The sequence below is a fragment of the Zea mays genome, chromosome 3 (genome assembly GCF_902167145.1).
Source record: "Zea mays cultivar B73 chromosome 3, Zm-B73-REFERENCE-NAM-5.0, whole genome shotgun sequence".
Classification (NCBI taxonomy): domain Eukaryota; kingdom Viridiplantae; phylum Streptophyta; class Magnoliopsida; order Poales; family Poaceae; genus Zea; species Zea mays.
The window spans coordinates 151,027,301-151,098,769 of NC_050098.1; the positions used below are offsets into that span (position 1 = coordinate 151,027,301).

At 48.2% G+C, this 71,469-nt stretch overlaps 4 protein-coding genes across 4 annotated transcripts; 2 read left to right on the forward strand and 2 right to left on the reverse strand.

Annotated features, from left to right (window-relative positions):
- The first annotated feature begins 14,133 nt into the window (after positions 1 to 14,133).
- Positions 14,134 to 16,651, forward strand: LOC103650734 (cytochrome P450 94A1). The gene is made up of 2 exons (XM_008676299.4): positions 14,134 to 16,323; positions 16,441 to 16,651. The coding sequence occupies exon 1, from the start codon at positions 14,668 to 14,670 to the stop codon at positions 16,270 to 16,272; it is 1,605 nt and encodes a 534-aa protein (XP_008674521.1). The 5' UTR covers positions 14,134 to 14,667; the 3' UTR covers positions 16,273 to 16,323; positions 16,441 to 16,651.
- A 177-nt stretch (positions 16,652 to 16,828) lies between these two features.
- LOC100382013 (uncharacterized) lies at positions 16,829 to 19,933 on the reverse strand. The gene is made up of 6 exons (NM_001174779.1): positions 19,134 to 19,933; positions 18,949 to 19,032; positions 18,502 to 18,584; positions 18,322 to 18,409; positions 17,942 to 18,196; positions 16,829 to 17,176 (listed from the first exon to the last, which is right to left on the reverse strand). Exons 1-6 carry the CDS (start codon positions 19,917 to 19,919, stop codon positions 17,048 to 17,050), a joined length of 1,425 nt encoding a protein of 474 aa, NP_001168250.1. The 5' UTR covers positions 19,920 to 19,933; the 3' UTR covers positions 16,829 to 17,047.
- An 859-nt stretch (positions 19,934 to 20,792) lies between these two features.
- Positions 20,793 to 31,306, reverse strand: LOC732794 (uncharacterized). Its single transcript, NM_001112411.1, is given in 7 exon segments — positions 20,793 to 21,117; positions 21,413 to 21,667; positions 21,792 to 21,879; positions 21,980 to 22,062; positions 29,857 to 29,940; positions 30,385 to 30,965; positions 30,968 to 31,306. Coding segments are annotated over 7 exon segments (1,443 nt in total). The 5' UTR covers positions 31,191 to 31,306; the 3' UTR covers positions 20,793 to 20,988.
- Positions 23,073 to 27,549, forward strand: LOC103650735 (uncharacterized). The gene is made up of 3 exons (XM_035966334.1): positions 23,073 to 23,104; positions 23,917 to 23,975; positions 26,785 to 27,549. The coding sequence occupies exon 3, from the start codon at positions 26,839 to 26,841 to the stop codon at positions 27,367 to 27,369; it is 531 nt and encodes a 176-aa protein (XP_035822227.1). The 5' UTR covers positions 23,073 to 23,104; positions 23,917 to 23,975; positions 26,785 to 26,838; the 3' UTR covers positions 27,370 to 27,549.
- Positions 31,307 to 71,469: the final 40,163 nt, after the last annotated feature.

Consider the following 71,469-nt stretch of genomic DNA (forward strand, 5'->3'; position numbering starts at 1 on the left):
GTCGGGCGAGGCGGAGTCCGTCTTCCGAGGTCGAGGTTGAGTCCGAGCCCTGAGGTCGGGCGAGGCGGAGTCCGTCTTCCGAGGTCGAGGTTGAGTCCGAACCCTGGGGTCGGGCGAGGCGGAGTCCGTCGTCCGGCGTCGAGGTTGAGCCCGAGCTCTGGGGTCGGGCGAGGCGGAAATTCCTATGGCGTCCGAGGCTGGACTTAGCTGCTGTCAGCCTCACTCTGTCGAGTGGCACAGCAGTCGGAGCGGGGCAGGCGGCGTTGTTTTCCTGTCAGGTCGGTCAGTGGAGCGGCGAAGTGACTGCGGTCACTTCGGCCCTGTCGACTGAGGAGCGCGCGTCAGGATAAGGTGTCAGGCGATCCTTGCATTAAATGCTCCTGCGATACGGTCGGTTGGCGTGGCGATCTGGCCAAGGTTGCTTCTCCGCGAAGCCTGGGCCTCGGGCGAGCCGAAGGTGCGTCCGTTGCTTGAGGGGACCTTCGGGCGATACGTGAATCCTCCTGGGTCGGCTGCCTTTGCCCGAGGCTGGGCTCGGGCGAGGCGGGATCGTGTCCCTTGAGTGGACGGAGCCTTGACCTAAATCGCGCCCATCAGGCCTTTGCAGCTTTGTGCTGATGGGGGTTACCAGCTGAGATTAGGAGTCTTGGGGGTACCCCTAATTATGGTCCCAGACAGTAGCCCCCGAGCCTCGAAGGGAGTGTTGGTACTCGCTTGGAGGCTTTTGTCGCACTTTTTTGCAAGGGGACCGGCCTTTCTCGGTTGCGTTTCGTTCCGGTGGGTGCGCGCGAGCGCACCCGCCGGGTGTAGCCCCCGAGGCCTCAGAGGAGTGGTTTGACTCCTTCGAGGTCTTAGCGCGTTTCATGATGCTTCACCGGTCTGGTTGTTCTCTCATGCGAACTGGTCGTAGCCCGGGTGCATAGTCAGGTTCCAAGTTCTCGGGCTGGTATGTTGACGCTGTCAACGGTTTGGCCGGAGCCGGGTTTGCGAGAGCAGCCCCCGAGCCTCCGCACAGAGCGAGAGGACGGTCAAGGACAGAGTCGACTTTTTTCATACGCCCCTGCGTCGCCTTTCCGCAAGGAGAAGGGGGGGAAAGCGCCATGTTGCCCTCGGAGGGCGCCGAACATGGTGTCTCCAATGAGTTGCTAACGGGTGATCCGAGTGGACGCCCGTGCCCCGTTCGATAAGGGTCGGCTAGTGGCCCAGAGGCGCGCTCCAAAAGTACCTGCAGGTGATTTGCTGGACCCGGTCCCGTTTGATAGGGTCCGAGGGCTCGATGCCTCCCTCTGATGGGATTTTGTTACAGAATCGCTCCCGCTGGTCTCGGAAATGTCCTAGGGTACCTCGGGAGCGTAGCCCGAGCCTCGGCCATGTATCGGACGTACCCAGAGTCATCCCTCGCTCTGTGTGCTCTGAGGCGGCTGTCGAACCCTTCGGGGGCCAGCCTACGAACACCTGATCAGTAGTGGGCGCGGAGCCCGAGTGGTCTGAGGCGGCTGTCGAACCCCTCCGAGGGGCCAGCCTTCGAACCTTTGACCAGTAGTGGGCGCGGAGCCCGAGTGCTCTGAGGCGGCTGTCGAACCCTTCCGAGGGGCCAGCCTTCGAACCTCTGATCAGTAGGGGGCTCGGGGCCCGTTTCCTTCATGGAGAAGGATCCCTTTCGGAGTATCCCCTTTCCCGGTCCCTGTAGCAAGAGAGAGAAAGGGGAAGAGAAAAAGGGATATGAATTCGAACGACGTGGCGTACCTTTTTGACGCGGTCATCATGGCAGAGGTGAAGCGTTGCCTGCTTCGCCTGCCAAAGGTACCGCCTGTCCTACCGCAGAGTTAATGCGACGGGACGAGTGGTTCGCGGGGCTGCCGTTGTGCGTGCGCGAGTCGTTCGAGGAACGGGCATTTCGCCTTGGAGTTTTGAATTTCGCGGCGGGTTTGGGCGAAGTGTTGAACGGGTCTCGCCTAGGCCTTTATATATTCGGGAGAGGGGCCGGTGACGGTTCTTTACTATGCTGCTCGTCTCCCGCTTAGGTTTCCGCAACCTAAGGGAATAGCCAGAGAAAGGAAACCACACACCTTGTCCGCTCTGCCGCCACCTCCTTTGCTTGGTGATGGCCGACCGGGTGGTTGTTATTCTGCTGCGCGAGCCGTGGCCTTTCTGTACCATCACGGTGGACGATTTGGGGGGCCTTATTGCCGATGGCTTGCTCCGTCCCCTCTCTGGTGACCCGCAACCGGAGTGGATTGCTCCGCCTAGCGGAGCCACCCCATCCACGCTGCCAGGGTATGTGCTGAGTTTCGTCTCTTTCCACGAGCGGGGGTTTGGAGTGCCGGCGAGTCGTTTCATGCGGGCGATCCTGCATTTCTACGGGGTGGAGCTGCACAATCTCAGCCCCAACTCCATCGCGCAAGCAGCCATCTTCGCGACGGTTTGCGAAGGGATTTTGGGGATTGACCCCCACTGGGATCTGTGGACCCATCTCTTCTCCGTGGAGCCTTTTGCCTTGGTGACGGGGGAGAGGAGAGTTCGCATGGCGGTGCGGGCCGGTGGCTGCATCCTCCAGTTGAGGCAGGTGCGTGCGCAACAGTATATCCCCGCCATCCTTGCCTCTTCGAACAAGGGGTGGCAGCGCCGATGGTTTTACCTTCGGAACGACGATGGGAGGCTCCCATCGTTTTCTCAACGAGTGGTGACCACCGCCGGCACTAACTGGCGCTATGGGGCCCCGCGCGAGAGACAGAAGAATCTCCAGCCCCTTCTGGAGGCCTTGCAGGTGCTGCGAGATGGGGGGCTCACCGCCGCGGGGGTGGTTGCCGCCATCCATCGTCGGAGGGTGCTCCCCTTGACGGAGAGGCGACTGCCGCTTTCAAAGATGATGCCGGGGGTCGACCTGGGGGTCCGCAGATGTCCTCGGTCCCCCTCCCCGCCGATGACCTCCACAGGCGGGTAGCCGCCACGGTAGGAAAGCTGGACGCCGGTGCTCTTACCCAGCCCTCGATGCGCCCCGAGCGCGGGTGCATATCCCTGGTGAGTGTCCGCTCCTTCTTCCTTCTTGTGTAAGATTGCCCCTGGGTTCTCAAAGCTGAGATTTCCGTCCGTCCCCAAGAGGTGGGGTTTCACAAGCCTTTTCTGCCACCGATCCTAGAGGACGCGGTGGACCGAGCCGCGAGGAGGGTCGCTGCGGAGAAGAAGAAGAAGAAGAAGGACGCAGAAAAGGCTTGGGCCCGCGAGTGGACAAGGGCTCGGGATGCCTTGGAGAGGCGTCGTCGGCGGCAGGAGAGGGACGGGCTCCCGAGGGAGCCGTCGCCGGAGACGCCTGACGATGACGACGACGACGATGATGACGATGATGAAGACGATGACATGGCTGCCCGCCTTGGCCTCAGCCCGGATCTGAGGCTGGGTCAGGGGTCGTCGAGCCAGCCCCCGAGTGGACTGGCGCCGCCGGTATCCGGGGCTGGGACATCAGGGTCCCGGTCCGAAGAACAGGGGCAGGCCGAGGGGGTACTTGACCCCTCGGCTGAGGTAGTTGAGGTGACCCCGGGGAGTCAGGCCGACCCGCCTGTTCCCCAAGAGTTGTTGCCCGTGCCGACTGCACACGAGGATGATCCTCGGGTCGTCGTGGCTGCGCCTGGGCAGTCCGTCCCTCTGGTGCCTCGGGCGCCCGAGGCAAGGATGGTGCCGAAGCTGACAGCGGGGCTAACCCCGGTGGTACCCTCAGGGACCGAGGCTCGAGGGGCCTCCCCGTAGGCACGATTGGTCGTGGCCCGGAGTGGGTAAGTATCTTAGGATACCTTCGTCCCAGCTCCTCCTTCGTGTGTCCTGATCCTGCTCTTCCCTTTCTTCCCAGCAAACGGAGGCACGGTTCGACCAGTCTGGCTCCCCGGAAGGTCCTCAAGACGGTGTCGGCTTCTGCAGCCAGCGTCGCGTCGGGCCTCGCCGGCCGGCTGGCCTCTTCACAAGATGCCCCCAAGCGGGGGGCTCAGGCGGCACAAGTTTCCGTGGGGCGAGTTCACGAGGCTGAGCCTTCCGTCGAGGCGGCCGTCGTGCCGAGGGAGGCTGCTGGCGCGGCCGCGGCCTCGAGTCCACCGGGCGGGTTGCCGGTGCTGGCCGTGGAGCCACCCGTTGCCGCCGATGTTGAGATGGCCGAGGCGCCGCCACTCGAGGTCGGCGATCGGGAACCTGCCCCCTTGATCGAAGAAGTATCCGATGCGCCGACTGCAGGAGGTGCCGGCGCCTCGGAGCAGGGGGGCGCAGAACCGTGGCCCGTCCTGGGGAGCGGCGATCCTATCCTCGCGCGGCGAGGTCCCAACGAGCAGCGTGGGGAGAGGCTCCGGTTCTGGACCCGTGGTGCTTCGGAACCCCTCCTCGTTCTTGACGATGAGCGAGAGGAGCAGACCTGGGACGAGCTTCGCGAGTGCGCCGAGGCGACGATGGGGTCGCTTCGGTCGACCCTGGAGGCCCTTTCCAGGGACGTTCCCAGGATCCTCCAGGTAAGGATTTCAGGCATACCTTTCATGTGATCAAGGCATTCTTTGTAACGTCCCGCTTTCCCTCCTCAGGATCTGACGGATCTGAGCGCCGCCAAGTCGTCGTTCATCCGCCGCGAGGCCGATGTCTGGGGTTCGCTGCGGTTCCTGAGGACCGCGCTTGCCGAGACCACCGAGCGCCTCTCCCAACGGAGCGCCGAGGCGGTGGACCTTCGGTTGCTCTGCGACGAGCTGGGGGCAGAGGCAGCGGCGGCGCGCGCAGAGGCACAGCGGCGGCAGTCGGAGCTTGGCCAGGTCATCGGCGAACGGGACCAATCTCGGGGCCGGGCCGCCGAGGCTGAGAGTCGGGCTAAGGCCCTTGGAGGCCAGCTAGCCGAGGCGTCTGCCCGGGCCGGAGCCCTTGCGGCGGACCTGGCCGTGGCCGTCGGGTCTGCCCAGTCCGCCCAAGCCACAGTCTCGGAGCAGCATGCCCGGGCCGAAGGTATGTCTTGGTTGTTTCGAGATTTCGATTCAGCTTCATTCTTCAACTTGCGTTTGAAGACTTCTGCTTTAGCTGTTTGCAGGGCTCGAGTCTGCCCTCAACGAGTGTGCCAAGGCACTTGCCCAGGCGGCCGAGTAGAGGGAGGCCGACCACGTGGCCATGTCCGAGGCTATCTCGGCCTTCTGCCAGGTCTTTGGTCTCGACGACGTTCCCTCGGGGAGCTCCCCTCAGAGTCGCCTGCAGGCCTTGGGTGACCATGCGCGCGGCAGACTCCACGAGGCGCTGCATCACGGCGTCAGGCGGGCCTTCGCCGTGCTCGCTTCCCATTACGACGTGGATCTGGAGCGGGTCAGCGAGGGGTACTGCCTTCCCGACAAAGATGAAGCTGCCCTGGCCGAAGTTCAGAGGCTCGACGCGGTCGCCGTGGGCCCAAGCGCGGTGCTGGCGTCCACCTTCGAGGCGGAGATCCTTCCTCTTGCGCTACTGTCCGAGGGCGGGGCGGATCTCGCCGAGGGTGGAAACGAAGCCGAGGGTGCAGCTCCTTCCCCGGGCAATGCCTGACTCTGCCGGGGCAGTTTATTTTGAATATGTATGTGTCATTTGTGGCCGCCGAGGCCTGAACACTTTGTCGTCGTGATATAATGTTGTGTCTCTTTTCCTCTTGTTTCGTGTATCCGGACTCGTTCGTCAGTAGCAGAATTGCTTACCCAAGTAAGAGTTATTTTTCGCGGTAGGTGACGAGTGAGGTATCCGTATCCCGGAGGCGTAGGAATCCCTCGGCTCGGTCGACCTTGCCACTTACATACACTCTTATTCGTTTCTCAAGGTTCTGTTACTGATATAGCCGGGAAACACGAAAGTCATTTTGGTGGAAGACTTTTTTCGAGGAAAATTTTGACGCAGAGGGGGTTCGCCCCTTCTAGCCCCTGAGGGAGGGTCGGGCTTTGCCGAGGCAAGGCTGACCCTTCCTTGATGGTTATACTTCATATGTGAGCGAGATATATGAACGACTTGAAAACAACTTAAGGGTAGAAGCAACGTAGCTGTCGGATGTTCCAAGCGTTGCTGTAGACCTCGCCTTGACTGTTGGCCAGCTTGTATGTTCCGGGCTTCAAAATCTTGGCGATGATGAATGACCCTTCCCAGGGAGGCGTGAGCTTGTAACGCCCTCGGGCGTCTTGTCGTAGCTGAAGCACCAAGTCGCCCACCTGGAGGTCTCGGGACCGAACCCCTCGGGCGTGGTAGCGTCGTAGGGACTGCTGATACCGCGCCGAGTGTAGTAAGGCCATGTCCCGAGCCTCTTCCAGCTGGTCCAGTGAGTCTTCTCGGTTGGTTTGATTGCTTCGGTCGTCGTACGCCCTCGTCCTCGGGGAACCGTATTCTAAGTCTGTGGGCAAGATGGCCTCGGCCCCATAGACTAGAAAGAACGACGTGAAGCCTGTGGCTCGGCTCGGCATTGTCCTCAGACTCCAGACCACCGAGGGGAGTTCCTTCATCCATCGCCTGCTGAACTTGTTGAGGTCGTTGTAGATCCGCGGCTTGAGTCCTTGCAGAATCATGTCGTTGGCACGCTCTACTTGCCCATTTGTCATGGGGTGAGCTACGACGGCCCAGTCCACCCGGATGTGGCGATCCTCGCAGAAGTCCAGGAACTTTCTGCCGGTGAACTGGGTGCCGTTGTCGGTGATGATGGAGTTCGGGACCCCAAAGCGATGGATGATGTTGGTGAAGAACGCTACCGCCTGTTCGGACCTGATGCTGTTTAGGGGTCTGACTTTGATCCACTTGGAGAATTTGTCGATGGCGACCAGCAGGTGCGTGTAGCCCTCGGGTGCCTTCTGCAAGGGACCGACAAGGTCTAGACCCCACACAGCGAACGACCAGGTGATGGGTATTGTCTGCAGAGCCTGAGCGGGCAGGTGGGTCTGCCTTGCGTAGAATTAACACCCTTGGCAGGTGCGTACAATCCTAGTGGCGTCGGCCACCGCGGTTGGCCAGTAGAAACCTTGTCGGAAGGCGTTTCCAACAAGGGCTCGAGGCGCTGCGTGATGACCGCAAGCCCCCGAGTGTATTTCTTGTAATAGTTCCTGACCTTCGGCGATGGATATGCATCGCTGGAGGATGCCTGAGGGGCTGCGGTGGTAGAGCTCCTTCCCGTCACCCAGCAAGACGAACGACTTGGCGCGCCGCGCCAGTCGCCGAGCTTCGGCTCTGTCGAGGGGTAGCTCTCCTTGGTGGAGATATTGCAGGTACGGGGTCTGCCAATTTCGATTAGGCACAACCCCATTCCGCTCTTCCTCGACGCGCAGTGCCTCACCCTCGGGAGCCGAGGGCGCCTCGGGCTGGGCCGAGACCTCCTCGGGCTCGGGCGTGTCGTCGGTCTTGACTGAGGGTTGATGTAGGTCTTGGGAGAAGACGTTCGGAGGGACCGTTGTCCGCCCCGAGGCTATCTTAGCCAGCTCGTCCGCAGTCTCATTGTATCGTTGGGCGATGTGGTTGAGCTCAAGCCCGTAGAACTTGTCCTCCAGGCGCCGAACCTCATCGCAGTATGCTTCCATCTTCGGGTCGCGGCAATGGGAGTTCTTCATGACTTGGTCGCTGACAAGCTGCGAGTCGCCACGAGCGTCGAGGCGTCGGACCCCTAGCTTGATGGCGATACGCAACCCGTTAACCAGAGCCTCGTACTCGGCCGCGTTGTTGGACGTCGGGAAATGGAGGCGCAGCACGTAGCGGAGGTGCTTCCCGAGGGGTGAGATGAAGAGCAGGCCCGCGCCCGCTCCTGTGTTCATCAACGACCCGTCGAAAAACATGGTCCAGAGTTCCGGTTGGATCGGAGCTGCTGGAAGCTGGGTATCGACCCATTCAGCCACAAAGTCTGTCAAGACTTGGGACTTGATGGCCTTCCGAGGGGTGAACGAGATAGTCTCGCCCATGATCTCTACCACCCACTTTGCAATCCTACCCGAGGCCTCTCGGCACCTGATGATGTCTCCCAGGGGGAAGGATGACACCACAGTCACCGGATGAGACTCGAAGTAGTGTCGCAACTTTCGCCGCGTCAGAATTACCATGTATAGTAGCTTCTGGATTTGCGGGTAGCGGATTTTGGTCTTGAACAGTACTTCACTGATGAAGTAGACCGGCCTCTGGACGGGCAATGCGTGCCCCTCTTCTCGTCTCTTGACCACGATCGCGGCGCTGACCACCTGAGTGGTAGCGACGACGTAGATCAAGAGGGCTTCTCCGGCAGCAGGGGGCACCAAGATGGGCGCGCTTGTGAGGAGCGCCTTCAGGTTCCCAAGGGCTTCCTCGGCCTCGGGGGTCCAAGTGAAGCGCTCGGTCTTCCTTAAGAGGCGGTACAAAGGTAGGCCTCTTTCGCCGAGGCGTGAGATGAAACGGCTCAGAGCCGCAAGGCATCCCATGACCCTCTGTACTCCTTTTAAGTCCTTGATGGGGCCCATGTTGGTGATGGCCGCGATTTTCTCCGGGTTGGCCTCGATGCCCCGCTCGGAGACGATGAACCCCAGGAGCATGCCTCGGGGGACTCCGAAGACACACTTCTCGGGATTGAGTTTTACACCTTTCGCCTTGAGACACCAGAATGTCGTTTCAAGGTCGAAGAGAAGGTCGGAGACTTTCCTCGTCTTGACTACGATGTCATCGACGTAAGCCTCGACCGTTCAACCAATGTGCTCTCCGAACACGTGATTCATGCACCTTTGGTATGTCGCACCCGCATTCCTCAAACCGAATGGCATAGTAATGTAGCAGTACATGCCAAAGGGTGTGATGAAAGAAGTCGCGAGCTGGTCCGACTCTTTCATCCTGATTTGGTGATACCCTGAGTAGGCATCGAGGAAAGACAGGGTTTCGCACCCAACAGTGGAATCCACGATTTGATCGATGCGAGGTAGAGGGTAGGGAACCTTCGGACATGCTTTGTTTAGACCAGTGTAGTCTACACACATCCGCCATTTCCCTCCTTTCTTTCTCACAAGCACAGGGTTGGCAAGCCATTCGGGATGGAATACCTCTTTGATGAACCCTGCAGCCATCAGCTTGTGGATCTCCTCGCCTATGGCTCTGCGCTTTTCTTCGTCGAATCGGCGCAGAGGTTGCTTCACGGGTCGGGCTCCAACTCGGATGTCCAGCGAGTGCTCGGCGACATCCCTCGGTATGCCAGGCATGTCCGAGGGACTCCACGCAAAAACTTCGGTGTTCGCGCGGAGAAAGTCGACGAGCACTGCTTCCTATTTGGGGTCGAGCTCGGAGCCGATCCGGATCTGCTTGGAGGCGTCGTTGCTGGGGTCGAGAGGGACGGACTTGACCGTCTCAGCTGACTCAAAGTTGCCGGCGTGGCGCTTCGCATCTGGCGCCTCCTTGGAGAGGCTCTCCAGGTCGGTGATGAGGGCCTCGGATTCGGCGAGGGCCTCGGCGTACTGCACGCACTCCACGTCGCATTCGTACGCGTGTCGGTACGTGGAGCCGACGGTGATGACCCCGTTGGGGCCCGACATCTTGAGCTTGAGGTAGGTGTAGTTGGGGACGGCCATGAACTTGGCGTAGCACGGTCTCCCCAGCACTGCGTGGTAGGTTCCTCGGAACCCGACCACCTCAAACGTGAGGGTTTCCTTTCGGAAGTTGGAGGGAGTCCCGAAGCAGACGGGCAGATCGAGTTGCCCGAGGGGTTGGACGCGTTTCCCGGGGATGATCCCGTGAAAGGGCGCCGCGCCAGCCTGGATCGAGGACAGATCGATCTGCAGGAGCCCGATGGTCTCGGCGTAGATGATGTTGAGGCTGCTGCCTCCGTCCATGAGGACCTTGGTGAGCCTGATGTTGCCGATGACGGGATCGACAACGAGCGGGTACTTTCTTGGGCTCGGCACGCGGTCGGGGTGGTCTCCCTGGTCGAAGGTGATGGGCTTGTCGGACCAGTCTAGGTAGACTGGCACCGCCACCTTTACCGAGCAGACCTCCCAGTGCTCTTGCTTGCGGTGCCGAGCCGAGGCGTTCGCCACTTGCCCACCGTAGATCATGAAGCAGTCGTGGACCTCGGGGAACTCCTCTGCCTTGTGATCCTCCTTGTCGTTGTTGTGGGCTCTGCCACCTTCCGCCGGTGGCCCAGCCTTGTCGAAGTAGCGCCGAAGCATGACGCATTCCTCAAGGGTGTGCTTGACGGGACCCTGATGATAGGGGCACGACTCCTTGAGCATCTTGTCGAACAGGTTGGCGCCTCCGGGAGGCTTCCGAGGGTTCCTGTGCTCGGCGGCGGCGACAAGGTCCGCGTTGGCGGCGTCGCGTTTAGCTTGCGACTTCTTCTTGCCCTTCTTCCTCGCGCCGCGCTGAGCGGACGCCTCGGGGACGTCTTCCGGCTGGCGCCCCTGAGGCTGCTTGTCCTTCCGAAAGATGGCCTCGACCGCTTCCTGACCAGAGGCGAACTTGGTGGCGATGTCCATCAGCTCGCTCACCCTGGTGGGAGTCTTGCGACCCAGCTTGCTCACCAGGTCGCGGCAAGTGGTGCCGGCGAGGAATGCGCCGATGACATCCGAGTCGGTGATGTTGGGCAGCTCGGTGCGCTGCTTCGAAAATCGTCGGATGTAGTCCCGGAGGGATTCTCCCGGCTGCTGGTGGTAGCTTCGGAGATCCCATGAGTTTCTAGGGTGCACGTATGTGCCCTGGAAGTTGCCGGCGAAGGCTTTGACTAGGTCGTCCCAGTTGGAGATCTGCGCAGGAGGCAGATGCTCCAGCCAGGCTCGGGCGGCGTCGGAGAGGAACAAGGGAAGGTTGCGGATGATGAGGTTGTCATCGTCCGTCCCACCCAGCTGGCAGGCCAGCAGGTAATCCGCGAGCCACAGTTCCGGTTTTGACTCCCCCGGGTACTTGGTGATGGTAGTCGGGGTTCGGAACCGGGTCGGGAACGGCGCCCGTCGTATGGCCCGGCTGAAAGCTCGTGGACCGGGTGGTTCGGGCGAGGGGCTCCGATCCTCCGCGCTGTCGTAGTGTCCCCCAAGCCTGGGGTGGTAGCCTCGGCGCACCTTCTCGTCGAGGTGGGCTCGACGGTCGCGGCGGTGGTGCTCGTTGTTGAGGCGACCCGGGGCCGCAGGCGCTGTGTTCCGCGTGCGTCCGGTGTGGACCGAGGCTTCCCGCATGAATCGGGAAGTCGTGGCGCGATGCTCCGAGGGGTACCTCTGCCTTCGGGAGGCAGAGCTCTCGGCTCGTCGGACCGTGGCATCTTCCAGGAGATTCTTGAGCTCTCCCTGGATACGCCGCCCCTCGGTGGTGGATGGTTTCGGCATCGCTCGGAGTAGTATCGCCGCTGCAGCCAGGTTCTAGCCGACCCCACTGGAAGCCGGGGGTAGCCTCGCCCTGGCATCGTCGGCGATGCGGTGCTAGACGTTCTGGACCAGATGACGCGCTTCTCCGGCCGGTGCTCGGCCTGCCCACTCCTGCCCGATATTTTGCCGAAGCTGCACAAATTGTCCTGCTTCCTCGTCGAGCCTAGCCTGTACCTCGCGGATTTGCTCGAACTGTGCGTCCTGACCCTCCGCAGGGACTGGGACCACAGCTAGCTCCCGAAGGATGTCAACGCGAGGCGCAGGCCTAGGGGGATCACCGTCCTCTGGCATACCAAGATGGTTGCCTTCGTCGGGACCCCCTAGATCGACGTGGAAGCATTCGCGAATTGGTCCACAGTCCTCGTCGCCGAGGCTGTGGCTGCTATCGGAGCAATCGGAGAGGCAGTAGTCACATGCGGTCATGAAGTCCCGCATGGCACTGGGGTTATCGAGCCCGGAGAAATCCCAACCAGAGTCGGGCTCGTCATCTTCCTCGAAACCCAGGGGCCCGTAGGTCGAGACGACCGTCAGCCGGTCCCAGGGTGACCGCATATGATACCCCGGAGGGTTTGGACATGCCTTTATGAAAGCGTCCACCGAAGCGGGGTCGCTTGGTGGATCATGGCTGAATCTAAAAGGCATGAAACGGGAAACTGACGGTACCTCTTGATCGACGGGCGGCGACGAAGTCGCGTCGGGGATGGACTGCACCGTTGTCTCAGGTAAGAGGCTGACGCCCAGCAAGTCCTTCGCGAGCGTGCTGGCGTCATCCGTCTGCTTGGAGTTGGCGTGTTGCGGGGAAACGACGCTCGTCTTCGTCTCAGACGCGAGGTCGACGCCCGACGTGTCCCCCGTTGGGGCGCCGGCGCCGTCGACTCGCTCGACGGCCGACGAGGTGCCGCCTCCTGCTTGGCCATGCCTGCCCTGCCTCCTCCTCCGTCGGCGGGGAAGGTGACGGGACAGACCCGGATGTTGCTCTTCCGCCACGTGGGGAAGACGTCATGGATTCCGCCGCCGGCGGGCGGGCTGACGGCCGCCATTGTCGTTGTCGAGCGGCGGAGGAAGGAGCATCATGTCGTAGCTGCCGTCGAGGGACATGAACTCAAGACTCCCGAAACGGAGCATCGTCCCGGGTTGAAGAGGTTGCTGGAGACTACCCATCTGGAGCTTGACGGGAAGCTGTTCGTCAACACGCAGCAGGCCCCTACCTGGCGCGCCAACTGTCGGCGTTTCGACCCCGGGGGGTCCCTGGACCGACGAGTAAATTGTCGCTGCGTGTCCCAGCCCAGATGGGTCAGCGCGAGACAGAACACAAAGGGGGGAAAGACAGCAAAGGGGAACCCGTGGCCTTCGTGTTGTCCTGCGCCCAGGGCGGATGCGCTTGCAGTAGGGGGTTACAAGCGTTCATGAGGGAGAGAGAGATAGACTGTCCGCCAGCCCGTTCTCCCGCGCGGCCAACCCTCTCGTACGAGAGCCCTGAACCTTCCTTTTATAGGCGTAAGGAGAGGGCTCAGGTGTACAATGGGGGGTGTAGCAGTGTGCTAACGTGTCTAGCAGAGAGGAGCCAGAGCCCTAAGTACATGCCGTCGTGGCAGTCGGAGAGGTTTTGGCGCCCTGTTCATGTGATGTCGTGGCCGTCGGAGGAGTGCTTGAGCCCTGTGGAAGTACAGCTGTCGGAGCTATTGGATCCTTGCTGACGTCTCCTTGCTTCCGTAAGGGGCTGAGAGTTGCTGTCGTCATGGAGCACGCGGGGTGCCATCATTACTTGTTTACCGGGGCGAGCCAGATGGGACGCCGGTCTTGTTCCCCGTAGCCTGAGCTAGCTAGGAGTAGGGTAATGATGGCCCCCCTGTGACGTGGTCGGTCCGAGCCCGAGGTCGGGCGAGGCGGAGGCTCCTCCAAGGTCGAGGTCGAGTCCGAGCCCTGGGGTCGGGCGAGGCGGAGTCCGTCTTCCGAGGTCGAGGTCGAGTCCGAGCCCTGGGGTCGGGCGAGGCGGAGTCCGTCTTCCGAGGTCGAGGTTGAGTCCGAGCCCTAGGGTCGGGCGAGGCGGAGTCCGTCTTCCGAGGTCGAGGTTGAGTCCGAGCCCTGAGGTCGGGCGAGGCGGAGTCCGTCTTCCGAGGTCGAGGTTGAGTCCGAGCCCTGGGGTCGGGCGAGGCGGAGTCCGTCGTCCGGCATTGAGGTTGAGCCCGAGCTCTGGGGTCGGGCGAGGCGGAGCTTCCTATGGCGCCCGAGGCTGGACTTAGCTGCTGTCAGCCTCACTCTGTCGAGTGGCACAACAGTCGGAGCGGGGCAGGCGGCGCTGTTTTCCTGGTAGGTCGGTCAGTGGAGCGGCGAAGTGACTGCGGTTACTTCGGCCCTGTCGACTGAGGAGCGCGCGTCAGGATAAGCTGCAGGCGATCCTTGCATTAAATGCTCCTGCGATACGGTCGGTTGGCGTGGCGATCTGGCCAAGGTTGCTTCTCCGCGAAGCCTGGGCCTCGGGCGAGACGTGAATCCTCCTGGGTCGGCTGCCTTTGCCCGAGGCTAGGCTCGGGCGAGGCGGGATCGTGTCCCTTGAGTGGACGGAGCCTTGACCTGAATCGCGCCCATCAGGCCTTTGCAGCTTTGTGCTGATGGGGGTTACCAGCTGAGATTAGAAGTCTTGGGGTACCCCTAATTATGGTCCCCGACAAAACCCGAACCCGATTACACATGGGACTGTTTTACCCCATTTACTACAGCACCCAGGCTTAAATGATAAAACATGTACTAAGAGATATTTTTATTTACTCTTTGACCATATTTGTGATATGCGGACACGTGGTTACTAGAAGACACTATTTATTTTGCATGAGAATGTTGATGAAACTACAAAATATGCAGGCTGAAATGCTGAATTGTGTTGTGTTGTGTCGGGTACGGGTCCCCATGGGTATTTGGTACCCGGTCGGGATGGGTATGGGAAGATTTTCGTGCCCGAGATCGGGTTCGGGTTCAGGGATGGGGGCGGGTCTGTGTTCATGGGTACGGGTTTGGGGAGTTAATCCCCGGTGGGGAATTCTCCATGGACTCTAGCTCTAACGGATGTCATGTTTTACAAAAATTCATCAAACGATTATAGAACTAGATCTCTCAGGTCCTAAATATAGTATCTATATAACAAAGCCCTATCCTCGTTCTGTACATTATTCCTAACCATTTATTTTCTAAATAACATGATATATTTTCTAATAATATGATATATAGATTAACTATCGGGTTGCAAACATTTTTATGGTATTAAACATTTTAAACGAGGTATTATTTTAATTTTGAGGACTCAAATATATGACTGCAGACGACTCCGATAGTCCCAGTAGACGACTGAGCACAGCCACGTGATCACGCCATGGACGCCGCTGTCGCGCCGCTCCTCGCAGTCGCCGTCCTTCTCTTCCTGGGCCTCCGGCGGCGCGGGGGCCACCGCAACCACTGCCCCTACCCGAACCCCGTGCTCGGCAACGTGGTGCCCCTGGTCCGCAACCTGCACCGCTTCCTCGACTGGGCCACCGACCAGCTCACGGCCGCCCCGTCCTCCACCATAGAGGTGCGCGGCGCGCTCGGCCTCGGCCGCGGCGTCGCCACGGCGGACCCGGGCGTCGTCAACCACATGCTGCGGGCGAGGTTTCCCAACTACGTTAAGGGCGCGCGCTTCGCGGGGCCCTTCGGCGACCTCCTCGGCAGCGGCATCTTCCTCGCGGACGGCCGCCTGTGGAGCCTCCAGCGCAAGCTCGCGTCCTACTCCTTCTCGTCCCGCTCGCTGCGCCGCTTTTCGGGGCGCGTCCTCCGGGGCCACCTGCACCGCCGGCTCCTTCCTCTTCTCGCGAGTGCGGCTGACTCCGGCGAGGCCGTTGACCTGCAGGACGTGCTCAAGCGCTTCGCCTTCGACAACATCTGCGGCGTCGCGTTCGGAGTCGAGGGCTCGACGCTGCTCGAGCTCGAGGAGGCCGGCGGCCGGGGCAGGGGACGACCCCGCCGGCACGACACGTTCTTCGAGGCGTTCGACGCCGCCGTCGAGATCTCCTTCGCGCGCATGCTCCACCCGACCGCCGTCGTGTGGAAGGCGATGCAGCTCGCTGGCGTCGGAAGCGAGAGGCGGCTCCGCGAGGCCATCCGCATCGTCGACGAGCACGTCGCGGCGATCATGGAGTCGGAGGAGCGGTCGCGCGGCGTCGGCGACGGAGGCGGCTGCGACGAGCAGCACCTTCTGTCGCGGTTCGCGGCGGCGATGGAGGAAGAGGAGGGGAGCGAACTCGGCGCCATGTTCCGGTCGCCGGAGGCGAAGCGGCGGTTCCTGCGGGACATCGTCGTCAGCTTCGTGCTCGCCGGGAAGGACTCCACGTCCTCCGCGCTCACATGGTTCTTCTGGCTCCTCGCCGCCAACCCGCGCTGCGAGCGGCGCGTGTACGAGGAGGTGGCGTCGCTCTCGCTCCACAGATATGGCGTCGACGACGAAGGCGGCTACGACGAGCTCAGGGGGCTGCACTACCTGCACGCGGCGCTCACCGAGGCGATGCGGCTGTATCCGCCGGTGCCCATCAACTCGAGGGTGGCGGCCGCGGGGGACGTGCTGCCGGATGGCACGACGGTGCGCGCCGGCTGGTTCGCGGACTACTGCGCGTACGCGATGGGGAGGATGCCGCAGCTGTGGGGCGACGACTGCCGCGAGTTCCGCCCCGAGCGGTGGCTCGATGGCGGAGGCGAGTTCGTGGCGGTGGACGCGGCGAGGTACCCGGTGTTCCACGCCGGCCCGAGGGCGTGCCTCGGTAAGGAGATGGCGTATGTGCAGATGAAGGCCGTTGTGGCCGCCGTGGTCAGGAGGTTCGCCGTGGAGACGGTGCGGGCGGCAAGCATGGAGGCGCCTCCGCCGTACGAGATGACGGTGACGCTGAGGATGAAGGGCGGGCTGCCTGTGCGGATAAGGAGGCGGGAGAGCGACGCAGGCCGGCACTGATGATGACAGGAAGCCGAAGCAGAAAAGGCCGGCTATCATGATTCATGAGAGGTTGGTGTACACAGTGCACATATTTAATCGTAATTACCTATCATAAATCTAACATTCCTCGATGTTCTATATATTTTGCGAATAACATCTTTCACTACTTTATCCTGCTCTATGCAGGAAGACAGAGAGATGGAGTATGCAAGCAACAAAGCAACACACATCGCAATGGTCAGCCGAGGAATCGGAGATTTAAAAGAGACATTTTTCCTGAAAATTACTGTAAAATATTCCCCCCATCTATCCAAAACAATGATGTAATTCTTACCTCTCAAGAAGCCAAAGTTTTTAAATTTAAAATATGGAAAAAGCTAACATTTACGATAATAAATATTAGATTAATTACAGAAAATATATTTTTAGAATATTTATTTGTAGACATCAATGATATTTTCAATGAAAATTAAGAAAGTTTGGCTTAATTCAAATCTAGAAACATGAAATTGCTCTACAGAGCTCCGATCAAAACAGGTAATACTATCACTGCTTGCCAATGAGAGACATACATACTGAAAGTTCAGCTAAGATTTGGCGTTACCTTATTGCAAATTATAGCATCCGGGGGTACAGTCAGAACCATTACTGAAAATCACTGCGTGGCAATGATGGGCAGGTAAAAGTGAAAGAACGCAGTTGCATACATAGATCATAGATGGGGCGCACTCTTATCACATCAACACTCGCCCGAATGTCCTCCGGCTACGTTTGGCGAGTTGCTTAAACATCCTCAAGAAAAGCCGGATTGATACGCCTGCCACCCCTCCATGCGATACTGTCTCGCGGTCTCTACAGGGTTACTGGCCTTTATAATCCCTCGTCCGACTATAATTATATCACTACCTCTGTCGTTGATGACCTGTTTATCACAGCGTTTCAAGTCAGAAAAGCTCATAGAAACATGGAACGCATTGAAAGAAAAAACTAATATCCCGTTTGGATGTAGATATTGGAGCATAGAATTGGAAATTGGGAATTGGAATCAGCTTTCTTAAATTATGTTGTTTGGTTGCACATGGAATTGAAATTTGGAACCAGAGGTCCACTAGAAACCCCCTCTCAATACAAAGCCTCGCCCCCCTCGGTATTGCGTGGAATTACACCACACAATTCCTAACTCTAATTCAATGATATCCAAACAATAGAATTGGAATTACATGCTTGATTTGGTATTCAACCAATTCAATTCCAACGAAAATTAGTTTGTATCTAAATTATGGTTATTAGAATGGAATTCAATACCAACGAAACAAACGAGGCCTAAGAAGACTTCCGGCCTCTACACAACTAGGGTGTACACAGCCACGAAAAAATAAAAGAAAAGACATAACAACATCTATCATGTCACAGTAAACGACACCACACAACTTAGTCTTCAAAACCAACCACTAAACACAACTTAGTCTTGAAAACTTGATATTATAATGCTTATAGCCAACAATTATCTAAATGTACTTTCATGCTATCAAACTAATACCAAGTTTTCGAGAACTGGCACCAGTGTATAAGGTATAAGTAACCTAACCTACCAACTTCCAAGATACATAGCAACTTTGAAGGATTAAAAATAAACACCACAGCAGTGAGCAGTCACGCGAGAATCAAATGGCAAAAGCACACTCACAGAAAAGGGAGTGTTATATTGTTGCCCAAGGGCATCTCCTCCAGCAGCTATCTGAACCCCAGGAGTGGCATGGATAAATGCTGGGCTTGACGGTGCTGGTGACCAAGATGCAGGATTCACTGATATAAATCCTATTACAAAGTCAGGATGTTGCTCGGCAATCTTTACAGCCGCAGCAGTGTAGTCTCCATAAGCAAGGTTGCCAGCTGAGCTCATTTCAGCAAGCAAAAGTAGGCCCCTTCCTTTAGGCAAACCCTTCAATGCCAGAAGACAACAGTGACTGTGAGCAACGCAATGCATGAGCTATTAGCAGCTGCAAATTAACTATTATCTTTAACTCAGTAATTGTGTAAGACCTATGCATATATGTCATGAAATACCTTGAGCTTCAAGCCATCTACAATCCCAGGTCCAGGAACTATATGCGCATTAATAATATCCGCCCAGTCTAAGATGCGGAATATACCTCTGAACCGAAGTAAAGAAAATGCCAACTATGTCACACAAATGTATGTATAAGAAGGAAAATAAATTAAATAGTTATAGTTCCTTTTTCTCACCCTTCAGATTGCATAGTTACTGTGTTCCCAATGTCAGCAAACTTGCGGTCTTCAAAGATCAGAAAGTTGTGCTTCCCAGCAATCTTCAATTGAAAGTTAAGAATCAGCACAATACTGAATCAGCTATGCGGTAACCAGATGCAGAGTATAACTTCAGCAATCGGAACAGGAATACACAAAACGCCTCTAGTAATGAATAAAATAAAATCAAGCTAAAAGAACCAAGTAAATTGGCCTGGTATAGGGATTTTGCCTTTCATTTATGGACAACCCATTCCGATTACACATAATGATACTGTGTATACATGATAATGAAAGCACCGACATCTGATTTGAAACAAAGTACAACTTCAGGACTCTAACTGGGCGATTATGGACACTGACATCCTTATGATCAGTAACACTACAACAAAAAGATAAGGAAACTGCTGTCAGAAGAGAACATACTGTGCGAAGGTTGGCCCCAAAATCTGGTGTAAAATCAGACAAGATATCAACATGTGTTTTCAGCATACAAATCTCTGGACCAACCTAAACAAGTGGGGCAAACAAATCAAAACAATGTTAGCAAATAGTAGGAGAGCATCGCAAATACACAATAACTAGTAGCATATATATGTGTGTATACATACCTTGTCAGCAAGCTCAAGTAGCTCCTTGGCTGTCCCAACATCAGCCGCGACACACAAGTTGCTCTGCTTCGCCTCCATCACCTCGAACAACCTCCTCCCCATGGGGTTCGTGGCCAACCCCGCCCTCTCCGCAAACGACTTCCTCCGAGCAGTAGCCGACGGCTTGGGTGGCCCAGCAGGCACCCCGGGCACCGCCACCTTCCTGTTGGCTTGGAGGAACCGCCTGACCTCCGCGATCTTCTCCTCGCCGACCTTCCCGTGCCTCGCCAGCACGGCGAGCATCTCCGTGAGGGTCATGAGCGAGTGCAGCGCGACCCCGCTAGCGGCGAGGTTCTCGCGCCCACCTTGCTCGCGGTCGATGACGACGACGGCGTCGGCGACCACGAGCCCCTCGGCGCGGAGCGGGGCGACGGTCTCGAGCACGGAGGCGCCGCTGGTAACGAGGTCCTCGACGATGAGCACGGTCTGGGCGGCGCGGAAGGCGCCCTCGACGCGCTTGGTGTCGTAGCGGCTGAGCAGCATGGGCACGGAGGCGGCGACGGAGAGCGCGGCCGCGAAGGGCAGCGCTGTGTAGGGCACGCCGCAGAGAAGGTCGTAGGGGCGCGTGGCCGGGAGCGCGCCGAGGAGGGACGCGACGGAGGCGAGCAGGCGCGGGTGGGAGACGAGCACGCGCAGGTCCAGGTAGATCGGGGAGGTGATCCCGGACTTGAGCACGAAGGTGCCCAGCTTCACGGCCTCCACCGCGTGCAGGTCCAGGATCAGCGCCTCCTTCGCGGCGGCGTCCATGGTGTTGGTGGGCGGCGTGTGTGTAGTGGCCGACTGTGCTGCGCGAACGGGGGAGAAAAGTTCTTGACTCGACATTTTTCTCTGTGGAAATGAGTACGTGTAGAAATGCTCTTCTACCAACACACACAAGCCGACAACCAAGCTAGCTTGTGCTCGTCGGTCGTCGCGATCGCGATTGTCCGAGTCACCAGAGAGAAAGCGTCCCGGAGAAGATTGATGCCCGCCCACACCGGAGCGGCAGAATGCGCCAACGGCAGAAAACTTGCCACCAGCACGTGGAAATTTTTTGCAGCGGAATCTGGACGAGGCGGCATGGCAAGCCCCAAGGCGCAAGCTGCGGCAAGCAATCGCGGCGGCAGTGGCTACCGACCAGCATTGTCACCAAACAAGCACGGAGTTGGGGCAAGTGAAATTACGCGGAGGCCACTTCACCCCGAGAGAAATCTAAACCCAGGGTGTAGAGATGTTATTCGGAAGAACACGTGGAGGAGTCGTACGATTCTCAACATCGACAGCATCAGGAGCTAACCTAAGAGGAGTGCCAATAAGACACAGCCATTACAACTCGTCGGATTCATTGCATACACCATCTTATTATGGATAACCGTATACGTTGATTTTATCTAAGTATACGTTTGTTTGCCTACTTGTTGTAGACATAAGCTACATGAACGATAATGGAGCATGCTCTGGATGAATCTCCTCTACAATGATTCTGATTGCATACAGTTAGGTCCTCACAATTGTAAGATCTTGTTGGGATATTCTCATTTCACATGGAATTGCTAGGGATTTGAACTCACTCAATCACGTTCAATTAAGATGAACAAATTAGCCATAAGTAGGGACCTTTCCATGTTAGACATTGTTCGGTTATTACTATCCCATATATATTGGATGTGATTGAAAAAATTTATGAAAGATTTTGACTTGTTCGAGATTAAAACCCACTCAATTCATATTTAATCTCACTCAATCCATATGGATTGAGATCAAAACGAACATGCCCTTGTTATGCCAATTGCCTGGATTTGCCCTTATTATGCTTGGAATGCTCACGGCGCCCTCCTCATAGCAAGCTGTTCTTGTATGCCTGCCACCCTTGCACCCGGTACTCACATGCCGTCTTCAAAGGATCGCTCGCCTTTATAATCCCGCGCCCAACTATGATTATGTCACTGCCCCTGTAATTTATCACCTGAATCGCAAATCGATATGTATCATATCAATGGAATGTGATCGTGGTGGGGGGTAAGTGATCAAACTCTCATAAGCACTGGTATATAACAAACTAATGGCTAGTTTGGCAACCCCGTTTTTCCAAAGATTTTCATTTTTCCAGGAGAAATTAGTTCATTTTCCCTTGAAAGAAAATAAGAATTCCTCAGGAAAATGGAGTTGCCAAACTAGCCCTAAAAACATTAAGATGTACCAATAAACACCAATATTCCAACGGCCACACAAACAAACAGTACATGCACAGTTGTACTTACAGACTCAGGATTGTTGTATTGTTGCCCAAGATCATCTCCTCCAGCGGCCATCTGAACTCCAGGTGTGGCATGGATAAACGCCGGGCTTGATGGTGTTACTGACCAAGATGCGGGATTAACTGATATAAATCCCATCACAAAGTCAGAATGTTGCTCAGCGATCTTTACAGCAGCAGCAGTGTAATCTCCATGAGCAAGATTGCCGGCAGAGCTCATCTCAGCGAGCAGAAGTAGCCCTCTTCCTTTAGGCGAACCCTTCAAGGCCAGAACACGACAGTTGGTGTGAGTACCATGATTCATTAGCTATTTTTATATGCAAAAGCAACTTATTCAAGTCAGTATTAATAGTTGCCATGCAAGTACATGAAGCATAAGATACCTTCAACTTCAAGCCATCTACGATTCCAGGTCCAGGAACTATATGCGCATTAACAATATCAGCCCAGTCCAATATGCGGAATATTCCACTGAACCAAAGCAGGGGGGGGGGGGGGGGGGAATCATAGTGCACAAATATAAAGATACAACATAGAAGTGACCATGTAGATACTAAACTTCTTTTCTTACCCTTCATATTGCATGGTTACTGTATTCCCAATGTCAGCAAACTTGCGGTCTTCGAAGATCAAAAAGTTGTGCTTCTCAGCAATCTTCAACAAAATGTTAGGAACCAATTAAATATAGAGACGTGTAAAAGGCAAGCCAGGTAATGATTTAAGCATCTTATATAGCAACTTCTCATTACTACGACAGAAAATACCTCTGGTAGTTTTCAAACAAAATATGGTTTAGGAAATTCTGACATTGTCTTGGTATAGGTAAATGGTTCCCAAAGTGAAAGTATTAAAGGAATACAGAAACCATGACAGGGAGAGTGGGAGACAACGAATGGATCAAAGAAACTTCTAGCCACAGCAAAAAATAAACTTACTCCCTATGGCTTTGTCATATGACAAAGTTCTCTAGCTTTGATCAAGCTTTTAGAAAAATATATTAGCATATATAAGTTCAAATAAACTAAATATCAAAACATGTTTAATTTTATGAAGTAATTAGATATTTTAGATGTTGGAAAATTTTCTATAAGCTATGTCAAAGTTAGAGAAGTTTGACTTAGGACAAATCCAAAATAAACTATAATTTAGAACGGAGGGAGTACTACCTATACAACCATATCAGCAGAGACATTGTATTCTGCTGATAGATGCTTTGACACTCTGGCCAGCCAGTGGCGCCACACAAGACACTTACAGCGTGTTTGGTTTGCAGCACGGCATGGATCCAGAGTGATCCGAACCTGTATCCGAGCCTACAAAATCGTTTGGATAGCGTCACGGAGTCTACCCATCCGTCATCCACTCGTTCCAAAATACAGCAGAACCCTAGCAGCGACTCATTCCTCCAAATCAACCGGATGAGCTCACTCCGGTTCGCATCTCGCACTGGGGCGGCGGCGAGGCAGCTCTGAGGGGATCTCTCGGCGGCGACGACGCGGCGACAGCGACCGCCGGGCTCGAGGTACTCACCTAACCGCCGCTCCTCACACTACCAGATCTAGGCGTCGCACCTCAGGATTCGCACGGAGTGAACAAGGCTGAGCGTCGCCTCATTCCAACTTCTGATCCCCAACAGAAAGCGGAGCCAGGACCGGGAGCTGGAGCAGTTGTCTTCCCCCCTCGTCTCCGTCAACTGGTGAGCTCCCTCCTCTACCTCCTCTCCCTGCTCTTCGCCCTCGCTTCTTCCTCCCCGGGCGGCCATCAGTTCCGGCGCGGCAGCTGGGAGCCCTGCTTTCTCGACTCTGTTTCTCGAGCACCTTCTTGAACCAGCCGATCTGCACGCCGGTACCCCAGCCGCTGTCCGATCTGCATACAGTCCTTCGTGCACGCCGGTACCCCAGCCGCTGTCCGATCTGCATACAGTCCTTCGGGAACCAGCCGATCTGTATACAGTCATCAGTGGGCAGTGGTTTCTTTTCAGCTCTCGGTATCTCAACCCAAGTCATCAGTGGGCAGTGGTTTCTTTTCAGTTAGCCACATCATCATATAGTGGATTAAGATTAACCTACAACACATTCCTGAGAGTTCTTCGTGGACTGTATACTTTTGTTCCTGGAGATTGTATTTTCTATTCCTGAGAGTGGGCAGTGGTTTCTTTTCAGTTAGCCACATCATCACATAGTGGATTAAGTCTAATCTGGCTTTTTAATTCTGCAAACCGAAGCATCTGATAGAGTGAGGACAATCATTCTACTTGTTTGGGGCAAATAAATTAGAGTCAATAAATTATGTTGGTTCATCCGGTTTTCTTGTGTTGTCTGTTTTCTTGTACTGCTAGGTGGCTCAAATGGTTGGTTCATTCGATTGGTTGTGTGTGATGTCACAGTGGAATCATAAAATTGTCGTCTATGGTGCAATGATTGTACAGTATTCTGGCTTAGTTTACATTAACTTGATTCATAACTTATTCAGTTTCTTACCAATCTTCTCTTCTTGTTTCTCTTGCAGGTCTTTAATTCTCTCTTTACACATATCTTGGTCTTTAATTCTCTCATCACCAGCGTAAGGTAACAATCTAATCTGTTATGTTTATTTTCATCTTTTTTTCTGTATTGTTTCTTGTCTATTCTGTATTTTTTTAGCTAGACTATAAATTATGCATATGCAATCGTGTGTATGTCTTTTTATGTATTAAAGCTCTCTGAACTTCATGTAGATGGATGCAAATGAAATAAGAAGATCTTTAATTATTAAAGCTGTTGCTCTAGCCGCCACTACATTTTATTATATTCTGATTGTGAGGAGGAAGATGAAAAGGAAACGGATTTCATATGCCCCAATGATTGATATGGAAATGAAACGAAATGACTACCTTTCTAGTATTTACCATAAAGATGATACGAGTTGTTTGCGCATGCTAAGATTGAGGAGAGCACCATTCTTTTTGTTGTGTGATACACTGAAACAAAGAAGCCTTCTTTCTGATAGTATCCATTGTTGTGTTGAGGAACAAGTAGCAATGTTCCTTCACACAATTGGTCACAACGAGAGGAATGCTGTTGTAGGAAAAAATTTCAAGAGATCAGGGGAAACTGTCAGTCGCTACTTTAAGTTAGTACTTCGTGCTATCGGTGAACTTCGTGATGACCTTATTAGGCCTCCATCTCTTGAAACTTCAGTCAAAATCCTTGGAAATCCTCGATGGTATCCTTACTTTGAGGTATGGTCTAGGCACACTAAAATTATTTTTGACCTGCACATAATGATATTCTTATTTCTCATCAAGTCAAAATTATAATGTAGAATTGTATTGGCGCAATTGATGGTACACACATACGAGCTAGTGTCCCCAAGTCTCGTGAGGCAGCTTTTCGAGGTAGAAAGAGTTTCACAACCCAAAATGTGATGGCCGCGGTAGACTTTGACCTTCGCTTCACATATGTGCTAGCTGGTTGGGAGGGTTCGGCACATGATGCCGTCGTTCTAGCCGATGCCTTACAAAGGCAGAATGGTCTCGTTGTACCTGAAGGTAATATTCTGTAATGATTCCACTTAAAATATGCACCCACCATAAGATAGATCATTGCCTAACGATGTTATCATGCCATCATGGTATTGTAGGAAAATATTACCTCGTTGATTGTGGTTATGGTGCAAAACCGGGGTTCTTACCACCTTTTCGCGGTGTCCGATACCACTTAAAAGAGTGGGGTAATGATAACAGGCCAGAAAATGAGAAGGAATTATTTAATTTAAGGCATTCACAACTACGGGTCACTGTTGAGCGTGCCTTTGGATCCCTGAAGAACCGTTTTAAGTTTCTTGATGATGCTCGACCTTTCTTTCCTTTCAAAACACAAGTAGATGTTGTCCTTGCATGTTGCATCCTCCACAATTGGATATTATCGCATGGGGCAGATTGTTTTCTCCCACCTGAGGAAGCATGGACAACAAACCAACCTTCTAGTTCAACAAGTTCCCATCAGGAGCAAGTACAAGAAAACAGACAATGGGTTCAGTGGAGGCAGCAACTTGCAAATTGGATGTGGGAAACTAGAGCAGCTTCCCATGTACAAGAAAATTAGATCATAAATTGAAAAGTGGCATCATTCTTTGGATGTGAGATATTTTGTTGTTTTTCCTATTTGCTCATTTGCTTAGATGTGATCTATATTCTCAAATGTTCTAATATTGTAGGGAGATGGATGATGTCCAAGAAATTGAACAAAGGTCCCAACCACAAATTTTCTGGACACAAGAAATGTCTGCATGTGCTTTGAAATATTTGGCCCAGTTGGTTGCTGATGGAATTCGAGTAGACAAAGGATTCAAAAGCTCGCACTATAATCAATGTGCTAAAGTGGTGAAGGAAAGATTTCAGGTTCAAGTTTCTGGTTCTCAAGTTACTAATCATCTTAAGACATGGAGAACTCGCTGGTCAAACATATGCAATTATAAGAAGATTAGCTCAGCCCATTTTGATGAACAAACTGGAACAATATTGCTTGATGAGAAGAACTACTTGGAACGGGTGCAGGTATGTATATATTTAATAACAGCACTATGAATGGCCATGTGAGATCATCACCCCCGGCTTTGGCTTAACAGTTTAACTTGAGCCAGTGCTTTTTCTTTTTTTTTTTGTGGCGCCAAAATGTCTTTGGTTGTTCCAAGCAGAGGCCATAAAAACTGTGTGGTGCGTCTGCACCCAGGTACCCAATATTTTAGTTTCGGACATGATCTCACTTTGGGGCTGTAGCCTAGTGCTTCTCTGCTCTCGATCTGCTTGACTGGTCGGTGTGAGAATTTGGTAGATAGCGGCATACTTGTGTGTGTGTGTATATGCTTGACCTAAGAAATACTAATTATTAGTATGTACTAACAAGAAATACTCCAGTACTCCTTGAAGCATTTAAAATAAATACTCCAGTACTCCTTGAAGCTTCTTCAGCTGTGAGGAATTTCAGTTTGAGAAAGATTTTTTAGCCCTGAATCCAAACCAACAGGCAACAGCTGCAAAAGAGAACTACCTTGCATTCCGTGTAATTGAAGTACTTGTAAGCTGTTTTACAAGTAAATAATATTGTTTTACTGTTTTACTTGAAGCTTCTTCAGCTGTGATGAATTATGTTTTACTGTTTTACTGCTTGCCACTATTTTACAATTTATATTTTGTTTCTGGGAACTACTTGTAAGCTGTTTTATTGCCCAGATTTTGTTTCTGGGAACTACTTGTAAGCTGTTTTACTGTTTTACAATTTATATTTTATTGTTACTATAATCTGTTTTATTGTGTCTACAAAATGCTATAGCTATTTCAGATTTTACAGTTTTTGTAAACAATATTGTTTAATTTGAATCTATACATTATTTCAGAAAAAACCATCTGAAGCTAAATTTTTCAACAAGCCACTTGAGAACTACCATTACATGGCTGTCATATTTGGGAATCATCAAGCAACTGGACTATTTGCAAAATGCACCAGTGATCCCCTAGGTTTCGACACATCTGAAAGTGCAGGTACATATGGTGTGGGTTATTCTGGAGACTTGGCTGGTCATGAGAGTAACAATGCAAGTCCAACTCGTGATAGTGGAGAATCATTGAACCCAAGTGGTCCAATTCGTGATGGTGGAGACTCATCTACTCGAAGTGGTGCAAGAAGGAAGAGAGGGCGCATGATGATGGAAGATGAGGATCCATTGATATGCACTGTCACTGAAGCTTTTAAGACTCTTTCAGATGCAATCAAGCAGTCAGCACCACAACCACGTCCGATAATCCCACCCAACCTATGGACTATGATGAAACAGATTCCTGTTTTTGAAAGAGAACATATAGCACACTACTATGGCTACTTGTGTGAGAATCCAGCCCTTGCTTATGCCTTTCTAGAGATGGGACTAGATGATCAAATGGTATGGGTGTCTAGGTACATCAAGACTCATCTTTCTGATTGATGCATCAAAAAAGCAGATTAGCCTAAAACTTGTGTCTGAAACTTTTTAGTTATTTCTATGATGGATGGAGTCTATGAAACTTCTCTTTGAACATTGTTATGGATGTTGGATAACTTCTCAATTTTATTTGTATGCTGGATAATGTTGAATATGTATGTTGGATAAATTCTCAGTTTTTAATGTATGTTGGATAATGCTGGATGAAATTGTATGCTGGATAAGTACTCGTGAAGATACAAGTTTCAATTTTCAGTTTTATCTATGTTATAACTTTCAGTTTTTATGTATGTTGGATAAAAATGCAACCTTTTTGGTGTGGTGAGTGAAAGCAGATTGAGCGTCGCTTGATGACATGCTTCTTCAAAACAAACAAAAAATGGATTCACCTGCTTCCTCAAAACAAACAAAAAATGGATTCACCTCATTTCTCTAACCAAACATAAAGAAAGAACCATCCAATCCTGTGAGGAATGAATCCATTCCGGATCGGCTGATTCCGGATGGAGCCAATCCCCTAACCAAACACGCCATTATAGTGTGTTTGGTTTGAGGAATGAGCTAGTTCATCATATTCTCACTCATCACTTTGTTTGTTTGGTTTGTGGAATGGAATGAGTTGATCCATCACCACCTCATTTCTCATAGCTAGTTAGTTAGTACTAATATGAGGAACGTGGTCATCCCACCAAATTTGAGGAATGGACTTATGATGCACCACCTCATTTTGGATGGAGTGATTCATCAAACCAAACACCCCCTTAGATAAGCCACTACCCCACGCAGGGTGGAGCTAGGACTGGTATAGTAGGGGGTTTGTAGCACCAGTCCGGCCCAAAGAATCATCACTATGGGGTGTGTGTTTGGGACAGCTCCAAGTACTCCAGATATAGAAAAAACAGCTCCAGATCCTACTTTTCTAACCAAACACCTCAGACTCCATGAAATCTGAAGCACCCAAAAATCCAGAACTGGGGTCAAATCCATGGATTTCCTGGAGTACCCAAAGCCAGATCCAGATCAATGAAATTAGGCAAAAATTACCCACCATGCCACTCTTTAGTGGAAACTGAAGGGTTCATTAATCTTTTTTGTTTTATCCCGACGCCCACGCTCGCCCCATTCTTCTTATCCAGCCTTAGTCGCGTTGGTCCCCGCCAAGCTCTGTGCAGGCTCCGTCCCACCCTGGCGTGCAGACCCTGCCCAGCTACAGCCACGGCCACGGCAGCCCCGCCCCCGGCCACACGTGCCATGGGGTTGGCAAGCTCCGTGTGCCCCACGCGCCATCCCCTGTGTGTGTTCGCGAGTGAGGGAGAAGAGAAAGAAAGATAGTTTTCCTCAATGACACGTGGGTCCCATGTATTGTTGTTGGGCCGCGATTAGCTATTTATTGGACTAGCCCATTAGATCCTAAATCCAAGTTAGAGCTGCTTCAAGGTAGATTTGGTGCTCCAGATCTGGTTGTTCAGAGTTGGAGCTGTATCAAATAGGCCCTAACTCTGTTAACATCCTTCCTTGCTCTTTCCTGGATCCGCCCCATTCCCACTCAAGCCAGTAGCCTATGTAAGCCATCCGCTCCCACCTAATATCACCAACAACCCTCCTAATGCATGCACAACTCCCACCATGCCAAAGTTCTCTTTAAAGATGAATAAATAAATAATGAGGGAAAGGATCAAAGGAGCATCAAATATAACCCCGCACTCACGCACCCAGCCACAAACGCATAGTTGGGCGCACAAAATGCTTGAATCATGGCCATTAAGGATTCACCATCACACAACCGTTCCTAATCTAGGACAAAAGGCACGGTGTCTACTCAAGGACACTTGGATGTATTGATGCAAGTGCAAACTAGGTGGCACCATTCAACAATGATGGTGCTAGACATAGAAGAACCTAAATGGCTACATCTGATTTTTTTAATTAAAAAGAAGAAGAAGAAAACAGAACCCAACTTAAGATATGGATCAGAGCTATCATGTAGCATATCATAGAAGTAAAACACATTGTTGTTAAGGAAATTTGGTATGCATTCTTTGGTTTCTCAACCAGATGTTGGCTCATAGCTAGGCTGATGGGAATCGGTGGGGAATATTGCTAATGGACTCACAAAAAAAGGACTTGATTCCCTTATCATTCTGGGAGCCTGGATCTTGTGGAAGCATAGAAACAAATGCGTCTTTTACGGCTGCAGCCCTAGTGTTACCATGAGTCTTAGAGTTGTGGATAAGGAAAGGGCAAAATGGGAGATTGCTGGTGCCAAGGGGCTTTGCCGTTTAGCAGCACCCTTAGCTGAGAATTAAGAAAGGTCTAATGGATTCATTTATGTATGCTTGCTACTGGCCTCCGTAAGGAGGCCTTTTGTATTGGTCTTTTGGCCACCCCTTTTTCTGCTTAATATATAATGGGGCGCAGTTATCCTGCGCGTTCTAGGAAAAAAACATGAACAAAAACAAGTATAGCATCATGACTCATGAGAGCACATACCGAGCGGAGCTTAGAGCCAAAATCTGGTGTAAAATCAGATAATATATCCACATGAGTTTTCAACATACAAATTTGAGGGCCAACCTGCAAAACAGTTGGAAAATAGTGTAGGTACATGTACATATCAAATCCAGAGACCCATTCTTGCAAAATACGTGAAAATTGAAAGCAGGAACACAACTGTTTTGCTCTTAAATACTGAATTACTAGTTTTAGCAAATCCAAAGGCACCTAAGCAGAGATAATGACTGGATCGGGGCACACTATTCACAACACCAAAGGTTGAAGACATCTGGCAGCACATTCACTTCTCAACATTTTCCTATACCTAAATCTAAGTTAACATATCAAGAGCTTATGCGAGTGCCTATAAATTATGCGCATCCACATTGAGAAGTTTGCTAATTATGTGCATCCAATAGTATAAATCAAGTCATGTCCTTAAATGAGTCCTTAGTCCTATTACATAAGCCCTCTACCAACCAACATCAGAAGTCCAAAGCTAGTAATAAAGTCATACGCTCCTACCTTGTCAGCCAGCTCAAGGAGTTCCTTTGCGGTCCCGACATCAGCAGCGACACACAGGTTGGTCTGCTTGGCCTCCATCAGCTCGAAGAGCTTCTTCCCCATAGGGTTGTTGGCAAGTTTCGCCCTCTCCGAAAATGGCTTCCTGAGCACCCTGGGTTTAACAGGCGCCGCCCCCGGCACGGCCACCTTCCTGTTGGCGTCGAGGAACTGCCTCACCTCATGTGCCTTCTCCTCGGTCACCTTCCCATGCTTGAGCAGCACGGCAAGCACCTCGGTGAGGGTCATGAGCGAGTGCAGAGTGATCCCGTTAGCGGCGAGGTTCTCCCTCCCGCCCTGCTCGCGGTCGACGACTACGACGGCGTCGGCGACAAGGAGGCCCTCTGCGCGGAGCGGGGCGGCAGTTTCGAGCACGGAGGCGCCGCTGGTGACGAGGTCCTCGATGATGAGGACGGTGTCCCCGGGGCGGAAGGAGCCCTCGATGGACTTGGCGGTGCCGTGGGCCTTGGCCTCCTTGCGGCGCATGAGCATGGGGACGGAGCGGTCGACGGAGAGGACGGCGGCGATGGGGAGCGCCGTGTAGGCCTGTAGGGGACGCCGCAGACGAGGCCGTAGGGACGCGTGGTGGGGAGCGCGTGGAGGAGCGAGGATACGGCGGAGAGCAGGCGCGGGTGGGAGACAAGCGCGCGGAGGTCCAGATAGATGGGAGAGGTGATGCCGGACTTGAGCACGAAGGAGCCCAGCTTCACTGCCTCGATGGCGTGGAGGTCCAGGATGAGCGACTCCAGCGCTGCGGCGTCCATGGCCATTTTTCCCGCGGCGGCGGGTGCGTGGGTTTGAGACCGAGGTGTGGTGGGCGACAGGGAGGCGGCTGCGGCGGCGGCGGCGGCGGACTGAGGAGGAAGTGGTGGCTTTTTCCCTGCTGCTGCGCCAAACGCAACTCCTTGGGGCACTGGCAGTGAATGATGCCGCGCCTGAAGCTTTTTGTATGGACGGACAGGATGACGTTACATTACACAGAAAATGTGCCCGTAGAAAACGCGCCACTGAATTTTGCATCTGATACTGTCTGCAGCGGCGGACTCTCTGCCTCCCCTCCCCTATTCATCGTGGCTACAGTCGCCTCCTCCTCCCTCAACGCAGCTCCCTACCTGATAAGGCTATCCGCAACCGTTACCTTTAAATTTTTTCCCCTATATCACTTTTTCCCTCTATTTTTCTCCCTATGTTTTCATCTCCCGCAGCGGTTCCCCCTAAATACTCCCCCTATACCCCACTACAACTATAAAATATCATTTTCTATATCTACTACCAATTTTTTATCTACTAACAATTACTCGTGGTCCCACAGCACAGTGTTGTAGGGGGTGAATAGTGAACCCCTTTATCTGGGGGACTCCGGCTCCCACCCCTACAACTGTAGCGCGTAGGGGGCTCTCTAGCGTCAGCCGCTGCGCGCGTAGAGGCCCCCTACGCAAGGGGAGAGCGCGCCGTAGCGCAACCGCTGCGCTCAGTCTAAGGCGGTTCCCTATTCATCCCCCTCTGTCGCGTCTCGCGGACACCAACGCCCGCGTCCTGTGGAAGACATTTCCCAGTCGTCTGGGCGCGTCCGTGAAGGTCGGGCGAGCGCGAGCGACTCGACGTCGGATCAGCCGGAAGGTCGATTCGGATCCGGTGGAGCTCGCCGGCGAGCAGGCGCAAGTGCACAACAACGAGCCAGTGACGAAGCAATCCCATGTGCGGAGGCGGAGCAACCACCGACATATCCAACTCTATCGAGGGTGTTTTTCGTCGCCGCATCCATCTCCCTCCACTCTGACCGTCGACGGCATCCTCAGATCCGGATTTTCCCCCTTCACTGCTCACTCTTGGACCACAGGTCTTGCCTTTCTCAGGTACGACCCACATCTAAAGCTTGATTTAGGACTCCTAGGTTAATCCGTGTTCGTTTGATTTAGGATTGTCTCCGTTCTTAATTTCATAGTTCAGACCAATAATTTCTTTAAGGATCCATTTGGATAACTTGCAGAAGTAGTTCGCTAAACTTGGATCTGGTTTAAGAACCTGATTTTGCTGTAAACCGTTAAACATTGTCATCATACAGACATATGTACACTTTGCTTGCGCATGGTACTAGTCCAATCCATATTTCCTACTCCTGACAATATTTCTAGTTTCGTATTTTTTTCCTTTAGGGTTTAGGGTCGTGCAGCACATTCATAGAACCTTTGATTTGCTTATTACACATACATGTGCTCAAATCCAAGGTTAAGTTGTAAACCTTTTAGAAAATGTCTGCCAAGTATATCTAGAGTTCATCAATTAATTTTTGCACTACATGTTGTTGAATAATTAGACAAATTCCAAATTAAATTCCGAATATAAATCATGACCAAATCAGAAGAACTGAAATAAAAAAACCAAATCAGATGATGCACACTGATTAGACTTACTGATAGATGACACGCGCCGGAATCAGCAGGGTCGACGAGGTCAGAAGATCACGAGCAGTCGCGTGAAGACGCTTCCCAAAAACCTTATTCGCCCTCTCCCGGTGCAGGATCTAGAAGACGAAGGGTTCCGGAGACCTGCTCTCCTGATCGCAGATGCACGTCTGCGGTCGGGACGAAGGGAACTAAAAGGCAGCTCAGCTATGAAGAGAGGCGAAAGCGAAACTGGGATGATTTGGAGGCTGGCTGCCGGGCTCCTTTTATAGGGCCGAGTCCGCGACCCTGGTCTTATCCGCCCACGAAAATCTCGCAATCAGTTGAGATTTTATAGCGATCGGTTAGGATAGACGTAACAGCCAAGAAACCAAAAAATCGAACGGACAAAAGGTAGCCGCGCCCCCGCAAGGCGAGGGGCCGGATTTCGACGGACCATTCACGCGCATGTCGTGCGCCCGCGCCCTTCGGCCCGGCCAGGCGAGCGAGCGCGCGCGTGGCTCTCCACACTCTCTCCTCTCATCCATGACTTGGTGAGTGAGTGTGGCTTCCATATTTAAGCTAGCTCTACTCCACTAGAGCTAGCAATATGGTGCTATTGGTTCCACCTATCCTCTAGCCATCCACTTGTATGGGCTTTTGAGATTTTCCTGGGATTTATTTGAATTTCTTAATTGGGCCAAGCCCATAAATCCCAACACATATCACATCATGCATACCTTTTTATTATTGTGCCTGATGTTCTATTATAGTAAGGAGGTTACGGTTTAGGTGAACTTGGATTGCTTTTGATATTATGGTCTTATGATGCTATTGTAAAAAATAGTCTATTTCGTATACTTAATCAGTACATCATCTCAAGCGCATGACATCTTGATGCTCTTGTATACATTATTGTTTGTTTTTATCTTGTCATTTTATTTTTGTTTTACACTAATGGCATACAATGCTCATAGTAATCTCTACAGTATGAGTTCTGCTTCTATCAATATTATATGTCCCTGCCAACAATGGTTTTTGTACAAATTAGTCTACTTTTTCATCATGTCTTACGTATATTATATAGCTGGTGACTACTGTCATCCCGTACCATAAAACCATACTTTCATGAAGTGCAAAATAGTTTTAAAGGGTGTACTGATATGGTTACTGTTGTGTAAAGAGTGCAATTTCTAGTCTTTTGGGGGATTAAGTCCATTATTCATTCCAGGTCTCCATTGGTCATAGTTATAATTTGTAGTAGTAGTACTTAAGAACGCACTTTTTGTTTCTGACTCTAATCGTAATTATGTTCTAAGCTTACCGTTTTTAGGTCCATGTGACTATATGTTTTGTATGTGTATGCAGTTGTTACTTCATATATTAATTGTTTGCAGGACCTATCATCATGGCATCCTCGACAGGAGAAAACATGAAGGCTTTACTCAAAGTCCTTGTTGACTGTGCTCAGGATGCCACCAAATCACTAAGGGGTCTAGTAGATCATGCTTTAGACCACATGAATGATGAAGAGATCATAGCTAGGACCTTGTTTGCCATCAAAGAAATACTAGAATTGCTACAAAAAGATGTCTTAGAGGCAAAAGTGCAAACATTTTCACAAATTGCTAAGTACGAGGGGGTGACATAAGTGTTGAACCAACAACTCTGTCGACCCCTCGAACACTATCTCATCGATTTGCTGAAGACAAGTTCTACTGCCCCGATGTCAGTGATGAGTGGTACTTCAGCGACTCTGATAGGTCCACACGTAATAGCTATTGGGATTTTGTTTAGCCTTTTATTCCTACTTTAGGGACATCACAAGTTATTAACTTATATGTAGTCGTCTCCTTAAGCCAAGTATTGTTAGCTTGTGTCCTCTGTAACGATAAATAAGTTATCATGTCAGTTTATGTCTAAATGGCCTCTAGTTGCCAATATCTGGTATTATGTAAGACCTAAGTTCTTATTTCGAGTATTATGACTCTGCTGTCATCAAGTACTATCCATGTTTTATCAAATAGTGCTTCACTTGCTTCCATAATTAGGATGTTTATACATGTGGTGGGTATCTTTGCATGTTTACAAATTTATCATAAATAAGATTGTTCATTATAATTTTCGTTACATTGTGTATCAACCTTTTCACTTCATGTTCTCCCATGTCCACACTTAATAGAATCGACCCAGCAAACAATGACACAAATGCTCAGGCGGGGGTATAGAATTCACGTGCTCAGGACTTTCCCATTCAACCACCTCTATGGCCTAGGGGCTTCATTCAGCAGCATCCTGTGGATTGCAGCATGATGGGAAACATTAATTTTCCTAATCCATCACATGGTCCAACCACTATGTGGGCTCCCATTCAGACAGGAAATACAAGTTCCCAATCCACCATGATACCAGCAACACAACCAACTCTTTATTGGAACCCTTTTATGAACCTTGTCAGTAATACTCTTGCTTCGGTTCTGTCACACCCAGGTTTTAGGGGTCCAAAGCCCGGGCGTAAACATAATCACCAGGTGTGCTAGGACCAAGTCTCACACATATGATGAATCATGGCACAGGATCGAATGTCACATCTTTACTATATAATAGGAGTTTTGTACAAAATAAATAATTACATTATAAGGAGACAACGGTCCAGCAACCCAAAGTTGACTGGGAGACGACGACCTAGAACTCTCACGAACAGATCGCAGCATCCTCCACGCGCCTCATCATGTGGTACCTGTTCTTGACCTGTGGGGGGTGTGAGACAGCAAGAGTGAGCTCACATACGTTCATCGCTCAACAAGTTGTGGGGAATAATGTGCATGAACTCGCCAAAGGTGGGAGCTCACGTGAAGTGTAAGGCTTACCAAAGAGGATGGTTAGAGCTGAGCATTGCTTTTAAAGTTGGTCAAAATTTTATTAGCAATTACTAAGTATAAGTAAATACCAGCCCAATTAAGTAGTAGAACAAAAGTAACAACCTCACCTGCGATGCAATGCATATGACAAATTGAGTTTAAGTTCCATAATTTAATCATGTGAGTGTCCGAGCCGCTCATGACCGTGAGCACGGCTAGTATACCAGTTTTACACTCTGCAGAGGTTGCACATCTTTACCCACAAGTCGTGTTACCCATTTGCCACGGAGTTGATCAGACTCCATACACCTCTACCAAGGAAGCGAGGCAGGGTACCACTACGAGGCCTTTACAAAGTTCCACTAGCTTCAGACTACCCGCTACAGTTTATAGGAAGCTCCAGTGCAGGGTTCTTGCCTGACCGCCATCGCAGCAAAATCAACCCAAGGACCCCCCTACACTGACCACTCCCCTACTGCCCTTGCCCCTTTCAGGTAAGGTAGCCCTCCACTAGCTTTCCTAGTTAATCGGCCAAGGGCGTCCCATTAAACCCTTGTGGTAGCACTGTTTTCCCGGGTGGTTCTCCATGTTCCCATTAACATAATGATCTTATCATGAATAGTAATAATGAACAGATAATAAACAGTATAACAATGAGTATTGAATATCTCTATACCCAAAACCACATAAAGCAATATCATGTCTACCCAAAAATTTAGTAGTAAAACCGGTGGTGAAACAAGGTATAAAGATAGTCAAAATCTAGGGTAACCTATTGGGTCCCATCAAAATTAACCTATGCAGATCATTATGATTAATAAGAACATGAATGGGTAAAAGAAGTGATCAAGGGCACAACTTGCCTTCAATGAGCTCCTGCTCAGCTACTTCTACTTGTTGAACCTCAGTTTCCACAGTGGCTTGCTCGTCTATTCGCATCAACACAATACATACATAGTATAGCAAAAATTAACATTGCACCAAACATGTAAATAAAATACACAGTAAAAATCTACACATTAAAATAAAATCCTAGGAACAGGAATCATAATTTTTGGAGTTATAGATTTTGAGATATAAATTTCCAAAGATTTAATGTGGTTGAAATAGGATTAAATGATAAATTAATTATCTTACTGTTTTCATGTCAAAACAGAGACTCTAGGTGATGGAGAATAAAATTACAAAATTTTAGAAATTGGAATGGTTCAATTTGGAGTTTATATGCATTTTCTATGAATTATACAGATTCTAGGGTTTATTTCCATATTAAAAATTCAATTTCCAATTCATTTTATCAATTTAACTCTGTATTGGACTGAGCCTCAATTTCTGGAAAACACAGGGGCTAAACTACAAAGATCCCCGAGACTCAGAGGGCTGTAGCATGGGACGGCGGGTTGATTCACGAATCTTCCAGGGTCTCTTTTGCAGTTTTACAGGCCGAAGGGGGTACGGGCGATCTCGAGCCGTTGGATTGTCATTGCGCGGCGCAGATTAAATCATATCCTCATCAAAGCGGTACCGAATCGCAGCCGTCAGATCAAAATCCCATGACTGATGATTCCCTAAACCCGTTCTATAATACCCGCTGTCAGATCCAGATTGGGCGGCTACGATCTAACTTATCCAACCGTTATTTCCCATCTAATCCCAGCCGTTCGAAAAGGATCCAACGACCCGCATCACTCGCCCTCCCGACGCGGCTAGACGCGGCGGCGCCGCCCACTCCCTACGGCGGAGGCGACGCCGGAGTAGTCCGTACAGGCGCTCTGGTACGAGGATTCACGCGAAACGAAGTGCAATACGCAGAGGGGACCAAGGCAAAAACGATGGGGGGTACCCTCACCTCGAGCTATGCAGCGCAGGGGCCTGGCGCCGTTGAGGGGCGGCCCAACGGTGAAGATGCTACTCCGGCAAGAAATTGCGGCACCGTTGGCCCTCAATCGCGCCCGGAATGTCCCCGTGCTCCATCAGTGTGTCTCCCCGAAGCGCCAAGGCCCATATCCGAGACCTTGCCGTCGACGAGCATGGGGGTCAACCACGACGGCCGACTCGACTCTCTGTTCGTTTGCTATGGCGTCAGGTTGTTTTGCGCTCGGCTCTAGGGGTGAGAGGGGCGAAATGTGGTCGGGCTATATAGGGCGGCGAGAGTCCGGGCACGCGCGGATCAAACCGAGGTCCCCGGCGGCAGCTGCGGGAGAGTGGTTGACCCAGCGTCGCAAGCGGAATCTATTGCAAGGGAGAAGACCGAGCTGACCTCCGTGGCCCACAGCACAGCGAGATACGCAGCGCGCGCGCCGGTGATGACCAGCGGGCCCACCCAGTCAGTTGCAGTGGGGTTGCGCCCGCGGGAGTGAAGTTGGGCCGCGCTGGGTGAAGGTATTGTTGGGCCGAGCGCAGGTGAATCCGGCCCAGGTGAGTATGGCAGCCTGCCTTGTCCTTTTTCTTTTATTTATTTGTTTTAGGTTTCCTTCTTTCTTTACTTTCATTTCAAATTTATATTTCAAGTTTAAATTCCTATCTGTTGTGAGATTCAAATTTAGGTAAAATGCCTGAATTCAGATACCAACATGAACCGAATTTAATTAATTTATATATATTTATTTTACCTTATTTGTAAACATTTCCTTCTCTTATCTCAATTTTCATGGTTTTATTTTCAAGTTAGGGTTTAAATTCTATGGGTTCATTGATATGCTATTAATGACACATTTATTTTATTAACCACAAATGCATAATCAAGTAAAACTCAGCATGATGCTAGATTTATTTTGGTGTCTTTGGTTATTTATTTATTTGTTTTCATGTGATGTTCTCATGAAATGTTAAATATAGATAACACCCATATATATAAAGGAATACCATCTTTTTTGTACAAAGTGGGTATTACAAATCCTACCCCCTTAAAAATAATCTCGTCCTCGAGATTAGTAAGAAAGAGGATATAGAGAGATTGGTATGTAAATTAGCTTTTAATTTTCCATTAGTTCGAAATTAAGAATCCATTTTTTATTATAATCTTTAATGGGTGATAAGGAGAGTATAAATATCTAGCCACATATTATGTAGGGTAATGAATGGATAGGTTGGCATAACCAGGATTATGGTAATGAAAGACTCCATCGTGGACAATGGATCTTGATTCATCTGGTGATCTAGCTTGATCTTTGAAGACTTGAGTTGATGCTTATCCTTCTTTTACGTGGTTGGTCTTCTTTGGCCTTTATTTCTTGGAGTTGTCATCCGAGTTAAGGACATATGGCTAGGACATATGTGAGTAGGATGGATTGTATGGTGCAGGTAGGTTAGAATCTCTTGCTAGGTTAAAATTGTGGGGTTATGCAACTATTGGATGGTTAAGGTAGTTGCATATGGCCAAGTCGATCTGTCATTCTTAATTTAGTGCAGGGTGAACTAAGTTAAGACCCGTTCTATAGGAGTAGAGTCTAATCTCTTTCATCAGTATTATCTAACATGTTTGATAAGTCACTTTAGATTAGATCTGATCTAGGTTAGATTGGTGTGACTAGTTTGACTAGATAAGATCTTATTTATTTTAGGCTAGATCATGGTTGTTACACTAGCGTGGGATAAATATGCTTATTGGGGTACGATGAATCCATAAGGATAAGGTAGAATCTTTTGAGGTCAGATAGATCTATTAGGATAAGATAAATCTTTTCAAGATAAGATGAGAATCTATTTTTTTTAGGATAAGATGGATCTATGAGTGTAGGATAGACTTTTTCAAGATAAGATGGATTTTGCTAGGCTAGATTCTTTGATGAGGGATAACCTAGTTCATTTAGATATTTTTATAACCGTTTTTTTTCTATATGTATATGCAGATGTGATTGTGGACATTACTCCACAACTAATCACACTCAATCAAAGATCCAAATCAAACAAGTATCATAAGAACAAACATTCAAGCATACAAATACCTATAAAAATAGTTTTGTTTTTGTTCCTAAGAATAGGTCTCCTATTCCTAAAGTCACTTTAGGCACAGGATTTCAAAGTGTGAAATCCACATTTGTCTTTAGAATGAAAAGGTAAGAATAATCAGAGTAAAGCGGAAATAGATGAGAAAAGATTAAGAAAAGTTTAGAAAAGAATCAGAGTAGCCAGGGTAAGTAAAGAATGGTTGTCCAGTTCCATCTAGGTTTCGTCCTACAGTCAACATTCCTCTGATACCACTTCTGTCACACCCGGGTTTTAGGGGTCCAAAGCCCGGGCGTAAACATAATCACCAGGTGTGCTAGGACCAAGTCTCACACATATGATGAATCATGGCACAGGATCGAATGTCACATCTTTACTATATAATAGGAGTTTTGTACAAAAAAAATAATTACATTATAAGGAGACAACGGTCCAGCAACCCAAAGTTGACTGGGAGACGACGACCTAGAACTCTCACGAACAGATCGCAGCATCCTCCACGCGCCTCATCATGTGGTACCTGTTCTTGACCTGTGGGGGGTGTGAGACAGCAAGAGTGAGCTCACATACGTTCATCGCTCAACAAGTTGTGGGGAATAATGTGCATGAACTCGCCAAAGGTGGGAGCTCACGTGAAGTGTAAGGCTTACCAAAGAGGATGGTTAGAGCTGAGCATTGCTTTTAAAGTTGGTCAAAATTTTATTAGCAATTACTAAGTATAAGTAAATACCAGCCCAATTAAGTAGTAGAACAAAAGTAACAACCTCACCTGCGATGCAATGCATATGACAAATTGAGTTTAAGTTCCATAATTTAATCATGTGAGTGTCCGAGCCGCTCATGACCGTGAGCACGGCTAGTATACCAGTTTTACACTCTGCAGAGGTTGCGCATCTTTACCCACAAGTCGTGTTACCCATTTGCCACGGAGTTGATCAGACTCCATACACCTCTACCAAGGAAGCGAGGCAGGGTACCACTACGAGGCCTTTACAAAGTTCCACTAGCTTCAGACTACCCGCTACAGTTTATAGGAAGCTCCAGTGCAGGGTTCTTGCCTGACCGCCATCGCAGCAAAATCAACCCAAGGACCCCCCTACACTGACCACTCCCCTACTGCCCTTGCCCCTTTCAGGTAAGGTAGCCCTCCACTAGCTTTCCTAGTTAATCGGCCAAGGGCGTCCCATTAAACCCTTGTGGTAGCACTGTTTTCCCGGGTGGTTCTCCATGTTCCCATTAACATAATGATCTTATCATGAATAGTAATAATGAACAGATAATAAACAGTATAACAATGAGTATTGAATATCTCTATACCCAAAACCACATAAAGCAATAGCATGTCTACCCAAAAATTTAGTAGTAAAACCGGTGGTGAAACAAGGTATAAAGATAGTCAAAATCTAGGGTAACCTATTGGGTCCCATCAAAATTAACCTATGCAGATCATTATGATTAATAAGAACATGAATGGGTAAAAGAAGTGATCAAGGGCACAACTTGCCTTCAATGAGCTCCTGCTCAGCTACTTCTACTTGTTGAACCTCAGTTTCCACAGTGGCTTGCTCGTCTATTCACATCAACACAATACATACATAGTATAGCAAAAATTAACATTGCACCAAACATGTAAATAAAATACACAGTAAAAATCTACACATTAAAATAAAATCCTAGGAACAGGAATCATAATTTTTGGAGTTATAGATTTTGAGATATAAATTTCCAAAGATTTAATGTGGTTGAAATAGGATTAAATGATAAATTAATTATCTTACTGTTTTCATGTCAAAACAGAGACTCTAGGTGATGGAGAATAAAATTACAAAATTTTAGAAATTGGAATGGTTCAATTTGGAGTTTATATGCATTTTCTATGAATTATACAGATTCTAGGGTTTATTTCCATATTAAAAATTCAATTTCCAATTCATTTTATCAATTTAACTCTGTATTGGACTGAGCCTCAATTTCTGGAAAACGCAGGGGCTAAACTACAAAGATCCCCGAGACTCAGAGGGCTGTAGCATGGGACGGCGGGTTGATTCACGAATCTTCCAGGGTCTCTTTTGCAGTTTTACAGGCCGAAGGGTGTACGGGCGATCTCGAGCCGTTGGATTGTCATTGCGCGGTGCAGATTAAATCATATCCTCATCAAAGCGGTACCGAATCGCAGCCGTCAGATCAAAATCCCACGGCTGATGATTCCCTAAACCCGTTCTATAATACCCGCTGTCAGATCCAGATTGGGCGGCTACGATCTAACTTATCCAACCGTTATTTCCCATCTAATCCCAGCCGTTCGAAAAGGATCCAACGACCCGCATCACTCGCCCTCCCGACGCGGCTAGACGCGGCGGCGCCGCCCACTCCCTACGGTGGAGGCGACGCCGGAGTAGTCCGTACAGGCGCTCTGGTACGAGGATTCACGCGAAACGAAGTGCAATACGCAGAGGGGACCAAGGCGAAAACGATGGGGGTACCCTCACCTCGAGCTATGCAGCGCAGGGGCCTGACGCCGTTGAGGGGCGGCCCAACGGTGAAGATGCTACTCCGGCAAGAAATTGCGGCACCGTTGGCCCTCAATCGCGCCCGGAATGTCCCCGTGCTCCATCAGTGTGTCTCCCCGAAGCGCCCAGGCCCATATCCGAGACCTTGCCGCCGACGAGCATGGGGGTCAACCACGGCGGCCGACTCGACTCTCTGTTCGTTTGCTATGGCGTCAGGTTGTTTTGCGCTCGGCTCTAGGGGTGAGAGGGGCAAAATGTGGTCGGTCTATATAGGGCGGCGAGAGTCCGGGCACGCGCGGATCAAACCGAGGTCCCCGGCGGCAGCTGCGGGAGAGTGGTTGACCCAGCGTCGCAAGCGGAATCTATTGCAAGGGAGAAGACCGAGCTGACCTCCGTGGCCCACAGCACAGCGAGATACGCAGCGCGCGCGCCGGTGATGACCAGCGGGCCCACCCAGTCAGTTGCAGTGGGGTTGCGCCCGCGGGAGTGAAGTTGGGCCGCGCTGGGTGAAGGTATTGTTGGGCCGAGCGCAGGTGAATCCGGCCCAGGTGAGTATGGCAGCCTGCCTTGTCCTTTTTCTTTTATTTATTTGTTTTAGGTTTCCTTCTTTCTTTACTTTCATTTCAAATTTATATTTCAAGTTTAAATTCCTATCTGTTGTGAGATTCAAATTTAGGTAAAATGCCTGAATTCAGATACCAACATGAACCGAATTTAATTAATTTATATATATTTATTTTACCTTATTTGTAAACATTTCCTTCTCTTATCTCAATTTTCATGGTTTTATTTTCAAGTTAGGGTTTAAATTCTATGGGTTCATTGATATGCTATTAATGACACATTTATTTTATTAACCACAAATGCATAATCAAGTAAAACTCAGCATGATGCTAGATTTATTTTGGTGTCTTTGGTTATTTATTTATTTGTTTTCATGTGATGTTCTCATGAAATGTTAAATATAGATAACACCCATATATATAAAGGAATACCATCTTTTTTGTACAAAGTGGGTATTACAGGTTCATGCTAATTCATTTGCTGAATCATTGCCAGCTTCAAACACTAGTACACCTTTACAGAGTTCCAATACCATACCTTCACTTCCTATGTAACTTGGAATCCGATGCAGAACATAGTGTTCACGAGATAAATAGCCCTTCAAATACTCCTACCCCTGTTGCCAAACCAATAAAATGAAGGAACAAAAATTATATTGATGGTGAAGACATTTTACTTTGCACAACCTGGTTGCAAATAAGTAATGATCCTATTGTGCACACTGGACAAATGAAGGAGGAACTTTGGGCAAGAATAGAAAAAGGTACAATGAACAAAGGGGTGAGTACCCTTGTAGACTTAATAGAGCCCTTAGCAGCAGGTGGGACAAAATAAAGGCAGATGTTGGGAAGTTCTCAGGGTGCTACACCAGAGTGCTCCAAGTCTTGCAAATCTTGCAGCATAAGAAAAGGGTATAGAGTTCTTCCACAACACTGAACAAACAAGCATCTTCACTGACTCCCAACACAGGCAAAAACAGCTTCTCACATAAAGAGAAAGTAGAGATAAAAAGGCTTCCCAACTAGATAACTAATTTCATTAACATTAACAACTAAACCAAAATGCAGGGGGTACCCACACTCTAGCGATAGTCATTACAAAGATCCAAATCCATAGTTCATCATGATAAGCATAAAAACACAAGAAAAACAAACTATCCTGACTAACTAAGACTGACTAAGACTAAGACTAAGACTAAAACTTCTATACGCTGACGACCTATGGTTCTAAATTTATCTGGGTCCTGCAGTCGGGGTTGCCATAGGCATGGTGTCCAGGCCGAGGCGAGCGGTAAGGGTGCTGAGTCTCGATGGGGCGGTGAAAGGGAAATAGGGTCTGACCTTTTCCTAAATGATTTTGGTGGTTGAATTGCCCAACACAAACAATTGGACTAACTAGTTTGCTCTAGAGTATATGTTCTACAGGTGCCAAAGGTTCAACTCAAAACCAATACAAAGATTAAAAAGGGTTCAAAAAGAAAGGAGCAAAGGAAACCGAAGTGCTCCCTGGTCTGGCGCACCGGACTGTGTCCGGTGAACCACCGGACAGTGTCCGGTGAACCAGGGAGGATCGACCTCAAACTCTTCAGCTTCGGATTTTCCAGGCGCAGCTCCGCTATAATTCATCGGACTGTCCGGTGTGCCACTGGACTGTCCGGTGTGCCAGCGGAGCAACGACTATCTGCGCGCAACGGTCGACTCTGCAAAGTGAACAATGCAATTCAGATGTCAGAGCAGATGGTCAGAGGGGCACCGGACTATCCGGTGTAGTGAAAGGGAATTAGGCTTACACCTAGTTCCTAAATATTTTTGGTGGTTGAATTGCCCAACACAAATAATTGGACTAACTAGTTTGCTCTAGTGTACAAGTTATACAGGTGCCAAAGGTTCACACTTTGCCAATAAAAATACCAAGTATTGGGTTCGACAAAAGAGCAAAGGGACAACCGAAGGCACCTCTGGTCAGGCGCACCGGACTGTCCGGTGTGCCACCGGACATGTCCGGTGCACCAGAGGACTCCCACTCCGAACTGCTCACCTTCGGGAATTTCCAGAGGCAACTCTGCTATAATTCACCGGACTGTCCGGTGTACACCGGACATGTCCGGTGCTCCAAGGAAGAGCGGCCTCCAGAACTCGTCAGCCTCGGGAATTCACTTCAGCTGCTTCGCTAAAATTCACTGGACTGTCCGGTGTACACCGGACTGTCCGGTGCAACAGCGAGGCAACGACTACTTCAGGCACCAACGGCTACCTGCGACGCAATAAATGCGCGCCAGCGCGCGCAGAGGTCAGGCACGCCCATGCTGGCGCACCGGACACTCTACAGTACATGTCCGGTGCGCCACCGGACATCCAGGCGGGCCCAGAAGTCAGAGCTCCAACGGTCGAATCCCAACGGTTTTGGTGACGTGGCTGTCGCACCGGACATGTCCGGTGTGCACCGGACTGTCCGGTGCGCCCGAACAGACAGCCTTACCAAACGGCTAGTTTGGTGGTTGGGGCTATAAATACCCCCAACCACCCACCTTTCATTGTATCCAAGTTTTCCACTTCCCAACTACTTACAAGAGCTCTAGCATTCAATTCTAGACACCCCAAAGAGATCAAATCCTCTCCAAATTCCACACAACGCCCTAGTGATTAGAGAGAGAGATTTGCTTGTGTTCTTTCGAGCTCTTGCGCTTGGATTGCTTTCTTCTTTCTTGATTCTTCATTGCGATCAAACTCACTTGTAATTGAGGCAAGAGACACCAATCTTGTGGTGGTCCTTGTGGGAACTTTGTGTTCCAAGTGATTGAGAAGAGAAAGCTCACTCGGTCCGAGGGACCGTTTGAGAGAGGGTAAGGGTTGAAAGAGACCCGGCCTTTGTGGCCTCCTCAACGGGGAGTAGGTTTGAGAGAACCGAACCTCCGTAAAACAAATCTGCGTGTCTCACTTCATTATTCGCTTGCGATTTGTTTTGCGCCCTCTCTCGCGGACTCGATTATATTTCTAACGCTAACCCGGCTTGTAGTTGTGATTATTTTTGAGAATTTCAGTTTCGCCCTATTCACCCCCCCTCTAGACGACTTTCAATTGGTATCAGAGCCCGGTGCTTCATTAGAGCCTAACCGCTCGAAGTAATGTCGGGAGATCACACCAAGAGGGAGATGGAGACCGGCGACAAGCCCACTACGAGCCAAGGGAGCACTTCATCGGAAGAGTCCCGCACCAAGAGGAAGGAGAAGAAGAAGGACTCCTCCAAACGGAAGGAGAAAAGATCTTCTTCCTCACACCACAAAGAGAAGAAGGAAACATCTTCTTCCCACAAGTCGCATCGGAAAGGCGACAAGCACAAGAGGATGAGGAAGGTGGTCTACTACGAGACCGACACTTCATCAACATCGACCTCCGACTCCGATACGCCGTCCGTAACTTCTAAGCGCCAAGAGCGCAAGAAGTTTAGTAAGATCCCCTTACACTATTCTCGTACATCTAGACATACTCCATTACTTTCCGTTCCATTAGGCAAACCGCCAACTTTTGATGGCGAAGATTATGCTAGGTGGAGTGATTTAATGAAATTTCATCTAACCTCACTCCACAAAAGTATATGGAATGTTGTTGAGTTTGGAGCACAGGTACCATCCATAGGGGATGAGGATTATGATACGGACGAAGTGGCCCAAATCGAGCACTTCAACTCCCAAGCTACAACCATACTCCTCGCCTCTCTAAGCAAGGAGGAATACAACAAGGTGCAAGGGTTGAAGAATGCAAAGGAAATTTGGGACCTTCTCAAGACCGCGCACGAGGGTGATGAACTCACCAAGATCACCAAGCGAGAAACGATCGAGGGGGAGCTCGGTCGCTTTCGTCTTCGCCAAGGGGAGGAGCCACAAGATATGTACAATCGACTCAAAACCTTGGTGAACCAAGTGCGCAACCTCGGGGGTAAGAAGTGGGATGACCACGAGGTGGTTAAGGTTATTCTAAGATCTCTTATTTTCCTTAACCCCACTCAAGTTCAATTAATTCGTGGTAATCCTAGATACACACTAATGACTCCCGAGGAAGTAATCGGGAATTTTGTGAGCTTTGAATGTATGATCAAGGGATCAAAGAAGATCAACGAGCTTGACGAACCCTCCACGTCCGAAGCACAACCAGTGGCATTTAAGGCGACGGAGGAGAAGAAGGAGGAGTCTACACCGAGTAGACAACCAATTGACGCCTCCAAGCTCGACAATGAGGAAATGGCTTTAATCATCAAAAGCTTTCGCCAAATCCTCAAGCATCGGAGGGGGAAGGACTACAAACCCCGCTCCAAGAAAGTGTGCTACAAATGTGGTAAGCCCGGTCATTTTATTGCAAAATGTCCTATATCTAGTGACAGTGACAGGGGCGACGACAAGAAGGGAAAGAGGAGAGAAAAGAAGAAGTACTACAAGAAGAAGGGCGGCGATGCCCATGTTTGCCGGGAGTGGGACTCCGACGAGAGCTCCACCGAGTCCTCTTCCGACGAGGACGCCGCCAACATCGCCGTCACCAAGGGACTCCTCTTCCCCAACGTCGGCCACAAGTGCCTCATGGCAAAGGACGGCAAAAGGAAGAAGGTTAAACCTAAATCCTCCACTAAATATGAATCCTCTAGTGATGATAATGCTAGTGATGAGGAGAATAATTTGCGTACCCTTTTTGCCGATCTTAGCATGCAACAAAAGGAAAAATTAAATGAATTGATTAGTGCTATTCATGAGAAGGATGATCTCTTGGACTCTCAAGAGGACTTCCTTATTAAGGAAAACAAAAAGCATGTTAAGGTTAAAAATGATTATGCTCTAGAGGTAGAAAAATGTAACAAATTATCTAGTGAGCTAAGCACATGCCATGACACTATTGACAACCTTAGAAATGAAAATGCTAGATTAATTGCTAAGGTTGATTCTCATGTATGTGATGTCTCAATTCCAAATCTTAGAAATGATAATGATGATTTGCTTGCTAAGATTAAGGAATTGAATGATTCTCTTGATAACCTTAGAGTAGAAAATGAAAATTTGATTGCTAAGGCTAAAGATTTTGATGTTTGCAATACTACTATTTCCGACCTTAGAACTAAGAATGATATGTTGCATGCTAAGGTTGTAGAACTAAAATCTTGCAAACCCTCTACATCTACCGTTGAGCACACTTTTATTTGTACTAGATGTAGAGATGTTGATATCAATGCTATTCATGATCACATGGCTTTAATTAAACAACAAAATGATCATATAGCATTATTAGATGCTAAAATTGCCGAGCATAACTTAGAGAATGAAAAGTTTAAATTTGCTAGAAGTATGCTCTATAATGGGAGACACCCTGGCATTAAGGATGGCATTGGCTTCCAAAGGGGAGACAATGTCAAACTTAATGCTCCCCCTAAGAACTTATCTAACTTTGTTAAGGGCAAAGCTCCCATGCCTCAGGATAACGAGGGTTACATTTTGTACCCTGCCGGTTATCCCGAGAGCAAAATTAGGAGAACTCATTCTAGGAAGTCTCACTCTGGCCCTAATCATGCTTTTATGTATAAGGGTGAGACATCTAGCTCTAGGCAACCAACCCGTGCCAAGTTGCCTAAGAAGAAAACTCCTAATGCATCAAATGATCATAGCATTTCATTTAAGACTCTTGATGCATCTTATGTTTTGACTAACAAATCCGGCAAGGTAGTTGCCAAGTTTGTTGGGGGCAAACACAAGGGCTCCAAGACTTGTGTTTGGGTACCCAAAGTTCTTGTTTCTAATGCCAAAGGACCCAAAACCGTTTGGGTACCTAAAGTCAAGAACTAAAATTGTTTTGTAGGTTTATGCATCCGGTGGCTCAAGTTGGATACTCGACAGTGGGTGCACAAACCACATGATAGGGGAGAAGAAGATGTTCTCCTCATATGAGAAAAACCAAGATCCCCAACGAGCTATCACATTCGGGGATGGAAATCAAGGTTTGGTCAAAGGATTGGGTAAAATTGCTATATCACTTGACCATACTATTTCCAATGTTTTTCTTGTAGATTCTTTAGATTACAATTTGCTTTCTGTATCTCAATTATGTCAAATGGGCTACAACTGTCTCTTTACTGATGTAGGTGTCACTGTCTTTAGAAGAAGTGATGATTCAATAGCATTTAAGGGTGTGTTAGAGGGTCAGCTATACTTGGTAGATTTTGATAGAGCTGAACTCGACACATGCTTAATTGCTAAGACTAACATGGGTTGGCTCTGGCATCGCCGACTAGCCCACGTTGGGATGAAGAATCTTCATAAGGTTCTAAAGGGAGAGCACATTTTGGGACTAACAAATGTTCATTTTGAGAAAGACAGGATTTGTAGCGCATGCCAAGCAGGAAAGCAAGTTGGCACTCATCATCCGCACAAGAACATTATGACAAGTGACAAGCCACTGGAGCTCCTACACATGGATTTATTCGGCCCGATCGCTTACATAAGCATCGGCGGAAGTAAGTACTGTCTAGTTATTGTGGATGATTATTCTCGCTTCACTTGGGTGTTCTTTTTGCAGGAAAAATCTCATACCCAAGAGACCTTAAAGGGATTCTTGAGACGAGCCCAAAATGAGTTCGACTTAAGGATCAAGAAAATTAGAAGCGATAACGGGACGGAGTTCAAGAACTCTCAAATTGAAGGCTTCCTTGAGGAGGAGGGCATCAAGCATGAGTTCTCTTCTCCCTACACCCCACAACAAAATGGTGTAGTGGAGAGAAAGAATCGAACTCTTTTGGACATGGCGAGGACCATGCTTGATGAGTACAAGACACCGGATCGGTTTTGGGCCGAGGCGGTCAACACTGCCTGCTACGCCATCAACCGGTTATATCTACACCGAATCCTCAAGAAGACATCCTATGAACTCCTAACCGGTAAAAAGCCAAATATTTCTTATTTTAGAGTTTTTGGTAGCAAATGTTTTATTCTTGTTAAGAGAGGTAGAAAATCTAAATTTGCTCCTAAAACTGTAGAAGGCTTTTTACTAGGATATGACTCAAACACAAGGGCATATAGAGTCTTTAACAAGTCCTCAGGACTTGTTGAAGTTTCTTGTGACGTTGTGTTTGATGAGACTAACGGCTCTAGAGCAAGTTGATCTTGATGAGATAGGTGAAGAACAGGCTCCGTGCATCGCGCTAAGGAACATGTCCATTGGGGATGTGTGTCCCAAGGAATCCGAAGAGCCTCCACATGCACAAGATCAACCATCCTCCTCCACGCAAGCATCTCCGCCAACTCAAAATGAGGACGAGGCTCAAGTTGATGAAGGAGAAGATCAAAGAGATGAGCCTCCTCAAGATGACGGCAACGATCAAGGGGGAGATGCAAATGATCAAGACAAGGAGGATGAACAACCAAGGCCGCCACACCCAAGAGTCCACCAAGCAATCCAACGAGATCACCCCGTCGACACCATCCTCGGCGACATTCATAAGGGGGTAACCACTCGATCTCGGGTTGCACATTTTTGTGAGCATTACTCTTTTGTTTCCTCTATTGAGCCACACAGGGTAGAGGAAGCACTCCAAGATTCGGATTGGGTGATGGCGATGCAAGAGGAGCTCAACAACTTCACGAGGAACGAGGTATGACATTTAGTTCCACGTCCTAATCAAAATGTTGTAGGAACCAAGTGGGTCTTCCGCAACAAGCAAGACGAGCATGGTGTGGTGACAAGGAACAAAGCTCGACTCGTGGCCAAGGGGTATTCACAAGACGAAGGTTTGGATTTTGGTGAAACCTATGCACCCGTAGCTAGGCTTGAGTCAATTCGTATATTATTGGCCTATGCTACTTACCATGGCTTCAAGCTCTACCAAATGGACGTGAAGAGTGCCTTCCTCAATGGACCAATCAAGGAGGAGGTCTATGTTGAGCAACCTCCCGGCTTTGAAGATAGTGAGTACCCTAACCATGTCTATAGGCTCTCTAAGGCGCTTTATGGGCTAAAGTAAGCCCCAAGAGCATGGTATGAATGCCTTAGAGATTTCCTTATTGCTAATGGCTTCAAAGTCGGCAAGGCCGATCCTACGTTGTTCACTAAAACTCTTGACAATGATTTGTTTGTATGCCAAATTTATGTTGATGATATCATATTTGGGTCTACTAACGAATCTACATGTGAAGAATTTAGTAGGATCATGACACAGAAATTCGAGATGTCTATGATGGGGGAGTTGAAGTATTTTCTAGGATTCCAAGTCAAGCAACTCCAAGAGGGCACCTTCATTAGCCAAACGAAGTACACTCAAGACATTCTAACCAAGTTTGGAATGAAGGATGCCAAGCCCATCAAGACACCCATGGGAACCAATGGGCATCTCGACCTCGACACGGGAGGTAAGTCTGTCGATCAAAAGGTATACCGGTCGATGATTGGTTCATTGCTTTATTTATGTGCATCTCGACCGGACATCATGCTTTCCGTATGCATGTGTGCAAGATTCCAATCCGACCCTAAGGAATCACACCTTACGGCCGTAAAACGAATCTTGAGATATTTGGCTTATACTCCTAAGTTTGGGCTTTGGTACCCTCGGGGATCCATATTTGATTTGATTGGTTATTCGGATGCCGATTGGGCGGGGTGTAAGATTAATAGGAAGAGCACATCAGGGACTTGCCAGTTCTTGGGAAGATCCTTGGTGTCTTGGGCTTCAAAGAAGCAAAATTCGGTCGCTCTTTCTACCGCCGAAGCTGAGTATATTGCCGCAGGCCATTGTTGCGCGCAATTGCTTTGGATGAGGCAAACCCTGCGGGACTATGGTTACAAATTAACCAAAGTTCCTCTTCTATGTGATAATGAGAGTGCAATCCGCATGGCGGATAATCCCGTTGAGCATAGCCGCACTAAGCACATAGCCATTCGGTATCATTTTCTCAGGGATCACCAACAAAAGGGGGATATCGAGATTTCATACATTAACACTAAAGATCAATTAGCCGATATCTTTACCAAGCCACTTGATGAACAATCCTTTACCAAACTTAGGCATGAGCTCAATATTCTTGATTCTAGGAACTTCTTTTGCTAATTTGCACACATAGCACACAAGTTTACCTTTGATCATATCTCTTTTATATATGCTATGACTAATGTGTTTTCAAGTGTATTTCAAACCAAGTCATAGGTATATTGAAAGGGAATTGGAGTCTTCGGCAAAGACAAAGGCTTCCACTCCACTCTACTACTCATGTTTCGCTGTCGCTCCGTATCACTCTCCGTCTTTGGTTTAATCTTCACTCATATGTTTTATTTACCAAAGGGGAGAAAATAGTTAGGAAAGGGCTTATATCTCACTCAAAGTATCCGTTTTTGGCGATTCATGCCAAAGGGGGAGAAAGTATGAGCCCAAAGCAAAAGGACCGCACCACCACCCTAATTTAATTTTAAAAATTAATGATTTTCAATTGGTAAATTTCAAACTGGTATCTCTTTGTGTTCTAAAGGGGGAGCAAGTAGTATTTTCAAAATTGATGTCTTAAAACCCTCTTGAACACTAAGAGGAGAATTTATTTGAGGGGGAGTTTTGTTTAGTCAAAGGAAAAGCATTTTAAGACAAAGGGAGAAAATTTCAAATTTGAAAATGCTTCGCAAAAATCTTATTCATTTACCTTTGACTATTTGCAAAAGAACTTTGAAAAGGATTTACAAAAAGAATTTGCAAAAACAAAACATGTGGTGCAAGCGTGGTCCAAAATGTTAAAAACGAAGAAACGATCCATGCATATCTTGTAAGTATTTATATTGGCTCAATTCCAAGCAACCTTTGCACTTACAATATGCAAACTAGTTCAATTATGCATTTTTACATTTGCTTTGGTTTGTGTTGGCATCAATCACCAAAAAGGGGGAGATTGAAAGGGAATTAGGCTTACACCTAGTTCCTAAATATTTTTGGTGGTTGAATTGCCCAACACAAATAATTGGACTAACTAGTTTGCTCTAGTGTACAAGTTATACAGGTGCCAAAGGTTCACACTTAGCCAATAAAAATACCAAGTATTGGGTTCGACAAAAGAGCAAAGGGACAACCGAAGGCACCTCTGGTCAGGCGCACCGGACTGTCCGGTGTGCCACCGGACATGTCCGGTGCACCAGAGGACTCCCACTCCGAACTTCTCACCTTCGGGAATTTCCAGAGGCAACTCCGCTATAATTCACCGGACTGTCCGGTGTACACCGGACATGTCCGGTGCTCCAAGGAAGAGCGGCCTCCGGAACTCGCCAGCCTCGGGAATTCACTTCAGCTGCTTCGCTAAAATTCACCGGACTGTCCGGTGTACACCGGACTGTCCGGTGCAACAGCGAGGCAACGGCTACTTCAGGCGCCAACGGCTACCTGCGACGCAATAAATGCGCGCCAGCGCGCGCAGAGGTCAGGCACGCCCATGCTGGCGCACCGGACACTCTACAGTACATGTCCGGTGCGCCACCGGACATCCAGGCGAGCCCAGAAGTCAGAGCTCCAACGGTCGAATCCCAACGGTTTTGGTGACGTGGCTGTCGCACCGGACATGTCCGGTGTGCACCGGACTGTCCGGTGCGCCATCGAACAGACAACCTTACCAAACGGCTAGTTTGGTGGTTGGGGCTATAAATACCCCCAACCACCCACCTTTCATTGTATCCAAGTTTTCCACTTCCCAACTACTTACAAGAGCTCTAGCATTCAATTCTAGACACCCCAAAGAGATCAAATCCTCTCCAAATTCCACACAACGCCCTAGTGATTAGAGAGAGAGATTTGCTTGTGTTCTTTCGAGCTCTTGCGCTTGGATTGCTTTATTCTTTCTTGATTCTTCATTGCGATCAAACTCACTTGTAATTGAGGCAAGAGACACCAATCTTGTGGTGGTCCTTGTGGGAACTTTGTGTTCCAAGTGATTGAGAAGAGAAAGCTCACTCGGTCCGAGGGACCGTTTGAGAGAGGGTAAGGGTTGAAAGAGACCCGGCCTTTGTGGCCTCCTCAACGGGGAGTAGGTTTGAGAGAACCGAACCTCGGTCAAACAAATCCGCGTGTCTCACTTCATTATTCGCTTGCGATTTGTTTTGCGCCCTCTCTCGCGGACTCGATTATATTTCTAACGCTAACCCGGCTTGTAGTTGTGATTATTTTTGAGAATTTCAGTTTCGCCCTATTCACCCCCCCTCTAGGCGACTTTCATGTAGCACCGGACTGTCCGGTGCCACATGAGGACAGAGCCTCCAACGGTCGACCAGCTCCAAACCCTAACGGCAGGATGACGTGGCGGCGCACTGGACTGTCCGGTGCGCCCATCGCCAGCAGACTTCACCAACGGCTAGATTTTGGTTGGTGGCTATAAATACCACCCCAACCGGCCACTTCAACATGTGGGAGCCCAAGCAACATTTCAAGTCATCTAGTTGACATACTCATGCCCTCCCAACCACATATATTCATTGATCCATCCTATACGCAAGATTTAGGCCACTACAACCAACACAAGTGCCACAAAAAGAGAGCTAGCAAAAGAAAGCCTCTTGTGTGAGTCTAGCAAGAGTGCCTTGTGAGAATTATTGAGAGTTAGTGAGCACTACATCTTGTGATCATTTGTGCGTGGAGTTTTGACTCCCATTGAACTTTCTCCAAAGTTTTGGAGGCTTGTAAAGAGACACCAAAGAGTGTGGTGGTCCTTGCGGGGTCTTAAGTGATCCTTGAGAAGAAGAAGAGCTCACCGGTCTTGAGTGATCGGTGGAGAGAGGGAAAGGGTTGAAAGAGACCCGTCCTTAGTGGACTCCTCAACGGGGACTAGGCCTTCGAGGGCCGAACCTCGGTAAAACAAATCACCCGTGTCTCGTGTGCTTATTGCTTGTGATTTGTTTGTTCTTTCTCTTTCTAAGTTTTTCTTGCACTATTCTTTGCTAATACTATTTGGTGTTGCTTTAAGTTAAATTCTCATTTAGTGAAGCAACATCTTGCAAGAAAGAACTTGTGTTATTACTCTTCTTATCTAAGCCCTCGTGATTTATTCTCATAGACTTATTAGTAGTATTGATTTATCAATTCCACATTATTTGAAAGCAATACTCTTTACAAGCAAGAACTTAGTTATTACTCCGATAATTGTATATCTTGTTCTAACCACTAATCAAGGGATCTAGTTGGGGGATAAAGTTTTAATTTTCAGGTTTCGCCTATCCACCCCCCTCTAGGCGACTTTCAATTGGTATCAGAGCTAGGCACTTCATATTGAGTCTAACAACTCGAGGTGATGGCTCGAGGAAGATCCCAAAAGAACAAGAAGACACCTTCGAAGAAAATCAAGGAGGTAACTCTTGAGATTTTACTTGATGATTGTTCTAATTATGCTTCATGGTCTGCTAGTGTGATAAAAGCTTTTAGAACCATAGATTCACGATTAGAACAAATTTTAGACAAAAGTATCATACCCTCCAGCTATAATGATAAAAATATTTCCGAGGAAGATCAAAGATGTATACGCTTAAACTATCTAGCTTTTGACATCCTAGTTAATTCTCTTAGCAAGGAAGATTATCATGCCTTCATAATGAATCATTATAAACATATCCCTAATGCGCATGATATTTGGACTAGAATTAAAATCAAATTTGATGAGTCCAAACATGATAGTTCATTTTGTGCTTCTACTTCCTTTGGTCTTTGTGATACTAACCCTTGCAAGGAAGAAAAAGAAAATGACCAATGGAGACCAAACGATGAATCCACCTCTCCAATAGGTTTGTCTTCCCATTTCGATTCCCACATATGTTGTGTGGCTAACGAAAATGATAGCGGAAGCACAAACGAGGATGAGGAGGAAGAAAGAAGCTTTATGCAACTCTACGCTCGCTTAAGCCAAGAAGATAAGGCGGTCATGCTCAAACTTCTAGAAAGAGCGAGAGAGCAAAGCGAAGCTCGTCAAATGATAGAAAATGTTCTCTCCATGAAAATGCAATACTTTGACGAGTTGACTAAAGAACATGAGGAGCTAAAGTGCTCTCATGTTGATTTGATCCAAAGGTATGAAACTATTTCAATTGAGCAAGATAACACTTTACATTGTATCGCTCAATTAGTAAATAGGAATGCCTTGCTTAAGGACCAAGTGGAAAAGCTAAAAGATAGAAATCTAGCTTTTCAAGAAAATTATGATATGCTCCTATGTTCTCATGAAAATCTTATGGATGATCATATCATATTAAATATTGCTCATGAGGTTGTGATAGAAAACTTAAAATCCCAACAACCTCACTCATGCACATGTATTCAAATTGAAACTATATCACCATGTGCTAATGCTTGTTGTCCGTCAACAAGCAAATCTTTCTTTGAGCTAAAATTTGTAGGAACAAAAGATGACACACCTCAAAAGCTCAAAGAAGAAAATGAGAGACTAAATATGAGCTTGACACAACTAAAAGAATGGTGCATTGCTCAACCTTCTCAAGATAACTGTGATCACATGGTGAAGAAGCTTGAGACGGGAACAACCGTGGCATGCACTAAAACCCTTAAAGAAAATATCAAGGACTTGAGGATTGCCAAGAGAAAGGAACAAAAGAAGAAAATCAATACCTCTTCCAAAAGCCTCAACCATGCCTCCATACAAGGTAACATCCAAGGTAACAATCAAGTCACACTTCATACTAAGAGAAGTAAGAAGTGTAGTGAATGCTTTGAAAAGGGACACTTGATTAGGTCATGTCCCTATATTAAAAATGACTTGATTAGTAACATGGATGATAAACTTTGTTTTAAATGCTCCAAGAAGGGACACTTGATTAGGTCTTATCCCCATTTAAAACAAAAAGGCATAGTGTTAGAAAAGAAAATATTCACTAACCATGTAGCAAGAAAGAAACAAGGAAAGAAGAAATCTTCAAGACTTGAAGATCGCCTATGCTACATATGCCGAAAGAAGGGACATCAATGCAAGGATTGTCCCATTGGTAATAATCTCACTCCTAGCTTGTCAATTAATTCTCATGTAACTAGGCCACCCAAAATTGCAACTTGTGCTAGAAAGGTAATGAGTTTACCTAGTGCTAGCACAAAGGATGTTTGGGCTCCTAGATCTTTGTTGACTAACCTTGATGGACCCATCAAGAGATGGGTACCAAAATATGCTTGACAAGCTTTGTAGGAAAAGGAGATGGTATGAAGCTTTGGGGTGCTTGAGAAAGTCGATTCAATTTTTAGTAACTCAAGCTATCAATCTTCAATGATCTATATCCAAGATTGACCCAAAGTTATTTCAAATTGTTATATCTAAGACTCATATCATCTCGGAGAAGATATCAATGTTGTAGGAAATAAAGAATTAACCCTATGCCGAAAAGTCAAGGCCTACAACATGGAGGAAAGCCAAAGGATGGTAACATTTATGCTTTTAAGTGCAAGTATCTTAAATTATTATTTCTTATGTATCTTGTGTAGTCACAAAGAAAGCGCTTCAAATGTTTTTGAATTATGTCACCATTCTTTGAAGAAATTCCTCTCATATGGTAGATTGCAAATTCATCATTTCTATTCTTTGGCAATCTACATGCTTTAATTTATTGTGAGCACCTCATGGCATGCTTTACATTAATTGTCCTTTTGTAGCCATGATCTAGATATAGAGAGATATTCCAAGTTCTTAAAAGAATAAGGTGTCATGTAAGAAATCCAAATCCTTAGGACACTTATGAAGGGAATCTCTATTTATATCTAGAATCGTGAGACTAATGTTCTTGTCTAAATAACCTAAGTAGTCTCACATGTAGAGAATAAGTTTCTCTTTGGAGATGCGTAATCTAACATAAAAGGAAAAGTCAATCCAATGATTTATGTTGTTTTGCTTCTTGCTTGTATTGGATATGATTCTTCTACATTTATCGCTCTCCATGTTATGAATTAGATTTATTCCCATAATCCTAAAGAACTAACTATGCTTGTTTTATAAGTTAAAACTGAGCATACTTGAAGGAATAATCTAGTTCATATTATAAAGTTTCCATGCTTTAGTAATCCACTTTTCATTCCTTATCAAAATGATTACACAAAGGGAAACTAGTGCTTGTGTTGCTATTTCTCTTGAGCTTACATATGAAAATCTACAAGAGAGTAAGTGCAAGTTTAAAGCCACAAGCCTCAAAGGGTTACTCTTCACCCAACGGAAGAGAGGTAAAAGCAAAGGTATGGGGACTCATCTTCTTAATCAAATATAGTTCCCATCAATGGTTGTTTACTCTAATATATCATTCTACCTATCTGAAGAATAGATTCTTTATTGGACCAAAGTCGGCTAGATGTGCATTCAATCTCTTTCTCATAAAATGCACTTGTCCATTAGAATCTATTTCATGCCTTTTCTATATCTATCCTCATATTGATATGCTTTTAAGTAGTAATAATAAAATCAATATGAAGAAGTAAATTTCCTATGATTGATCAAAATGATTAAAAGGTGCATACTCCTCTTTTCAAATGATGTACACTAATGTCAAGGATTTTACTTCATGTATGTGTGATGTATGAATGATGAATTGTTTATATTTCTTACCGAAAAGAAATCATCCTTCATCATATACTCCCTTGTGCTATTAACATCTCTCTTGAATATTTTCAATAAGTTTGGAAGGAAAAAGAGACAACTACAAAGGGAGGACACTCAAATGAAAAAGGAAGACATCAAGAGCAACAACACCAAAATTGGATAATGAGACCTTCAAAACAATCATGGTGTGGTTGTAAGCATTCTAAATCTTTTTCATTATGAGAATAACTAGGCATAAGGTATTTATTGCAAATCTTATAAGCCTTGATCAAGATGAATAATGCTTCTCCCTATTTGTCTTTAAGAGTGAATCCAATTCGTTCAGACCTTGAGGCATGTCTTTAGGGGGAGCCTATTTCTATATCTTGATTATATTGAGACTAACACTTTATCTTAGTATTCTTATATAGTCTCATGTTTGGGAACATTTTTCTCATGAAGTATGCTACTTCATATCAATCCATCTTGGTAAAGTAATGTCACCTTTATCAAGGATTGTAGCTTTCATTGTTAAAGTAGCATATTTACTGGATTCTCTTGTTTTAAGCTTGGTTGAAAATCTAATGCCTATGTTGTTCTTTTGATCGCATCTGTTGTGTGTTTGATCATTGAATAACTTCAATTAACACTTATGCTTCTTAGTGCCTCATGTAATTTCAAACAATATCTCTCTTGTTATGCACTAAGTTAAAAGGAGAATTCATGGTACATCTATGCAATTTGTGATATGCTAACAATGACATAGAAAATGATCACTAGTTGTAAAACTCTCTCTTGTGCAAAATATTTCCATATATTGTCTTGAGTATAGGTCTTAAGCGACTAAGACTAAGGACAAAGCACAATGAAGAGAGCATCTCTATGCGAAGGTACAAAAGGGTAAAACGACTTCCTTTCATTTTAACTTGTATCTCAATCTTCCTTTTTCCATACTTTCTTTACATATCTTGTATAAAAAGGAAGAGAAAGCATGTTCATACATTAGCCCTGCTTCATACCTAGTTTAACTTCTCAAACATTCATTCCTGCATTTTATGCAATTTTGTTAACACTAGGAGAAGTAATTTTATTGTCAAAGAGGTTAAAGCTTAACCTTGTAACGAGGATAAGCTGCCTTTGTTCCAAAGGTGGATGGTCCTTAAGCCTCTTTGAAATCTTTAAGGGTAAATGCTTAAGGTTGCAACATGCTTTCATTAAGTGCATAAACTGTCTTGAGCATCACACTTATACTATGACACAATGCACTTCACATTCTCTATGATATGGATATGATCTCATTAACCTAATTATGTGCACTTGGCATCTAAGACCAAAAAATTTGTATTCCTCTCAAAGCACATATTTAGGGGGAGCAATCTATATTATATATAATTGTTTAAGCTTAATTTACATATCCTTTTAATCATGTCTCTTTCCTTTGGTACATTTGCATATTTCCTATCTCTAGTGTGCCAAGGCTAAGACTAATATGTTTCCATGAGCATCTCATGTATTAAGTCTTAGATTGAAAGGGAAATGGAGTATTCGGCAAAGACATCGCTTCCACTCTACATCTTCGGTATTATCCTTCCTTGCCGGTATTCCGCCAGCCCTCTAATTTGGTATAATCTTCACTCGCATTTTATTTACCAAAGGGGGAGCAAGTAGTTACTAAGGGCTTATATTTCACTCACAAGTATCCGTTTTTGGCGATTCATGCCAAAGGGGGAGAAAGTATTAGCCCAAAGCAAAAGGACCGCACCACCACCAATTTAAAAAATTGTGAGTTAAGAAAAGATTTTTTAATTGGTGATTTTTCAATTTGGTATCTTATTTTTGATAGAATTTCAATTGGTACAACCCTTTCAAAACTAATATATAAAACCCTCTTGAACACTAAGAGGAGGATTTGATTGAGGGGGAGTTTTGTTTAGTCAAAGGAAAAAGCATTTGAAACAGGGGGAGAAAATTTCAAATCTTGAAAATGCTTCTTAAAATCTTACTCATATACCTTTGGCTATTTTGCAAAAGAATTTGAAAAGAATTTCCAAAAGAGTTTGCAAAAACAAAACAAGTGGTGAAAGCGTGGTCCATAATATTAAAATTAAGAAAGCATCCATGCATATCTTGTGAAATGTAGATTGGTTTAATTCCAAGCAAACTTTGCACATATCTTATGTAAACTAGTTCAATTATGCACTTATGTATTTGCTTTGGTTTGTGTTGGCATCAATCACCAAAACGGGGGAGATTGAAAGGGAAATAGGGTCTGACCTTTTCCTAAATGATTTTGGTGGTTGAATTGCCCAACACAAACAATTGAACTAACTAGTTTGCTCTAGAGTATATGTTCTACAGGTGCCAAAGGTTCAACTCAAAACCAATACAAAGATTAAAAAGGGTTCAAAAAGAAAGGAGCAAAGGAAACCGAAGTGCTCCCTGGTCTAGCGCACCGGACAGTGTCCGGTGAACCACCGGATAGTGTCCGGTGCACCAGGGAGGATCGACCTCAAACTCTTCAGCTTTGGATTTTCCAGGCGCAGCTCCGCTATAATTCACCGGACTGTCCGGTGTGCCAGCGGAGCAACGGCTATCTGCGCGCAACGGTCGACTCTGCAAAGTGAACAGTGCAATTTAGATGTTAGAGCAGATGGTCAGAGGGGCACCGGACTGTCCGGTGTAGCACCGGACTGTCCGGTGCCACATGAGGACAGAGCCTCCAACGGTCGACCAGCTCCAAACCCTAACAACAGGATGACGTGGCGGCGCACCGGACACTGTCCGCTGGCGCATCGGACTGTCTGGTGCGCCCATCGCCAGCAGACTTCACCAACGGCTAGATTTTAGTTGATGGCTATAAATACCACCCCAACCGGCCACTTCAACATGTGGGAGCCCAAGCAACATTTCAAGTCATCTAGTTGACATACTCAAGCCCTCCCAACCACATATATTCATTGATCCATCCTATACGCAAGATTTAGGCCACTACAACCAACACAAGTGCCACAAAAAGAGAGCTAGCAAAAGAAAGCCTCTTGTGTGAGTCTAGCAAGAGTGCCTTGTGAGATTTATTGAGAGTTAGTGAGCACTACATCTTGTGATCATTTGTGCGTGGAGTTTTGACTCCCATTGAACTTTCTCCAAAGTTATGGAGGCTTGTAAAGCTAGCAAGAGACACCAAAGAGTGTGGTGGTCCTTGCGTGGTCTTAAGTGATCCTTGAGAAGAAGAAGAGCTCGCCAGTCTTGAGTGATCGATGGAGAGAGGGAAAGGGTTGAAAGAGACCCGTCCTTAGTGGACTCCTCAACGGGGACTAGGCCTTCGAGGGCCGAACCTCGGTAAAACAAATCACCCGTGTCTCGTGTGCTTATTGCTTGTGATTTGTTTGTTCTTTCCCTTTCTAAGTTTTTCTTGCACTATTCTTTTCTAATACTATTCGGTGTTGCTTTAAGTTAAATTCTCATTTAGTGAAGCAACATCTTGCAATAAAGAACTTGTGTTATTACTCTTCTTATCTAAGCCCTCGTGATTTATTCTCATAGACTTATTAGTAGTGTTGGGGGCCTTCGACCTCCGAAGGTCCTCAAAAACATGATTTAACGATGTTTCTGGAGTGTAATACATGAATAGGTACCTTCGGATTTGGACCCTTCGGACTTGAGTCAAAATCACAATGTGAAAAAGCGCAAGGGAAACAGAGGATGGAACAGAGCCGAAGCTGTGGGTAAAGGAGCTTCGGCATGACGACAGGAAAAAGGAAACCGACTTAAAGGGGAAAAGACTATCTAGACCCCGATGAGTTACTATGGAGTTATTAACAAATGTAAAGGGCCTGGATGTAATTTTACATGGGCTGCGTCCCGTGCCTATAAATAGATGAACAGTACTCCCGTACTGTTCACGCTGACTTGGCATTTTGCTTTTGCGTCACGCTTGTACTCTTTATCTTACTTCAAGCCGAAGGTACATTTGTAATTCAATATTGTTTCTGTCTTTCCAAGTTAATATAATGAGAATGAATTAATAATGTTATATGATTGTTTATGTCGCTTCTCATATTTCATATGCTTCTTCTGTTATTAACATATGCTGCATTGATGAAGGTATGTCCTTCATAACCTTCGTCTGAAGATCATTATATCCTAAGGGAAATAATGCTTCGAAGGACGAAGGACATTAACATTTAACATTTTGTGTTGTCTTGTTCTTAACTCATAGCATTTGAGGACAAGTCCCCAACAAGTAGTATTGATTTATCAATTCCGCATTATTTGAAAGCAATACTCTTTACAAGCAAGAACTTAGTTATTACTCCGATAATTGTATATCTTGTTCTAACCACTAATCAAGTGATCTAGTTGGGGGATAAAGTTTTAATTTTCAGGTTTCGCCTATCCACCCCCCTCTAGGCGACTTTCAGGTGGGAGAGCCATCTGCTAGGTGACGGCGCTCCACGCGCTCAGCCCACAACTGAGTGATCTCAGCACGAGCCCTACCCAGCTCGTCTAAAGCGTGGTCCAGCTCCGTGTTTAGCACGACGGCTAGGTTAACTGTGCTGCTCAATCTAGGATTGTCCTCACCAACAGGTGAGATAACCACGCCTCCTATGCTGCCAGATGGACAGCGGGGGTAATACCCTAGGTCAAGACCATCGGCCGCCCCACCGAGCTCCGAGCAGCAGTGCGAAAGCGCGTGTCGTGCGACATCTTGCATGGTCGCCTCTGCTAAGTCCCGCTCAGAGATAGAATAATGCTCTGAGCAGATCTCCGCACCCTGGAGACCATCATCTGGATGACGCACCAAGCAAATCGCCTCCTAGTGGTCTAGTTATGCCCCGCGACTGTGATGGTAGACCACACAACAATACTCGATGGACCAAGTGTGTCGGTCAAGTGCCTAGCGCAGCAAGGTGTCGAGCGCATCGTGGAAGTGGCACTCGCGAGTGGTGTCATGAGTGATGGGTCGATCGACCCAACCCTCTGGCTCTTTCTCCTCTGAGAGGTCGGTGTTGTGGCTTGAGCTACTGTCGTCGTTGTCTCCATCGTCAGGGTCTCCTCCAGCAGCTACTCCAGCGGTCGTGACACCCAGTGGTGGTGCAGGGGGCACCTCCATCGGGGGCACAGGGGAGCAACGCCTCACAGACTCTACCTTCTGCTGAGGCGAGGAGGAAGAGCCCTGCTGCTCCAGCTCCTAGCGCCGATGCTCCTGCTCCTCGTGCAGGTGGTGGTGCAATCTCTCCAAGTGGCTGGACTGACCAGTCACTGGGCGACGAAGCGGACGCTCCGCAAGACGAGAGGGCAAGAAAGGAATGACTGACTTCCGTGTTGTGTGTCTAAGACGAGCAATCTACAAAAGATATCGTAAGCATAAGAGTAAGAACAGAACTCATATGACCAGCAAGTAAACCATAAAAAATAGGAAATAAAATAAAACAAAAATTTAGCAAGGTATAATATATATAGTAGAACATAGGATTGGTCAAGATGACCAACTTTTGAAGTGACACCAAGGGTCAAGGTGAGAATAGGGGTCTATAATCCTTAGAACGACCATTCTACTTGAAAGGGAAATAGAGTTTAACCTTTTTTCTTAAATGATTTTGGTGGTTGAATGCCCAACACAAATAATTGGACTAACTAGTTTGCTCTAGATTATATATTCTACAGGTGCTAAAGGTTCAACACAAACCAATAAAAAATCAAGTTAGGGTTCAAAAGAAAGGAGCAAAAGAAACAGAAGAGAACCCTGCTCTGGCGCACCGGACTGTCCGGTGCACCAGGACCGTACAGATGCGAACTCTTCACCTTCGGGTTTCAGCAACGCCGCCCTGCTATAATTCACCGGACTGTCCGGTGTGCCACCGGACTGTCCAGTGTGCCACCGGAGCAACGACTACTTCGCGCAACGGTCGACTGCAAAAGTACCTGACGCGAGGAACAGTGCGTAGCAGTGTCAGAGTGCAGAGCCAGAGGCGCATCGGACAGTGCATAGTGTATGTCCGGTGCCACATGAAGACAAAGCTCCAACGGTCGAAACCGTCAGAACCCTAAAGGTTGGGTGACGTGGTTGGCGCACCGGACTGTCCGGTGCGCCCATCGACAGCAGCCTACCCCAACGGTTGAATTGGTGGTTGGGGGCTATAAATACCCCACAACCACCTCCACTCCAACCATCCAAGCATTCATCACACTCCATTCAATACAAGAGCAAAACACAACACTCCAAGACATAAATTGTGACGGAACCTCCCAAGTCATTAGGCCCACCTACAGTTGTCCTTGTCCAACGGACCTCAGACAACCCTGTAGGTGCCCCTGAATCACTTGACAAGTTCGGTATCTGCTTTTCTTACCTTTCCCAAGAGCATTTCACCCGTCACGCAGACATTACAAGCATCGGAGTTACGAGAATGCGGAAGCAATTATATAAACTTACCTTTATTTAAAAGTAAGATAGAGTTGAATATTTACAGACCAGAATATAACCTACGAGTGCATAGTATTATTATTACACACCAAGGGAGGCAAAACCCCTCCCGATAAGTCTTTAAACAAAAGTTTTTATGGAGGATCCTTTCCTCCCGCAGCTCGACCTCGGAAGACGATCTCCGCCTCGCCCGACCCTAGGGCTCGGACTCAACCTCAACCTCGGAAGATGGTCTCCGCCTCGCCCGACCCCAGGGCTCGGACTCAACCTCGACCTTGGAAGACAATCTCCGCCTCGCCAGACCCCAGGGCTCGGACTCAACCTCGACCTCGGAGGAGTCACCGCCTCGCCCGACCTTGGGCTTGGACCGACCACGTTACAGGGGGGTACATCATTACCCTACCCCTAGCTAGCTCAGGCTACGGGGAACAAGACCGGCGTCCCATCTGGCTCGCCCCGGTAAGCATGTAATGATGACACCCCGCGTGCTCCCATGACGACGACGGTTCTCAGCCTCCTACGGAAGCAAGGAGACGTTAGCAAGGTCCCGTCAGCCCCGACAGCTGTGCTTCTATAGGGCTCAAGCGCTCCTCCGACGGCCACGACGTCACATGCACAGGGCACTAGCACCTCTCCGACAGCCACGTCGGCATGTACATAGGGCTCTAGCTCCTCTCTGCTGGACATGTTAGCATATTGCAACACCCCCCATTGTATAACTGGGCCCTCTCCTTACATCTATAAAAGGAAGGTCCAGAGCCCTCGTACGAAGGAGGTGGCCGCGCGGGAGGATAGGCTGACGGACGGGCTCTATCTCTCTCCCTCGCGAACGCTTGTAACCCCCTACTGCAAGCGCATCCACCCTGGATGCAGGACAACACGAAGCCGCGGTTTTCCCCCTCCTTGTGTTCCGTCTCGCGCTGACCCATCTGGGCTGGGGCACGCAGCGACAATTTACTCGTCGGTCTAGGGACCCCCCGGGGTCGAAACGCCGACAGTTGGCGCGCCAGGTAGGGGCCTGCTGCGTGTTGACGAACAGCTTCCCGTCAAGCTCTAGATGGGTAGTCTCCAGCAACCTCTCCAGCCCGGGACGCTGCTCCGTTTCGGGAGTCTCGTGTTCATGTCCCTCGATGGCAGCTACGACATGGTACTCCTTCCTCCGCCGCGCGACAACGACAACGACGTCTTCCCCCCATGGCGGAAGAGCAGCATCCGGGTCTGTCACGTCACCTTCCCCGCCGCAGAAGGAGGAGGCGGGGCAACCATGGCCAAGCAGGAGGCGGCACCTCGTTGGCTGTCGAGCGAGTCGACGACGCTGGCGCCCCAGCGAGGGACACGTCAGGCGTTGACCTCGCGTCTGAGATGAAGACGAGCGTCGTTTCCCCGCAACACGCCAACCCTAAGCGGACGGATGACGCCAGCACGCTCGCGAAGGACTTGCTGGGCGTTAGCCTCGTACCTGAGATAACGGTGCAGTCCGTCCTCGACGCGACTTCGTCACCATCCGTCGATCAAGAGGTACCGTCCGTTTTCCACCCTGTGCCTTTTAGATTCAGCTTCGACCCACCAAGCGACCCCGCTTCGGTGGACGTTTTCATAATGGCATACCCTAACCTTCCGAGGTACCATATGTGGTCAACCTGGTACCGACTGACGGCCGTCTCGACCTACAGGCCCCCGGGTTCCGAGGAAGACGACGAGCCCGACTCTGGTTGGGATTTCTCCGGGCTCGGTAACCCTAGTGCCATGCAAGACTTCATGACCACATGTGACTACTGCCTCTCCGATTGCTCCGATGATGGCCACAGCCTTGACGACGAGGACTGTGGCCCAAGTCGCGAATGTTTCCACGTCGATCTAGGGGATCTCGACGAAGGCAACCACCTTGGTATGCCAGAGGACGGCGATCCCCCTAGGCCTGCGCCTCGCGTTGACATCCTTCAGGAGCTAGCTGTGGTCCCAGTCCCTGCGGGGGGTCAGGACACACAGCTCGAGCAAATCCGCGAGATACAGGCCAAGCTCGACGAGGAAGCAGGACAACTTGTGCAGCTCCGACAGAACATCGGGCAGGAGTGGGCAGGCCGAGCACTAGCCGGAGAAGCGCGTCATCTGGCCTAGGACGTCCAGCACTGCATCACTGACGATGCCAGGGCAAGGCTACCCCCGACTTCCAGTGGGGTCAGCCAAAACCTGGCTGTAGCAGCAATACTACTCCGAGCGATGCCGGAGCCATCCACCACCGAGGGGCGGCGTATCCAGGGAGAGCTCAAGAATCTCCTGGAGGATGCCGCGGTCCAACGGGCCGAGAGCTTTGCCTCCCGAAGGCAAGGGTACCCCCCGGAGCATCGCGCTGCGACTTCCCGATTCATGCGGGAAGCCTCGGTCCACACCGGGCGCACGCGGGACGCAACGCCTGCATCCCCGGGTCACCTCGGCAACGAGCACCACTGCCGCGACCGTCGAGCCCACCTCGACAAGAAGGTGCGCCGAGGCTACCACCCCAGGCGTGGGGGACGCTACGACAACAGGGAGGATCAGAGTCCCTCGCCCAAACCACCCGGTCCGCAAGCTTTCAGCCGGGCCATACGACGGTTGCCGTTCCCGACCCGGTTCCGAGCCCTGACTACCATCACCAAGTACTCGGGGGAAACAAGGCCGGAACTGTGGCTCGCGGACTACCGCCTGGCCTGCGAGCTGGGTGGAACGGACGATGACAACCTCATCATCCGCAACTTCCCCCTGTTCCTTTCCGATGCCGCCCGAGCCTGGCTGGAGCATCTGCCTCCTGCGCAGATCTCCAACTGGGACGACCTGGTCAAAGCCTTCGCCGGAAACTTCCAGGGCACATACGTGCGCCCTGGGAACTCCTGGGATCTTCGAAGCTGCCGCCAGCAGCCAGGAGAATCCCTGCGGGACTACATCCGACGATTTTCGAAGCAGCGCACCGAGCTGCCCAACATCACCGACTCAGATGTCATCGACGCGTTCCTCGCTGGCACCACTTGCCGCGACCTGGTGAGCAAGCTGGGTCGCAAGACTCCCACCAGGGCGAGCGAGCTGATGGACATCGCCACCAAGTTCGCCTCTGGTCAGGAGGCGGTCGAGGCCATCTTCTGGAAGGACAAGCAGCCTCAGGGACGCCAGCAGGAAGACGTCCCCGAGGCGTCCGCTTAGCGCGGCACGAAGAAGAAGGGCAAGAAGAAGTCGCAAGCAAAACGTGACGCCACCGACGCAGATCTTGTCGCCGTTGCCGAGCACAGGAACCCTTGGAAGCCTCCCGGAGGGGCCAACCTGTTCGACAAGATGCTCAAGGAGTCGTGCCCCTATCATCAGGGTCCCGTCAAGCACACCCTTGAGGAGTGCGTCATGCTTCGGCGCTACTTCCATAAGGCCAGACCCCCGGCGGAAGGTGGCAAAAGCCATGACAACGACAAGAAGGAGGGCCGCAAAGCAGAGGAGTTCCCCGAGGTCCACGACTGCTTCATGATCTACGGTGGGCAAGTGGCGAACGCCTCAGCTCGGCACGGCAAGCACGAGCTTCGAGAAGTCTGCTCGGTGAAGGTGGCGGCGCCAGTCTACCTAGACTTGTCCGACAAGCCCATCACCTTCGACCAAGGCGACCACCCCGACCGCGTGCCGAGCCCAGGGAAGTACCCGCTCGTTGTCGATCCCGTCATCGGCAACGTCAGGCTTACCAAGGTCCTCATGGACGGAGGCAGCAGCCTCAACATCATCTACGCCGAGACCCTCGGGCTTTTGCAGATCGATCTGTCCACAATCCGGGCAGGTGCGGCGCCCTTTCACGGGATCATCCCCGGGAAGCGCGTCCAACCTCTTGGGCAACTCGATCTGCCTGTCTGCTTCGGAACTCCCTCCAACTTCCAAAAGGAAACCCTCACGTTCGAGGTGGTCGGTAGGGGTGGAAACAGATCGAATACGCACGAATACGAATTCGAATGTTATAATTTACCATATTTTAATCCGAATTTAAATACGAATCCGAATATTCTCGGATACGAATACAAAACGAATGTTCGAATCCGAATCCATATTCGAATATTTAATCAATTAAATTCAAACTATATATCCTAAAATTTAAAACGTGTGGATTTAATGTTTCTAAAATACCAAATTAAAGTAAAAAAGCAAGAAGAAAATTCCTTTGTGCGTCATGTATATGAGCATGGTATTCATGTACTATCTCTCTACAAGAACGGCTGCCAGAAAACAAAGTTGTAGATTTTTTATCAAAGCAAAATATGCCTTAATTTGCAAATCTGCAATAAGCAGGAAAGTGATCCGATTTCAAAATATGCAACAAGTAGGAAAGTGATTGGTATGGTGGTTTTCCAGCCACACTTTTTTACACAGCATTGCCTACTCCTAGTCGTTTGTGTCTAATAAAAAAGCATCATCCAAAGCATGTTGCTGCTTCATTAGCGCCAGCCATGCTTTCTCTACGGAATGCCACTTTGACCTGAGATTTTGGAATCTGCAACGCGACACCAAGAGTACAGGGATACAACATAAGAGTGAAAAAATATAAAACAATGTGTTATAAAAAGCCATCATAAGAGTGAAAATAAATAAGGAACAAAGAATCACCTTAATAAAGAGCAATCCTAATTCTATTCCAGACCTACAATGTGGTCATCACCATCAACATGAGCACCTACAACTACAAGGTATGTATTATTTACAAATAACTAAAATTGTGTATTCAAAACTAACAATAAGTAAGTACATAGTTCATATACCTTCATCTTGTTGGACTTCATCATTTATATAATCATCACTTGGTAACTCATCAAGAATTGAAGATACATCATTTTGATCTGAAATAAATAAATAAACACAAAAAGTTACTAGTGATTCATCCATTGAATGGGCTTTCAGTTTAACAGATACACAATACTGAGAAGCATAGAAGTGGCAATGACCTATCCTCGACGCTCTTATCCAATCATTAGAGCAAATAAGTGCCTCGACAACTTGAGGGTCCAAGGAACTACGATATTTATGAACAACTCTTCCTCCAGAAGAGAATGCTGACTCAGATGCTACTGTTGTAGCAGGAATAGCCAAAACATCCCTTGCAACTCGAGCAAGGATAGGATATTTTCCACAGTGTGCTTTCCACCAACTCAAAATGTCAAAATATTCACCATCTTTCCACTTCAATAATGGCTCACTGGTATAGTTATCTAGATCAGACTTCACTTGGTCAGATTCATTGTCCCTCAAAAATGAATTTAGTCTTGTTTTCCTTGGCTCCTCATTTAAGTTCACATAGCAATGAGAAGTTCTAGTACTTCTGCTAGTTCTATTAGTAGGTTGTTGCACATTGCTAGTATCCAGTGAAGCATAGATGTCGGAATAAGAATCATAAATCTTCTGTAAAACTTTTTTGAATTCATACATATCATCAAATCCATAATCATCTGACATCTCACTATAATAAAATTCAACTACCTTCATCTTGTACCGAGGATCTAAGAAGCATGCAACTGCAAGAGTAATATTGCTTGTCTCCCAATACTTGTCAAATTTTTCCTTCATGGACTTTGCCATTTTAACAATGAAACTATCATTGCTATTGAGCCACTAAATAATTTTGAGATTAATTTCACAAAATTCAAAAAAGAACAAGTTTGATGTTGGATAATGATTCCCAGAGAGAATTTTGGTGGCATCATAAAATATTTCTAAGCAATTGCATAGAGTAGTAGCATTCTCCCATTCTTCCCTTGAAGGAGCATGTGAACCATATTTATCTGGATTGAGTAAAATAAGCCTTTGAAAAACTCTTTTATATTGAAGAGCATCTGCTAACATTAAGTATGTTGAATTCCATCTAGTAGACACATCTAAAGAAAGACCTCTTTCTGTTATTCCCATATCAGCAACATGCTTAAAAAATATCTCCTCTTGCAAAGGTGAGCTCTTGACAATAAGGACTAATGCACGAACGATTGCAATAACAGTTGATATTGTACTCACACCATCCCTAGCAATGAGGTTGATAATATGGGCAGCACATCGCACATGAAAGAACTTGCCCCCACAATGTACAGTTCCAACATTCTTAAGGATTGAAATGACTGTGTCTACACAAACATCATTTGCTGATGCATTATCTAGGGTCAATGCAAACAATTTATGATCAATATTCCATGAGGCCATGTTTTGCATAAATGCAGCACTCAAATTAGCTCTTGTATGCCTTCCTTCAAGATGCATGAAATTTATTATCCTTTTGTGTATCTTCCATTCATCATCAATGAAGTGGCAAGTAACACATAGGTACCCCTTATTCTGATTAGAAGTCCATACATCCATCGTGCAGCTAAATCGACAATTAAGAGAGCTAAAATAGTCAAAAAGCTTGTTCTTCTCATTGTGAAAAATTTCCATTATCCTAGTCCTTGCTGTTTTGCGCCCCTTTATTGGGAAATTTGGGCGTAAAGATCTAATAAAGTCATTTGTATAGTCATGCTCACAAAAATTGAATGGATACTCATGCATGATAATTGCTAGATAGTATTTCCTGACACTGGTTTCTTCATCATAGATGTCAACATTTGAACATGATTTTTTCACACGGTTTTTTTTATCCTTTTCATCATGAAATGCATAATAATGGTTCCATAGACGTGTTGTACCTTGCTTGCTTGAGGCACAAAGAACATCAACACAATACTTGCATGCTGCCATGGGCTTCTTGGTAACCATGTCATCCACTGTTTCTTCAACAAAAATTTCAGTGTAATGATCCCAAACCTTTGAGGTTTTCTTCTTGGGTAGTTTAACTTTG

Coding starts and splice junctions, on each gene's coding strand:
- LOC100382013 (NM_001174779.1), bottom strand. CDS start 19,919: ATGGACGCCGCCGCGAAGGAGGCGCTGATCCTGGACCTGCACGCGGTG. Junction 18,197..18,321: donor TAGATGGCTTGAAGCTCAAG/GTATTTCATGAC, acceptor CTGGCATTGAAG/GGTTTGCCTAAAGGAAGGGG. Junction 17,177..17,941: donor AATATAACACTCCCTTTTCT/GTGAGTGTGCTT, acceptor TGTGATAAACAG/GTCATCAACGACAGAGGTAG.
- LOC103650735 (XM_035966334.1), top strand. CDS start 26,839: ATGGCTGTCATATTTGGGAATCATCAAGCAACTGGACTATTTGCAAAA.
- LOC103650734 (XM_008676299.4), top strand. CDS start 14,668: ATGGACGCCGCTGTCGCGCCGCTCCTCGCAGTCGCCGTCCTTCTCTTC.